This window comes from Ctenocephalides felis, unplaced genomic scaffold (assembly GCF_003426905.1).
Source record: "Ctenocephalides felis isolate EL2017-DRISC unplaced genomic scaffold, ASM342690v1 CF-g0.4_SCAFFOLD_01886, whole genome shotgun sequence".
NCBI classification, from domain to species: domain Eukaryota; kingdom Metazoa; phylum Arthropoda; class Insecta; order Siphonaptera; family Pulicidae; genus Ctenocephalides; species Ctenocephalides felis.
This window is the reverse complement of record NW_020538040.1, coordinates 173,930,386-174,002,474: the sequence shown is the minus strand read 5'-3', so window position 1 is coordinate 174,002,474 and position 72,089 is coordinate 173,930,386. Positions and strand designations below refer to the sequence as shown.

Genomic DNA, 72,089 nt, shown 5'->3' with positions numbered 1-72,089 from the left:
ACGAAATTGAAAATTTTTACATTTTTTCACGTTTTGAAGGTTTCTGAACATTTTGGCATACCTCCCTCAGGAAAAATAAATGTGTGTGTGTATGTATGTATGTATGGATACAATTTTTCGTCCTCGTTTTCGGGCGTACGGATTAACCGTTTGAATGGTTCAAAAAACATTCGATTTCTATTGATGGGGAAATGTGTTTTGGCAAAGGCAGATCCAGCCGTTTTGGAAATACGGCGCAAAGTGTGCAGAAAATAGAAATCGAGTTTTTGAGGAAACGGAGCGTCCAATTTGAATGATCCAAAAAGCATTCAATTTTCAATGACTGGGAGAAGTGGTGATTAGTTTTTGACAAAAGCAGGTCCGAGATTTTTGTTTGGGAGATACCAAGCTAAATGTGCAAAAAATTGCAGTTTTTGAGAGAACTAAGCATTCGATTTTAATGATTCAAAGAACTTTCTGCTTGTGTTGACGAAACGATTGCTTTTGATATTTTTTTTTAATTTCCAAGATTAATTTTATTTTTTTTCTAGCTAAAGTTTTAAAGCTCACTTATATACTTTAAATAAATAATTTTAACTTTGCAATTTAGTTTATATAATACTTATAAATATTAGACAATGCCCTTCATTTTAAATTCGATTGATTAAGTTTTGTTTATTTACTTTTTTGTGAACATATATAAGTAACAGTATTCATAATAACCTATTTCAGGAGGTTTTGAAACGTAAAGATATATAAAAAATTCCATTTGCGATTTTTTTTCGATTACTATACCTTATCCTACGGGAAGTTTCTGCTTGCGTTGACGAAACGATTGCTTTTGATAATTTTTTTTTTTTTTTAATTTTCAAAAAAAATTTTTTTTGAATATCGAAAATAATTCGAATTTTATTTTTGTAGCTAAAGTTCTAAAGCTCACTTGTATACTTTAAATAAATAATTTTAACTTTGCAATTCAGTTTATATAATTCTTATAAATATTAGACATAGCACTTCATTTTAAATTCGATTGATTAAGTTTTGTATATTTACTTTTTTGTGAACATATATAAGTTACAGTATTTATAATAATCTATTTGAAAACATTTAATATTCCTTGTATATTTCATTACGGTACGGGAAGTTCCAAAAATTTGCCTTAAGGCACGATGCCATACACCACTAGTTAACTTTTAAATGTAACCTAGAGCCTTGGTGAAATTCTGACCAGTTATGGGTTATTGTGGTTAATTTTTATTAATTTTGTTCAGTTGAACTTTGAATCCGTAATCGAAAATAATATTTTTACGGCCACAGTCAAAAATAATGAATTAATTGCCCCAAGTTTTCAACAAATAAGACTTTTTATTAAACTATATTTTTTTTTTAAAAAAAAGGCGCAATGTCATGCATCACTAGTTTTCAACTCATTAATTATGATTATTCAAATAGGCGGCAATTCACTATTCAATACAAATACAAATTGCCCTTGAGATTTACAAACCCCAAGGGCGCGCTAGACAGCCGCATTGATTTTTATCAAAAATCAAGTGCTGTGTGATCAGCAGAATAATAACATTGGTCTAATTATAACCGCGGTGCACACGTTCGTGCAAGGACGTGTTGTGTCGTATTTCACAGGGCGCGCGAAAAAATGTTAAAATTGTAGTGATCGTGTAACGATAAAAAAACCGGTGTTCTTCGAATGACAGTAAATTGAAACCAAACGATTATAAAGCGCGTTATATATTTTCATTTCTTATCTGATTCAAGCGACTAATGATAAAAAAAGCATATAAAACGTAACTGATTTAAATCTTCTCATAGCAATTATTGAATCGTTCTTGATATTAATTATGAACAACTGTACAATTTTAAAATTAACCATAACTAGTGGTTTATGTTCGAAAATTTGCATTAAGGCATTGTTCCTTAGGCAAATTACTGTAACTTCTCGTACCGTAATATAAAATATTTAAACACTTGAATTTTTTTGCAAAATTTGAAAAACGAATTTTGAAATTTTTGTAAAATTTTGACTTTTTGAAATTTTTAGAAAAAATTCAATTTTTTTAAAAGTTTTGAAATTTTATAAAAATTTTGGAACCCATTCAAATCGGTTGAACCATACTGTTGAAAATTTCGAGAGCATTTATTTGAACTATATAAATGAACTTTTTAAACATTATAAACTTTGGTGCGGAACCCATAGTAATGGTAGCAAAAATTGTACTTATTATTAAAATCTCTAACATATATGAAAATTCAATTTTTTTGAAAGTTTTGAAATTTTATAAAAATTTTGGAACCCATTCAAATCGGTTGGACCATACTGTTAAAAATTTCGAGAGCATTTATTTGAACTATATAAATGAGCTTTTTAAAAATTATAAACTTTGGTGCGGAACCCATAGTAATGGTAGCAAATATTGTATTTATTATTAAAATCTCTAACATATATGAAAATTCAATTTTTTTGAAAGTTTTGAAATTTTATAAAAATTTTGGAACCCATTCAAATCGGTTGAACCATACTGTTAAACATTTCGAGAGCATTTATTTGAACTATATAATTTTTAAACATTATAAATTTTGGTGCGGAACCCATAGTAATGGTAGCAAATATTGTACTTATTATTAAAATCTCTAACATATATGATAATTTGATGTGCATGCGTTTAATGATCATTTTTGACCGCCAAATGTCACTTTTATAAACTTTTTTTTCTGTATCTCCGAAACCGCTGGACCAGCTCTCCCAAAAATTTGATCAATTCTTGTTGGGTGAATCATTTGAATCGGATGCTCCGTTCTCTCAAAATCAGAATGGCTATTTTTGCACTTTTTGCCCCATATCTTCAAAACAACTGGGGCTACCTTTGTCTAATCAGCACGTATCCCTATCAATAGAAATTGAACGTTTTTTAATCTCTTTCGAAATCGTCAACAAAAATAGTATCCGCATATACGTACATACATACACATACACATATACATACATCCATCATTTTCAAGGTAGGTATGCTATAAGATCCAAAAACCTTTGAAACGTAAAGATATATGAAAAAGAAATTTACATTTTTTTCGATTACTATAACTTAACCTACGGGAAGTTATTAACTTAATTTCAATAATAATATAAAACATAAATAGAAGTACACAAATTCAGTATTGCACGAACTTTGTAAAACATGATTTTGCAAGCTCATTATAACTAATTATCCGAACATCAGGAATCATGACTATGCATAATTTAAACACAGAGGTATTTTTTGTAAAAGCACCGAGGAACAGAGAGTCGTCATAATGAAAATATTTTAGTGTTATTTTCGTTTTATTAACTAACATGCGCAAACCTGCTTCAGTATGGCTAATTATATTCCAAGTGGTGTATTATTACGTTCAATGTTAAGTTTTGTAATCGGTAAAATGCCGCATAATCGGCTATTGCGAGGTACTCGGTACTGTCTTGCTAGAATCGTATCTGGTCGGCCTAGGGACACATCGTTCTTGTGTTTTTCTTATTTGAAACGCATTATTAAGTTTACAATCAGTATCTCACATACGGTGTGTGTATCTATTATATATAATGGGCCGTATGATAAATATCGCATTCTTACGCCGGATAACAAGATCGAACAAAGGAGATGCATCGCGAATAATATCTCCTCGTTCGATTTGCGGACAAAGAGATTTGGAAAATGTGCAAGCGATTCTTTCTGAATCACTCGCGACCTGTCGAAAACGCGAGGCCTGCCAATGTGAATGATTCGATAAATTAATTATTCATTGTCCATTGTGTAAATATAAGAGCAAGCCGAGTAAACGTCAATAATTACTTAGGAACACAGATATATCAAAAGACTTATGTTTAAACCAGATGATTTTTAAAGCACGAACTTCAAAATTACAAGTGTAATTGAAATTATCAAGATCACAGATTAATTTATTTTTATATTATATGTTATACATTGTATCCCAGAACTCGACGCATAGTCAAGACGGGGTGATAGTATTGACCATAACCGTCCTGAAAAAAATTCGACCTGAAAAAACTTTTGTTTGAATGAACTTGTAAGTTCAACCTAGAGCTTTGGTAAAATTGTGACCATTCATTGGTTATTGTGGTTAGTTTTTAACTTCCCGTAGGGTAAGTTATAGTAATCGCAAAAAAATCGAAAATGAAAATTTTTATATATTTTTACGTTACAAAGGTTGTTGAACATTTTGGCATTCCTTAAAAAAATTGATGTATGTGTGGGTGTATGTGTGTGTGTGCGGATACAAATTTTCGTCGACGATTTCGGGAACACTGAAGCGTGCAGCACGCTGATTAGTTTTTGGCGAAGGCCGTTCTAGCCGTTCCGAAGATACGGGGCAAAAAGTGCAAAAAAAAATAACTCAGTTTTTAAGAGAACGAAGCGACCGATTTTAATAACTCAAGAAACATTTCACTTGTATTGACAAGATGAAGAACTGATTAAATTTTTGAAAAGACTGGTCCAGCGGTTATGGACTCTCAATAAAAATATTAAGTTAAAAAAATGTCATTTGGCGGTCTAAAAAGTTTATTGGACATATGTACATCAAATTATCAGATATTTTATAGAAATAACAATAATGTGTACACATTTTGTGTAAATTTTTATTGGGTTTCGTAAGATTTTTAATTACGATACTGGAAGTTCCAGCAAATTGCCTTAAGGCACGATGCTATGCACCCCACTAGTTATTAATTTTGTTCATTTAAACTTTGGATCCGTAATCGGACGTATATTTACATCCGTGATAATGACCGTTGACTCGTGAAGAATCATGACTTTTTTGTTGAACTATCAATTTAAAATTTTTAAAATTGGTTTAAATTTTCTGCACTGTAAGTAAACATTCGAGGAATAAACTGATCAATAATCAACCAAAATTAAACCTAAAGATTAAATCAATATAATCTGATGCTGAGTTCTCTCAAAAACTGCCATTTTTTCACTTTTCGTTCTGTATTTTCGAACCGGCTGGACCTGCTTTTGCCAAAAATTGATCAGCACTAATCATTCAAATCGTTGATCCGTGCTCTTCAAATCGTGGACGAGCAATTGTGTCCAAACATACACACATGCATTCATTTTTCTAAGGTATGCCAAAATGTGCTGGAGGTCTTGAAACGTGAAGATACGAAGAATAAACTCATCAATAGTCAACAAAAATTAAACCAAGATTAAATCAATCTAATCGGATGCTGAGTTCTCTCAAACACTGCAATTTTTTCACTTTTCGCTCTATATTTTCGAACCGCCTGGACCTGCTTTTGCCAGGAATTGATCAGCACTAATAATTCAAATCGGATGATCCATGCTCTTAAAAACGTGGATGAACGATTGTATCCAAACATACAGACATGTATCCATTTTTTCTAAGGTATGATAAAATGTTCAGGAGGTCTTAAAACGTAAAGATACGAAGAATAAACTAATCAATAATCAACTAAAATTAAATCAAGATTAAATCAATCTAATCGGATGCTCAGTTCCCTCAAAAACTGCTTTTTTTTCATTTTTCGCTCTGTATTTACGAAGCGGCTGAACCTGCTTTTGCCGAAAATTAATCAGCACCAATCATTCAAATTGGTTGATCCTTGCTCTTAAAATCGTGGACAAACGATTGTATACAAACATACACACATGCATCCATTTTTTCTAAGGTATGCTAAAATGTTCAGGAGGTCTTGAAACGTAAAGATACGAAGAAAAAACTGATTAATAATCAACAAAAATTAAACCAAGATTAAATCAATCTAATCGGATTATGAGTTCTCTCAAAAATTGCCATTTTTTCACTTTTCGCTCTGTATTTCCGAACCGGCTGGACCTGCATTTGCCAAAAATTGATCAGCACTAATCATTCAAATCGGTTGATCCGTGCTCTTAAAATCGTGGATAAACGATTGTATCCAAACATACACACATGCATCCATTTTTTCTAAGGTATACTAAAATGTTCAGGAGGTCTTGAAACGTAAAGATGTATAATTTAAAAATTTCATTTTTGGTGTTTTTGCTATAACTGTAACTTACCCTACGGCAAGGTAATTAATAATCACACGGCTCTGGTACAATTGTATTGAAATGCACTCAGTTCCATATTTCACAATGACAAGCCGGATAATAACGACGCAAAATCGCTTACGGTTTATAATTAATAGTAGAGGAACGCTAAATGCATTACAGGATAAAAAGCAATAATAAGAATAAAAATGAATAAGCAAAATGCATATATGCAAATGATGGACGGGCACGGACAAACAGCGGTGCGTACGATGTGTCTTGGCTAGTAATGTCGCACGCGTGTTGCAGCGCCTCGGGCCACGAACGCCGGTTCTACGCTCGTTTCATAATGACAACAACGCACGTCGCGCGTCACCGTATGGCGGTTTTAATCGAACTCATTGTCTTCCTAGTCACTCCAGATGCCACAATTAAACATCGCCTCTTGCATTTTTGCAAAAATAAGTGATTTGATGCTACTATTACCGCGGTACATAACGATCTTGATTGCCATGTGGATTAATTGGTTATTTAATTACAAATCACGTATCATGCAAAAAACTTGAACATTGCATAATGTACTATAATCGAATATAGTTTTCATTAAACTTTATAAGTTTGTATTGGCGTACACATTCATGACGTAGCCGCAACGTGAAAATCATTTGACCATATGCCACTCTGACAATGAGATCTACTGTTAGGGAAAATACGAACAAAATGGTATATATGGTATAAAATGACACATTGGCTTTATTTGATTTGATTGGCTTTAATTGACTAGTTTTAGTAACGTTTCAGCAACTGTATAACACAAAGAAAGCTATAATCACAATCCGGTCAGATATTGAGCGTCATTGTAACAGTTTTGGCGCAGTAATCATTTCAACGTGTGTCACTAGATCATTGTGAGTGTGGTTTTGTGATGCTTTTCTAGGACCTATTTATTGTAATTTGCAATTATTTTCATTAAAACCTTGAACTTATGCCAATAGGGTAGGGCGGGGCTAGTTGAGCAAATTTTTACTTAAACGGATGTAGCTCCTCAATGAAAAGTTTCAATAAATTGCTATACGGCCTAATGGATTTGTTGTTTATCGCTTAACAAAAGTGTTAATACTATTTTTTTGTAATATGTAAAATTTAAAAGCTACAGCTGTCTAAATGCAAAAAGTCAAGTATGCTCAATGTACCCCATAGGTGGAGCAAGTTGAGCACTAAGAAAGTATATTGAAATTATAGGTTTAATGTCGATTAGTGATAAAATAAAATAACTTTTTAATAACCAGTTCTATATTAATAGTCTTTATTGACAGAAAAAACAAAACTTATAGTAATTTTCTTTGAATAATTAACCAAAAGTAGAATCAACAAAACAATATCGTATCTTAGAAATTATTTTACCATTATATTCAGAATTTTTGTTTAAAATCATTATTTCTTTATATTATTACTCATAGACTTAGCTTAAATCTTAAAAATAATAATCAATTTCTGGAAGTTTGGTAATTGTCTTAGTGACAGAACGAGTTTAGCAACTATGCTCAACTAACCCCAACTCGGAATTTCAAAATAAAAGTGAGTTTATAAAAAAACCGTGAGAATTATACCCAGAATCTCTGTGCTTATTAAAAGTACTATAATCATAAGGTAGAATAACATTTACCTGATTAAGAATAAATAACATTTGACTAAACCAGACGAAAACTTGTGATGAATTACGTTTTTACTTTTTGGTCTCAAAATAAACAAAACGTCCGTGAGCCTCACTCATTTGTCCAGCGGCCACTAGCGATCGCGGGATGTTTATTTCTTCCAAACCTCTATCTTTCCGCCATATAATGCCTAAACGAACGGTGAATAGTTTTCGAGATATTTCGATTGCTCATCTTGCCCCTATGCTCAACTAGCCCCGCCCTACCCTACTAATAATTGCGATAATTTTTATAATCAGGTATTTGATAAAATTATTTTATTTATTCATTTTTCTTCAGTCTCCGACAAAACCACATACTTATACAATGGACAAAATATCCATAAGCCATAAGCGAAGCTTAAAAGACGAAATGACATAGTACTATTTTGCAAGCACTGCAGGGTAGTTTATTTGAGGCCAAGAAAAAATTGAAACCAGTAAAAAGTGATTGACTTTTGACTTTTATTCTAACTACTTCTAAAAACAGACTAAAGGATCTACTGGTAAAAAGAAGAAACGTTTATTGCAAAGGCCTCTTATCACATTTTGAGCCTTTTAGGCTTATATGTTGTGTCTCAAAGAACAAAACGATTTATTTGTGAACCGTCTTCCTGAAAATTTGTATTTCAGTATGTCCTTATTTTATATGTTATTTTGACCGTACTATATGGACAAAATGGATTTTGTAATTAGTTGCATTTTTTCTCAATAAATATGTTATTATTCGTACCTAATTAAAAGACTATGTTACTGGAGGTCAATGAATCTAAGATCAGTAAAAATGATCAAAACTGATTATAATATCATTAAATAGATAGCATATCGTTAATAAATAAAACATTTTTAATTTTGTCAGCATATCCTTTACTTATTATATCAATTATAAATTGTCCGACAATTAATAAGATTCCTTGTTGAATTGCTATATTTTCCTCCATCAAGCGATATTTGCGACTTTATTGTACATTTGTAAATTGAAGCCTATGTAAACTCAAGTCAATAAATAAAAATGGGATAGATGAAATAAACAGAAGAAATAAAATAATTTTAACAGTGTGCAATATCGGCCGCACGCAAGCACATACCTTTGCATTGTAGTGCTCGTGTTTATATTGAAATATCGTGTGCGCTTTGATCAATTTCACCTCAGGGCTCATTATTAAGATGGAAAATGAGTAATTATTTCCAAGCTCGGACTCCGGCACGCCTTCGAGCTATTCTGGCTTTCTTAATTGCGACCTTGTAATTTATCGTATCGGTTGCTGATAATCGATATTTTACATGATAAACCACTGATGTCAGCGATGGACTAGGTATTGTCTATCAAGGGCTCTACTAAGGATAATAAGTGCGCTGCATATATAATTGGCTACTTTATTAGATTAGTTCATCGAATAAATGAACGGAGAATTTTTTCACAACTTACAAGATTGCGTGCTTGTGAGATAAATATTATTTTTAACTGCATTGATACGCTGAGATCACACATTGGTATTTTCATATATCCATTGAATTATGTGACTGCGATAAAATAGTTGACATATTTGAAAGATTATCAACTTCATAACCTTTTGTTTATAAGAGTATGTAAACAAAAATGCATGTTTTAATAAGTGAACTACAGAAATTTTTGAACAAAAGATTTGAGAAGACTAATAACAAAAAATACATTGATAAATTAAAAAAGAAGCAAGAAAAAAATTTGGCCGGGTGTTTTACATATGGAATATTATAAAATAAAGGGTAAAGGTAAAAAGGTCCACCACCAATATCTCAAAAACAAGTCAAGTTAGGAATAGTTCAATAACAATATTTGAAAGTAGAGGGCAAAAGACGTGTAACCAGCCTAGCGAAGTCGGTCGGATTCGCTCATGTGATAAACCGGCATATTGTAAATTTTGTAACGAAAATAGTTTTTATGTTGATAGTCCTTTTGTTTTCGACCACGGTTGTTTAGCTTACTATGCCTGAACGTAATTTTTGACTGTATGTTATTTAATTATTGTATAACATGTATTGTTATTTTTAAGTTAGATTCAATAGTTTTTTATATAACTTCTAGAATAGCTTACATGCAGTTGGCATGAAAAGGACCACCTAAAGAGCAATTTTACTGAAGATAAAATAAATTAAAAGTTATTTCAACCCTGATGATAAATACTTCTGACAAAGTTGTGATCTTTATAAAAAAATGTGCCTCTAAAATATGTATTTCAAACAAAAGTTGTATTCACTTTATTTGTAAAAAAATGTATTTCAATAAATAATGAGTCATAATTGTAATAAATAAAACAGAATTATCTACCAAAGCAAGATTTATGACAGTAGTAATAGTTGATATTTTTTTTTGTTTATTTTGTTACATAGATACATATTTGAGCTCGCCCGCTCTTAACCAAGCGGTTAAGAGCGACGGGACTTGTTTCAGAGGTCCCGGGTTCGATACCCACTTCGAGCAGCCTGTTGTCAGACAGCAGTGACAACGATTTTCACTTGAAAATATAGATTACAATATGTTTCCAAGTGGAAATAGCCCTCACCCGGCATTGCTGCACCAATAAAGAATGTCAGCCCTATTAGATTAATTCTAATAACAAAAATCTTCAAATATGGATGGATTAACCATTAGGTTACCATCTAAAAAAAATACAAAGTAAGGAGAAGTTTCAGCCCAACAGCTCATAGGACGTAAGGTTCTGATTGCTGTTAAAAAAATAATATAAAAAAAAAATAGATACATATTTAAATTATGAATTTTCATTTTGTTGTTCAACCTAATAATCAAACTGCATCGTATTGATTAAATAATGTAGCTATTATTCCATAAAATCTTTTTAAAATTAAAAATAAAGTGATGGATTTTTTGCCCCGCGGCTGTCTCTTTTTACCCTGCCTATGAGGTAAGAAAAACAGATGACAAATTTTTGAAAAATAGCAAAAAGCATAGTTTTACAATGATGAATTCGCTGGGAATTTTACTGACCATAGTTGGTAAATCACAGTTGGATCATAGTTATAAAAAAAACTATTTTTGTTTGATATCTGTTATTTGTTTCGATGTAGTTTGATTGGTTTTCACAGTATAATTGCTCAAAACCAAATTGAACCTTTGTGCCCTGTCCTACCGTACTCTCTAGTGCGTCAGAAATAAAAAAAATACTAATTCATCTAACTTCGGTGACTAATATTCACTATATTAGATGTAAACAAAATCTATCGGTTTGACAAATTAAAAGTGTTTGACAAAAGTATTAAAATTTACATTACCGCAACATATGTGCGTTGAAGGTATTAACGATCGCGACTGTGGTCGGTGTTTATCACGAGTATTTGTTCTTTGCGCCGCGTCTCACGGAATGTGCATTTGTTATGAGTATTTATGCGTTTTAATCCACATTTCACCTCGTCCGGCTGTCCTGGGTCTCTTGATGAATGGCCCTTCGAGGCGCCGCCGTAGCCCGGTCCAGCGAAACGGGTCAATGCTTTTATTTAACCGAAAGCAAGACGCGGTTTCGCTTCTAAAACCGACGCGAATTTATTACGATACAGATTAATGGGAAACTTACATGAAATATCTGTATTCGATATCTGGATAAAATAATACTTATATCCTGCTTGTATCATAGAAAATTGATAATTTGTTATATATCATTATCTTTATTCTGTTAATAGTACTATTTATTGTTAACATCTGTTGCTCTGTAACAAATGTCGTTCTGTAACAATACCATTTCTTGAAAAATGTCTAATGTAATGTAATTCATATCTATAAGAAATTATATTAGGTTGGCATCTAAGTAAGTGTTTCTTTCACTCTTTAACGGTATCAATCGAATTTTTAGGCTTGCTGACGTAGTCCAAATGTAAAATACCTTTTATTATTGCATAGTAGGCAGTTCAGCTGCCACCATATAAAAAAATTGTTATTTAATCGGTTGTGTAGTTTTCGTTTGGCGCTCTTTGAAAGATGGAAAATCACATAAAAAAAATTTGTCATATTTTGTTTTTTAATTGCTGCAAAAAAGTATCTTAAGCTCACAAAAAGTTATGCGCTGTTTATAGTGATAAAGTCTTAAAAAAGTGGTAGTGTCTTAATCCATTTTCCAAATTTCGTTCTGGTGATTTTTCACCTAAAGATGAAAAACGCTCTTCCAAACGGTCGTCCAGATAAAGTTGGTTACAAATGAAATGTCTACTTTTACTTTTACCACCCAACCGAGCGATCAGTTGTGTAGTTTTCGTTTGGCGTTCTTTGAAAGATGGAAACTCACAAAAAAAATTTGTCATATTTTGTTTTTTAATTGCTGCAAAAAAGTATCTTAAGCTCACAAAAAGTTATGCGCTGTTTATAGTAATAGAGCCTTAAAAAAGCGGTAGTGTCATAATGCATTTTCCAAATTTCGTTCTGGTGATTTTTCACCTAAAGATGAAAAACGCTTTTCCAAACGGTCGTCCAGATAAAGTTGGTTACAAATGGCATGTCTACTTTTACTTTTACCGCCCAACCGAGCGATCAATTCTGATGTCTACATTATACAACTAACAAAATTAAACAACGCATTTGAAGAAAAACGGCCTGAATCGACAAATTCTATATTCCATTATGGATTTTATATAATTATTGGAACTTGGTTGGGACATTTAGCCACATCCACCTTATAGTCCTGACCTTATAGCATCTGATTACTTGTAGTTTCGATCTTTACAAAACTCCTTGAATAAAAAAAATGTCTTTGATTTTCTGACAAAAATCTGCACTTACTTAGTTGCCAACCTGATACATCCTAAACGTGCAGTTTTTTTTTTTTTTTTGACATATGAAATGAAGTTAATGTATATGTATATACATTTATATATGTGTATATACATGTAGGCATGTGTATACATATAATATCGTGAATTCAAACTGTTGCATATCTCGGAGTGAATTGTTTTGCTTGCTTATTCACAGAACTGCAAGAAATCATAACACTTCGTACGTAACGAAGGATTGTCCTTAAGTCCGATTGTTTATGTTCAGCTTTGTACCCCGTTGTAAAATGAACGTACAGTAATAAGGAACTTATTTAAATTCAATATTATTTAAATAATAAAGCGTTATTTGAAACGTACTTCATATTTATTGAAAAAATTAGGCCTTATAAAACAGGCTGTGTATTTGCGTTTTAGCATACTAGTTCAGATTGCCAATCTGTTCTCTATAAGCTCTATAAGCTCTATAAGTTCTAGCAACTATTATTTTAAATAATACTTTTTAATCAATTACAGTAAATAATCAGTCAATCATTATACTCAAATCCCATGTATCTATATTTCACCTGATCGTGCTCATTATTTCAAATTCAAAATGCACTAATATTTTCACACCTGTAAGGTACAAAGATAGGTTTGAATAATTCCGCTACGTAAATAATAAAGAAACGCGCTTTATTGTATTCTAAGAAATATATTGAATTACGGTTTAGTGCTCTTAAACTTACTAATTTAGTCAGTCATTTTCTAGTCACGTACAAATTATGGTCGAATTGGTTTATTTTTGTGTAACATTTAATAATTTATAGGTACACATATGCACTTTTATATTTACAACTTTGGTATAGTAAAATAAATTAGGTTTAAATATTAATATATACATTTTGAGTTCAAATAGATTCCAATAGCTTATAGATTACTCAGATTCTGATTGCTATTTTATTGTAAAAAAAATAAAAAAATGATATTTAATACTTAACGATAGATCATCAAATCATTATTGAATAGAATTTTAAAAAATCACTCTATGGAAATTGCACAATAAGGTGTACTAAAGAGAAATTTATTATTTAAAGTGTAGTAAAAAAAATCAAATCCAAGAAATCTATAGCACAATACAAAAATCGAATTTTATGAAATAGGGCACCCCCGTGTACTAATAATGGTTAGAGCTACAGAAAAGCAATTAGAGGTTCCGCATTCGATACTCCCCTCGGGCTGCCTGATGTCAAGTAGTAGTGACATCGGTTTTCATTTGGAAATATAGATACATCTTATGTCTCAATATAAAAACGTCAATATTACAGAATAGTAATAATAAAAATTCATCACATAGAGATAGGACAACCGTTGGTTTGTATAAAAACTGACGTAATTATAATATAGTTATATCAAATTATCACAACAGCTATAGAACCCTTAAATTCTGATTACTTTTAAAATAATATATATAAAAAAATATAAAGTGATATTTATTATTTAATATTGAACGCAAGGAACAAGTTTAGATGGAACTAATTCATTGAACAAACGCAAGGAAATGATAGAAACAATTCATCTGATTGTAAACACTTGTTGCTTTTAATGGACAGAAAAAATCGTTAATTTCAGCCAAGTGAAAAACTTCTGTTTTTTTTTCTAGACTTTCAAAATATATATCTTATATCATGTGTATTAAAATATGTGTCTGTTATTAAGGCATCGATTTTTGTAATGTTTATTTAGTCACATACTCCATTTCTAGATATATGTACATATTTAGTACATCATTGATATAACTTTTATATAACTGCCAACAACACAATGACATTATGTGTGAAATAAAAAGTGACACTATTGCAGCTTATTAATAAAAGTGTATGACGAAAGCAGGTGCACCAGTTCGAGATTGCCTACACATTAGCTTTCTGCATTCAATCTTCAGTCATTGCACTACCATTCATATGTACCTGAATAGAATTGCTATACACCTGTGACGTCATGACACGGTGTTCGGGCACACCTTCGAATTACTCACGGAAATATTAACTACATGCTAACTATTGCAAAGATTATGATAAAACTGGGATAAAAAGAGAAATACACGTGCTAGTAAAGGTTCGTGACTTGGTACTCTTTTGTGATCATTATGATAAGGGAAGTAAATATTATTCAACATTCAGGAAAATACTATTAGGAAAACTCGTTCATTTGTTTTAGTTTTTTACTAGGTTAATTTACCTAAATATAATTAGAATTTGATAAAGATATTATTGATACAGTCAATTCTTGCAACATTAATTTTTTAACAGCGATCAGGATACAAGAGTTCTATGAGTTGGTGGATGATTATTCTCAACTACGTGGCTTTTTCATAAGGCAACTCAATGGTTAGTCTATCTCTGTGATTGGTTGATGCAGCAGTGTCGGGTAATGGCTATTTTCAATTGAAAAACGATGTCACTGCTACTTGACATCAGGCTATCCAAGGCGTGTATCGTACCTGTAACAATTTAGTTGAAAAGATATACCTTTAACCACCTGGCTACAGAAAAGCCCCAATTAATTTGTGTAAAAGAAAATATTTATGCAGAAGAGTAGATGAGCAGACGAAAAAACAGATCATTTTCAAAGTAATTTTGGACATGCTAAATTGAAATGCTCAATAATTAGGAAACACCAAGATTTTCTGAAAGCGTTGTATCGAACATCTAATGATATTAAATGAAATATTTAAAAAATCTTTTATAAATATGCAGATATATTATTCTAATTCTCAAACTAACAATCAATGAATTTGTGTTTACGTATTTAAGTTGCTTTAATGTATATCATATTCCAATCACGCGCGTGCCATATGTCCAATTTACAAAACGTATTTGCATATATGTGAACACTTTCGCAAGGTTTTCTGCACTCTAGCGAATAAAATTAAACGCAGGCACGGATTTCTTTTCATATTTATCGATATAATAAATCTTTTTGCTTAATTAAAATATTGAGTTAACCAGTTAACTGTAATTGATAAATATACTCGTCTCGTATATATAAGGAGCATAATTTTGTGTATTGACGAACATACTCGCCATGCATATTCATCTTTGGCCATTGGCTAAATAGATTTCAACTTTTAGAACAAAAAACCTAACATGTTTCCAAATTTTATGATTTTCAGATTGTTTTGGAGCTATTCGGATAAAATAAATAGTTGCACAAGGGCAACCTTAAAACAACATTTCACCACAATTCTGATGATACATCCGATCAAAATCCAATGTTAATAACAAATCATCCCTGTTAGTATCATTATCACCTAATTCTCTTTTTATTAACTTTTTTTCATTTAATACTAGGTGGTAAAAGTAATCCTAAAAGGCTTGCTAAGGTCAAAAAAAAGTTTGTATTATTTTCATGTTTTGGCAAAAGCTGATTCTATTCTAGTTGAGTATCGAGCAATTGAGTAAATTGAAGCAGCATTCTAATATTTTATTAAACTTATTGAATAATATTTTTGGAAACAATGGCATCATAGAATCAATATTTCAATCATGCATCTCTGTGCATTTAATCGGCACGTGGGTTTTGTGCAACTGATTTATTTCCCAAAAAGGTTATAAAAATTTAATTAGGAATATTTGTAATAGGGTAGAGCGGGACTTAAAGGTTTGCCAGGGAAAAAGGTCCACCAACAATCTTAAAAACAAGTTAAGTTAAGAACTTTTTAACAACAATGTTTGAAAGTAGAGGGAAAAAGTTATATGACCAGCCAATACTCTGATTCTTACGACGTCGCTGTTGGAAGTTAAACGGCAATGTTTGAGCACAATTTAAATTAAATAGTTATTCCAACTTTGCGGATGAATATTTCTGACGAAATACCAGATCAAGGTTATGTACAGTGTTATTTCTATAAAAAATGTACTCATGAAAGTTATATTTTGGTGTAAAAAACAGGTGACAAATGTTTGAATAACAGTAGGTACAAAAAGCACATTTCTACAGTGATGAATTAGCTGTGAGTTTTACTGAACATAGTCAGATAGTTGTTTATTTGATATGCGTTACACTAGCCATTGTTAAGTAAAATTCAAACTTTCTATTTTCCTGGATCAAAATTTATCGTTTCCCATTAACAGTAGATCTATTACAAATCTCTACTAATTTCGAAATTCACTACTGTTGAATGGTTTGTGAGTATGTGTGCATTTTGCCAATATATAATAACATTCACGTATCACATTCACTCACGCGTGTGTTTATCATTCATTTATTTATGATGACGTAGAGTGGTTGACATTCGCCGAGAAGAAAGGAAATTGGAAGGGATAGTACTCCGAAGATCGGAAGAGCGAATCTTATATGAGTTTCATTAATGAACGATAGTGCAAGCTAGTACTATATTGATTCATTCAAGAATATCTTGCAATGCGGTAGAATGGAAATGGTTAGATAATATCCAATTTGCTGAAATATTTGATAATGCTTTACTACTTAATTATGTTTTTAATTGATTATATGAAGTTCAAATCTTAATTTTGATTTCATCAGTCCTAGCTAAATACTAGTAAATTACGTGTAATCTTACTTAAAATGCAAATGTACCTTTCACATACATAATTTTTAATGCTCGTAGGGTAAGTTATAGTAATCACAAAAAAATCAAAAATGAATTTTATTGCATATCTTTACGTTTCAAAGCTTTCTGAACTTTTTGGCTTACCTTAGAAAAATAGTGTATGTGTGTAGTATGTATATATGTGCGGATATAAATTTTCGTCGACGATTTCTAGAGCACAGATTAACTGATTTGAATGATTGAAAAAGCATTCGATTTCTATTGATCGGAAGGCAGCTCCAGCCGCTGCAAAATTACGGAACAAAAAGTGCAAAAAATGGCAATTCAGATTTTTAAAGAGAGTATTATTGTACTTTTCACATACATACTTTTTAATGCTCGTAGGGTAAGTTATAGTAATCACAAAAAAATCAAAAATGAAATTTCTTGCATATCTTTACGTTTCAAAACTTTTTGAACTTTTTGGCTTACCTTAGAAAAAATTGATGTATGTGTGTATGTGTGTACGTAGTATGTATGTATGTATGTAAATATGTGCAGGTACAAAGTTTTGTCGACGATTTTGAGAGCACAGGTGAACTGATTTAAATTGATCTGAATGATTCAAAAAGCATTCGATTTCTATTGATCGGGAGACGTGCTAGTTTTTGACAGAGGCAGCTCCAGCCGCTGCAAAATTACGGAACAAAAAGTGCAAAAAATGGCAATTCAGTTTTTCAAAAAGAACGGAGCGTCCGATTTGAGTATTTAAAAAAAAATCACTTCAATTGATTAAATTTTTGGGAAGGCAAGTCCAGCTGTCTTGGAGATCTAGAAAAGAAGTTAAAGTCAAAAATGACCATTAGATATCCGCACATCAAATTACCAATCTGGACCTACGGAATTGAGCTCTGGGGATGTGCTTACAAATCAAATATAGCTATAATGCAGAGAACTCAGTCAAAAATTTTACGTGCAATACTTAATTCTCCGTGGTACGTTACAAATGAAACCATTCACAGCGATCTCAACATAAAAACGGTGCAATTAACGTTCAAAGAATTCAAGGAAAAATACAAAGGTAAACTGGAATCACATTCAAACCCATTAATAGGCGACATTTTACAACCATTTGGCGTAAGAAGATTAAAACGTCAATGACCTTTAGATTTAGTCTTAGATTAGCTTCAATATATCATTATCTTTTTAATTGTTAAACTAAGAAGATCTCATTGGAGTTCTTCTTAGACATCGCTCTCAAATATTGTCAATTTAGCTTATAGGAATTCTTATGTATTTCTGATTGCTGAATAAAACAGAGTTAAAAATAAAAAATAAATTATCAGATTTTTTAATTTTAACGTTCACTTATACAGTTTTACAAGCAAATGTCCTCGTTTTTTTCCACCATGTGGATTAACAAAAAATCTAAAAAAATCTCTCTTGCAGAATTTAAAAAAAAAATTTGGCCTTCGAAAATTTTAAACTACGGTTAAAATAAACGATTCGAACCCTGCCTTATTGCTAACATAAGAATTAATTGTATTTCAATTATCTGTATTGATATATGTACATGTCGTACGTATTGAAGCCGGAACTAACAAGTGATCGTTGTTGATAATATTAGTTATCCATGTTCACCTATATCAACAGTAATCCGGTCGAAATGAAAAACGATAGTAATAAAATTGAAGCGTCTTACATGCACCTAACAATGTGTAGCTTCGTGCAACACCTAGGTCGAGTCTTGCAATGTTCGACACGCGTAACATCAATGGGTCCCAGTGAGCGACCATGACAAAAACTACGCCGTGTTCTCGAAAGACACATGAACATTTTGAAATATCACCGATGGCACTGTTGGATCTCTCGGGATGAATACCGCGTTCATATTTAATCGGACCGCTTTTTAATCGAACATGTGGCCCGCAACGCACCGTGGTTTTCGTAGGGCTGCAAGTAGACGGGTCGTTATCCTGGAGGTCGGGACTGATATCAAACGAAAATTTCTGGTTCGTTCTTTGCCCTGGTGCTTATCCCGCTATCGTGGGTCGCGGGACGCGCGAGTTATGGACGTTGCAAATCACAAATGTTTCAGGCAGCGACGCGCCGTCCGCGCTCTTGTTTGTGTTCGTGTGAATGTGTCTTCTATATGCACTGCTCCGGCTGAAGACGCATTGCACAACAGTCCTAGCGCGCGACTCCGTGCCGTTGCTTAATCTCTTCTTGCTCTGGACCTGGACCACGTACTGGTATTAATGCGATTACTATACGTATGACATCTTATGCAAAATAATATTATTTACGATAATAATTAACTAATTAATAACTTAATCATTTTGAATTCAGAATCTTGTTAATTTTTGTCAATGTCATAAAGGCTAAACACCTTTCTCATCTAAGGACTTTTCTTATCTTATTAGTAAGTCTGATTGTGAGTAGAGCATCTATTGAAAACGGCTCGGGTAACTCCTAACTACTGATTTTTTATATCACTTAAAGCTTACCCTATCTACTATTTTTATACGTATATCTTGATTGTTTTTTCAGCGTTGTTACATATTTGATTACAGATTGATTCGAGTAATGATGAATTACACATAATTATTTTATTGGCTGTTATAATTATTATTTAACTTCCCGTAGGGTAAGTTATTGTAATCGTCAAAAAATCGAAATTGAAAATTTTTGCATTTCTCGACGTTTTGAAGGTTTCTGAACATTTTGGCATACCTCAGAAAAAATGAATGTGTGTGTGTGTACAATTTTCGATTCCTATTGATAAAGAGATGTGCTGATTAGTTTTTGGTAAAAGCAGGTCCAGCATTTACGGAGATAAAGAGCAAAGAGTGCAGAAAATAGAAATCGAGTTTTTGAGAGAACGGAGCATCCGATTTGAATGATCTAAAAAACATTCAATTAGTAATGATTGGGAGAAGTGGTTATTAGTTTTTGGCAAAGGCAGGCCCAGCCATTTCGAAGGTACAGAGCTAAATGTGCAAAAAATGGCACTTTTTGAGGGAACTAAGCGTTCGATTTAAATGATTCAAAAAACTTTCTGCTTGTCTTAACAAAATAATTGATTTTGAAAGAAAAAATTGTAGCAAAAATTTTTTTTGCGAAAATAATTTAGATTTTATTTTTAATTATGACTAAAGTTCTAATATACTTTAAACAAATAATTTCAACTTTGCAATTCAGTTTATATAATACAATGTTACAATATTTATAATAATATATCTGAAAACATTCAATATTCCTCGAACATTTCGTTGCGGTAAGGGAAGTTCCAGCAATTTGCCTTAAGGCACGATGTCATACACCCCCACTAGTTTTATTTTATAATTATAGTTATGTTTTGGTATTTACTTTTAATTAAGATTCAAGTTTAAAAATTTTTATGTTTTGTTTTACCTGGTATGATTTGATGGATTATCATAAACTTATCAAGTGCCAAAACCATAGGTTTCCAAACTTTTTTGTGTCGTAGACCCCTTGGATCCGATTTATCCGATATCATTTTATGAATTTCTACCTTTTTATAAATTGTATAATAAAAAAAATGAAGTAAGCAAAAAGTAAATATTTAATTATCACTTTTGGCAACAAATGTGTAATTTGTATAAGGTTTAATCCTGGCTAATGACCAGTATATACCTTTTTCGGATAGGTGATACTATTTTACAAATATCAAATCGTTTGTCTTTAGTATCCAGAAATACTATGACTATAGCAAAAAATCTTGCTAAACCTTTCAATAGTCAGCAAATTGGATCCTTACAAGCTCAACCTTATTACGACCACGAATCGAATGATTAGTTATGCTACAACTTACACATTTTTATAAAAAATAACTAAATATTTTTATTTATTTTTTAGTTCTATTTATAAATATTGTACATGAATTTTTATTATAGATATAATAAATAGATATTAACATGGTATATTGTGATTGACTACCGTTGGACCACCATTTTCATTTCGTGGACACCGAAATTTTTGTCACTGACGTGGATCCCCTGGAAGTTATCATGGATCACTGGGGGTCCATGTGAACCACTTTGGTAATCATTGGTCTAAACGTTAAAATAGTAAAATGTAATTTTTAATCTATTTTTTTAAATTGGCAAATTAGCTGCTAATTATAATACAAAAATATATTATCTTTAAATATATTATGCCCTATTGTATTTAAATTTACATATTTTTAACTTCCCGTAGGGTAAGTTATAGTAATCGCAAAAAAATCAAAAATGAAAATCTTTATATATCTTTACGTTTCAGAGGTTTCTGAATATTTTGGCATACCTTAGAAAAAATTGATGCATGTGTGTGTGTGTGTGCGTGTGCGTATGTGTGTTCGGATACAAATTTTTGTCGGCGATTTCGGGAACACGGATGAAGCGATTTGAATAATTCAAAAAACATTCGATTCGTATTGATAAGGAGACGTGCTGATTAATTTTTGGCGAAGGCAGGTCTAACCGTTCCGAAGATTTGGGGCAAAAAGTGCCAAAAACGATAACTCAGTTTTTAAGAAAACGGAGCGTCCGATTTTAATAATTCAAAAAACATTTTACTTGTAACAAGATGAAGAATTGATTGAATTTTTATGAAGGCAGGTCTAGCGGTTTATTAAATACTTCAATATATACTTTGCTTCAGAAAGTCTTTTTTTCAAAAAAAAGTAAATTTTTGTCAAAAATTTATAGTTTCTCAAAAATCTAATTTTTCAGAGTAAATTTTTTTCAAAAATGTTAATCTTTTAAAAAAATTTTTTTTTGGTACGGGAAGTTTCAGCAATTTGCCTTAAGGCACATGCGCCCCACTAGTTTGTAATTTTTATTGGATGATATTATAGTAACAAACGATTCAAGACTATAGATCGTCTCATAATCAGTGTAATTATCAACTTCCCGTAGAGAAAAAAATCGTAAATGCAAATTTAAGCATATATTTAGGTTCCAAAAGTTTCTTAACATTTTGGCATATCCTAGAAAAAATAAATGTGCGTGTATGTAAGTGCGGATACAAATTTTCGTCGACGATTTCGAGAGCACGGATTCGATTCCTCTTAATAGAGAGGCGATTGATTATTAGGTTTTGACAAAGATCCAGCAAACAGGCAAAAAGTGCCAAAAATGGCAATTCGTTTTTGGGAGAACGAAGCGTCCGATTCGAATGATTTAAAAAATATTCACATGCACTGGCGGAGTCATGAAATATATATTTTTTTTAATGGAAAAAATGTTTAATTTTATCTCATCATAGATTTTTTACAAGATATTTGTGATTTTGTTGAAAATATATTTGATACGCGTATATTTTGTTCTAATTTCATTTAGTCAAATTAATCAGGAGTATCTTTTCTATATTATATATTCAAATAAATCTTATCTAGAATTGAACCTAATGGTAAATTTACGTGCTACAGTTGGTGGCGACATCTATTGAATGCTGAAAGAATTATAATTGATGTAACATCAAAGCGGCCGTGTTTGCCATCTATTTATACTTATTTATCTATGGGCGGAGTGAAGAATTGAGTAAATTTTTGGTAAGACAGGTAAAGTTTCATTTGTTTTTGCGTATAAGTTACTAATAAAAAAAAATTATTATATATTTAGGTTTCAAAAGTTTCCTGACATTTTGGCATACCCTAAAAAAATGAATGTGCGTGTATGTATGTGCGGATGCAAATTTTTGTCGACGATTTCAAGAGCACGGATTCGATTCCTATTGATAGAGAGGCGATTGATAATTAGTTTTTCGCAAAGATCCAGCTAACAGGCAAAAAGTGCTAAAAATGGCAACTCGTTTTTGGGAGAACGAAGCGTCCGATTCGAATGATTCAAAAAATATTCACATGCACTGGCGGAATGAAGAATTGAGTAAATTTTTGGTATGACAGGCAAAGTTTTATTTGTTTCTGCGTATAAGTTACTAATAAAAAGAATTGCATGGATAATTAACCTTGCTGATTTACCGAAAATACTTACGTTAAGTTTAAATGATTACCTCAAGTTCAACAGATATTGATGGCGCTACCTGCAGCAATCGGGCGAAGCTATTTAGCCGAGATTCTTGATATATAGAGGCTTTAGTAGACTAGAGAGCAGCACGTTTTTTGAACATCAAAATAAGTTTGTAAACATCACACATCAATCTGCAATTTATTTTTAGTAAGAATTAAATACTGGCCTTCACACCTTAAAATAATTTCAATCTATAAATGTAACATATTTATAAGAAAAATATCGCGGATTTTGGAAGATGAATTAATCAATAATATTTTATTATCGTAAAAAATAATTTATCAGGAATAAAAATATTATTACAATGCATAACTTAAATATTGCATCATAAGTGTTGTGCTTACATATGAAGTTATCGGTTGTTGATACAATTTTTGCAAATTGATTTCAAACAAATTTTATCCAGTTTCAATTTAACACAGTATTTTATTATTAAATACATTTTTTCGATAATATTCAATCATCATTTATCATCAAGGAAAAGATTTAATGTTTGAGACCTTCTATTTATTACTGCCACCACGCGGAAACTATGCCAAATTTTGATAATAACAAGCTATAAACATAAACAGAGTATAGTTTTATTCTGACGTCATCGCATGTTTTGCTAACACAACACTTCAACACACGAGCGAGCACGAGTGAGTGAAAGAAGGTATATCGTGAAACGATGTTGATAAATAAATCGTTGACTGTGCAATTAGTTAATTAGTTGACTTAATTCGATCCAATCGAACGTACGACTATTAATTTAATCAAATTTAATCTTGCAGAGACAACGTGACATATGCAATTTTCAGTGTTTTGATTGACTGTGTTATACGTGTTATACGCTTTGTTGGTATGTGTCATGTTTATGTACATGACCAAAATATTGTGTGCAGAATAGACTTTTCGTGGTGATTTTCAAAGTCGAACCCGTTGCACAATTGCACCATATTACGCAATCGTCATTATAATTGTTCAAATATATATATTAGTGCATGATAAAGCTGATTCGAGATCTTCCTGCGACAAAAACAATGTAGTGTTTTTCTTGTAAGTTCCTAATATGATCGGTGGTGGGGCATTTCATCATAACAAAGCTTTGCATTGGCTGAGAGCCATTGATCGCGTTCATGTGACCTTTGAATTTTTTTTAGTGTTTTGCATTAGCATATTTTAGAATTTAATCAAGATACAAATTAATAATCGACAGTGTAGTTCATATCGATTTCGAATCATTGACATGAAACAAAAATCACGTCAGAATATTTCGAATTAATATGTTGTCATGTAAACATTATATGACATACCGTGAGTGTTTTATATTTGTCACATGTAAATTTTATTTCCTGTACCAGTTTTAATTTTAAGGTCAACACACATAAGTGTACAAACGCACTGCGTGTGTCATCTTTCAAGTTTTGTAACAATTTTTTTTATTATGGTTTAGTGTCATTGCTACTTATGATGAAATAAATTGGAATTCTAAGACAGCTGATATATGTGCTTCATATAACTGTTAAACTCTTTCAGATATTTGGAAATCAAAATATTTTAATTGAATCTGTGGGCAGTTGCCCATCATCTATAAAAATGGCTAATCCAATGTATAATAATGACATGTTTATGGGATCAAGCGTTACTGTGAAACAAGAGCCTTTAGGCTTAGAAATGAATCAAATTTCTTCTGTGAGCATGCCAATACCTACGAGAAGGCCACTCGATGTTTTAGAATTTAGAGATTTTGGTTATGACCTTGATATAACTGAGTCTCCGAATACTCAATTTTCAGTTGAACATTCAGGTTTCAATAGTTCATCAGTGCCTTCCACATCTGGACTTTATCAAACTTTAAGTCCTTCAGTATGGGATAGTAAAATAGATATTGAAGGAAAAACTGAGACTTTTCGTATGGATGATGATGATATTTTTCAAGTGGATAAAGCAGATTTGATTCAAGGTCCGACTCTAGCAGAATTAAATGCAAATGATGATACTTTGCTAGAGGATTTGAATTTTGATGATTTGTTGTTACCTGAAGAGAATAGTTTTTACATAAATTCCCAAGATAATGGATCACAACTTCGTTTTCCATCATCTGGTTTGCACTTGAATACATTAAATGGAAATCTTCTGCATAACAGTCCTAGTCCTGGAGGTTTTGGAACATCTTCATTTCAACAATTAAACTATTATCGTGATAGCTTTGAGTCTCCAACAAGTCCTTATGATCCTGTGGGATTGGGTAACCGATCATTAGGCACACCATTTTCTCCTGCTAGTCAACATAGTTCAACTAGTTCTTTATTGCAACAATCTACGTCCTCAGTAACACCACCTTTAACAACTACTTTGCAACAAAAACACAGCACGCTTCATGAATTACTCTTGAAGAAAGAAGCATTCTCAAGTGGGAGTAATGAAAGGAATGTTCTTGGGCATTCTGTTCCTGGAAGATCAAGTCCTATGACTCTTATGACCGGGGCTCCTGGGCAAGTATCATATAGCAGACCAAATCGAATGTCAGGTCAGTCACGTTTATCCACATCTGCACCGACGCATCTGGGTTTGGATCAAATTTGGCAGCGTAGAGAACCCAGGCAACACTTATTGTCCACAGGTAATTATTTTTTTGTCTATAAATTGCCTTGAAATTTAATACAGACAAATCTGTATGTGATTTAGAAATTTCTTTTTACAATTGCTTACCATAAACTAACCTTTCTGTACAATCTCTTTTGATATTGATACATTAGATTTATTTTAAATACTTAGGTTAGTAGAAGATGTTTATATGGTTTAAGAGTATATGCAGTATATCTATTATAAATAATCTTGTTGCTGACTTATAATGAATCTAAAATTTTTCTTTTATTTGGGTTAAGATCTATATATTAGAGTCAGATGGAATTAATTTTAAATAACATACTTATATTTGTATAAACTTGCACAATAACTTATTTAAAGCTATTAATACAAGGACTATTAAATTTTGTTCTTATTTATTCTTTTGACAATTTGATTTATTTATTCTTCTGACAATATGGTACCTATAATATCTTTTATTTTATACATTAGTTAACGCATTATTTGTTCAGGCTCTTTAGCAGAAGCTGGATCCACATCATCATTATCTACTGGAGGTGTCTTAAGTCCCGAAGCACCTGATTTATCACATGATGAAGGTTTTGATTCAGAAGACGATTCAGATCATTCAGAAGAATATTCAAGCGACAATGGTAGGAATATCAGTAAAGGACTAATATAGCATATTAACTCGTTTAAACAAATTATTATTAAATTAAAATATAGGAGGTGAAGTTGCTTCTATTTGATTAAAGCTTTATTTTGCAAATATAGGTGTGGTTTTTAAAAATTATAAGTATCATCTATATTACTTACAGATACCGATAACGAGGATAATTATGGTCCCACTGGCCCAAAAATGTCAACATCAAGTCTCTCCAAAAAGGAGAGATATTTCTGGCAATATAACGTTCAAGCGAAAGGCCCTAAAGGACAAAGACTTGTATTGAAAACTAAATTAGAAGATCCTCATGTACTAAATGAAGTAACAGATCCAGTTTTTAGTCCTCATTGTTCAGTCAGAGGTATAAAACACAGTGGAAAGGCCAGGAAAGGTGATGGAAATGATTTAACACCAAACCCAAGAAAATTATGCAATATAGGTAAAGAACTGGATAAATTATCCAGAGTCATCAATGATATGACACCAGTCAGTGAGCTGCCATTTAATGTCAGACCAAAGACCAGAAAAGAGAAGAATAAACTTGCTTCAAGAGCATGCAGATTGAAGAAAAAAGCTCAGCATGAGGCTAATAAATTGAAGCTATATGGTCTTGAACATGAACACAGTAAATATTAATGACTTCATAATTATTTTTTAATAATTATGGCTAATGTTCTTATGTTTATTTACAGAGAAACTATTGAATGGAATTACTCAAGTAAAACAAATACTATTAGCTAAATTTACTAATCAAGGCAATAAAGAAGAGTTGAATCAGCATTTGGAGAAAGTTGTGAAGAACGCAACAAGTAAGTTCATTTCATTATTACATTAAATGTTTCACAAACATTATTTAACATATTATGTGCGGATAGCCAAACAGGCCAAAACTGATACGGGTGATAGGCAAGAAATTTGTCAATAAATGCACTATATAGAGTAGAAAAGCAAAGGGATTTAAATTATAAAAAAGAGTGTGTGTAAAGTTCACACATGATTGAAGTAAAACTTATTTGCTACTGTACAATATGGCATTTAAGTAAAAATAAATACATTATATGCTATTTTGAATAATGTTTATTAGTAATATGGTAACACTCGTGATGCACACATTTATTAGTGTCAACCATTATACACATTTATATGATAAATTATAAAATATATATCTATAATAGCATTAAAAATATGTATAATATTTAAAAACAATAATGTAATTAAAGTCATACTTCAAATATGACATGATCGGTTTGTCATTGTAATTAGCATTTAGAAATGAACCTTCATTAGAGAAATGAAGTATTTGCTAATTAATAAATTCTATAATATTTGTTCACACAGTGGATTATGTTAAATAACGCGTAAACAAATATTGTTTTCACAACTTCACTCATCATGTAATTGTGTTTGAAGAAGCTTGCATTTTTTTTACTTTTTCGCTGGCAATATAATCTCATTCTTTGAAAAGTTGTAATCTCTGTCTTGCCTGAAAAATATTTTCTATTTCAATACCTTCAAAGATTAATAGAAACTACGAATAATATAGAAATTATTTCTAATCAATAAACTAACTAATCATTAATCTTATTAATCAATATTTTCAAGGAACAGGGTAAAATATTCTTTTGATTCAGGCATTTTTCATTAAATGAAGATATGTACTACAATGTAACAAAATGTTTTTTTATCTATGCCGATTTCCTTGTTGATATCGGTACGCATACAACGACAGATCTCTATTCACATACACGCCTAAAGAAGTTTTATTTCAAAAATCTCAACATTTCAACAACGAATTATTCAAAATTTTAAAATCTAAGTATATATAACAGTTTTTACTATATGTTAGTAACTTTCATCTAGTTTTTATTCATGTACGTATATGAAACACAGTGTCTTAATTTTTAAGATATTTAAAAAATGAACAAAATGCCCTGAATTTACATATTGCTTATTATCAAAAAATACTAAAACAAACGAAAAACGAAATCAATTGAATCTAAAAAAATCTAAATATAAAACTCATAAAAAGAGCTATTATTTAAAGTATATTATATCTGCAGAAGTCAAGATAGCTGGTCATTCAACGGAGTATGTGAACAAAGTGTTAGAGAAAGTTCAAGGTGGTGGCCCGAGCAGTGCGATGGATGATTTTTAATAATCAGTAAGTTTAAATTTTTATTAATATCGATTTTAGAGTTATATATATAAAAACTATTGATAGTCTTACATTTAAGTGCAAAGATTTATACTGAGTATTATTAAAAAAAAAATACATGCACTATGCTTTGCATGCATGTGCTATGTATTGTTTGGAGCGATGGCGTGTAATTCGACTAAGATGTTTGTTATGAAACATAGTTTTTTTACATCATTTTAACATTACGCAAATATCAATTTATATCGTTGAAAACTTTAGCTGCGTTTTTAATTAATTTGATATGGATTTCTTATCAATTTTGATATAACTTCATATTATTAATCAGTTATATAACCTTTTGGTTTGTGTTGTGGAAAATATAACTGCAAGGTTAGGCAGGTTTTCCGAGTAGTATTTTCATCAATTGTTGATGTTTGTCAGTCTCATAGTGCTTTTTATTCACCACTTCCATTGCAAAAATTTGAGATATTTATGAGTAATAAACAACAAAGTTGTAACTATTTTATTATTGGAATATGGACTTAATTTTGAATTGTATTTGTACCCGTACAATTATTATTTTGATGTTTTGAGTTGAGGAAAACAACTGTCATCAGCCTTGTAGCTAAATAACTTTTGTTAATTTGTTTTGTCTAGCCACAAATTATTTTATTATGACAGCTTAGAAGAATTCACTTCTGTAAGCTCCTCTAATATATGCCAATATAAAGCTTGGATTACCTTTTCGTTATTCAGTTTATTAGGTAATATTTCAGTCGACTTTTTAAGAGCTGAAAGACATACGGTGGTAATTTGCATTCATATAATATATAAACTATATATCAAATTATTGTTATATTAATGGATTAGGATACCAACTAATGGTTTTTAATATTATATACTTTTACTTGATTATATGAAGTTTTTTATCAATTTTTCATTGACATCAAATTCTTTATTTTATATGTTACTGATACTATTTTATAGTGGAAAATCACTTAATGTTAATCAAATAATATGCATGTATTAAAGAATTAAGAACGAATCATTTTATAGAGGATTATTATATCTTTTTTTTTATCATACCTAGCAGACATTTGTAAATGTTATCTATATTATTTTACCTAGAATTTACAATTAATTGTGAATTCTACATTTTTTAAATGCAGGCGGTAAGATAAGGAAATAGAACATTGGGTTGGGTTTTAAACATTACATTTCATATATTTGATCATTAAATTTATGCGGCAGGTACCTAATTATAAATATATTTGGAAAAAATTATTTCTTCATGAATTTGTTGAAAACGCATTTGTTATATTATTGATTGTGCACCTATTCCCCGCTTTACACGGAAGATATGTTTCATAAAAAATCGTGCTAAACGAAAATCACTATAAAAAAGCCCATTTTGTCAGTTTTTAATATGATGAATAACAAACACATTGAACAAAAAGTAAATATCATATCTTTAATATTGAACGCATTTAATAAATTATCAAAATTAATAAAATATGATTTAGTTTTGATCATAAAGCAGGGATTCCCACCTATTTACATATTTCCATAATAGACATAGATTACTAAGAATTTGTAACGGTAACATACATTTTGCAGTGTTGTCTTTTGGAAGTGAAACAATGAAAATCTAATTGTAGATGTAAGCAAATTATAGTTTAGTGTTTATATTTCGTGTAAATGCAAATTTAATAAATTTTGCTAAAAAAAAAAGATTTTTAAAAAACCTGTAGGATTGAAAACGAGTACCGTGTAAAATGGGGATAAGTGTAATTTGTTTTTGATGTCCACGAATCCACAATAATTTGATTCAGCTTTAAAATTGATTAAAAGCTGCAAATGAAACAAAAGCTTTAGAGTATTGTCAATTCAAAATATAAATAACAAATAATATTTTGGCATACTCTGACAATTAGAGTCGTTATAATTTCCATGTCCATTGTATTTGGAAATATTTATCCAAGTATATCGTGACATTACAAATTTGCATTGTGAATTGCTCTCTAATCAGGAGAGCAATGCACTTGAAATATCAAAGAGGTATTTTTGAAACTTATGTGATCTTATATTTAATGTAATAATAGAGTTGTTTATATTTTACATATTGCAAATGTGTGATACACACATTATAAGGATACAGAATTTAATATTTTTACATGTAATATAGGTATTATGAAATAATATATTTTTATCGTCATTTAGGTGGCTATAGCTATTATTGTGTATACAGATTGATATAATGTGACCACTAAAAATTTGTACTGCGCCATGCAAATTTTTTTTACTATATTTTGACTGGTAACTATCAGATTAGAAATTTTAATAGATCTTATGAAATAACATGTCACTCTTCATATTTATATATTTCTATTTATGTGACTAGAATATAAAGTTTATCTTGTTTAATAAATATATTTATTTAATGTTACTTGTGAAACACTAAGTTATTAACACTGTATATAGATGATATTGAACTCCGGTGTAATTATTGAAATTATGATATAATGTACCTGAATGATTTGAATTTTTGTATATAATATTTTTATAGTAGTTACAGTCCATTATACATGTGTTATGCAATTGTAAATGTATATTTTGCATTTGTATGTATGATCATAACTTTCTAACAGGGACCAGATTTAATTCATTAATTACAATTGAACTTTTTTTTTATAAATTGAACTTTTTACATCATACTGAAACTGAATTAAATTGACTGCCAAATTGGGTGGATCTGAGTTAGATTTTTTAAAATTATATATAGCACTTCAAACATCTTACCATATATTTCAACAATTGAATTTTTGTGACAGCAATGGTTGTTACAACCCTGTTAATCAGGACATAGATCACATGCAAATTCAAATTTGATTTTAAAATAAGGATGTAATCACAATTATGTGAGAAATGCATCTAAATCTGTTTCTAGAACATACTTTGATTTTGTGGGCTAACTTTATGTATTATCTCCTTATATAGGAGAGAAAATACATTAGGTGTGATACTTGAAATTAAAAAAATATATGTTGCCCAAAAACACATCAATGCTTTGCCCTAGCATTATTTTCAAGTGACATTTAAAAAGCAAATATTATATTTATATAATATCATATTTTATTTTTAAATATTATTCCAATTGATTTTTTTTATTTATGGTCTTATGAATTTAGTGAATATTTACTTTTATATATACATATTTATAACTTACACTAATTTAGGAATAATTTTTCTTATATGATTAAAAGTTGGTTTAAGTTATTAGAGAATATAAGGTTAGCGTATTGTATTAAGAATATGTTTTAGTTATTTCTTTACCAGACATCATGTCAAAACATGTGATTTACGCATCGATGATGCTATACCAATGATAGCTGCTGCCATGTCAAACTTCATTCATCAGGGTTATTACTATTGCTTTATTAGTCAGATCTATACTAAGATGTACATACATTGTTTTTATTGTTATGGATTGTGATATTGTATATCATTATTTTAACAACCTAATTGTTATTATTTCAATACATTGTATGCTGATGATAATTTTTAATGTGGATGCCGTATTAATCCCAATACTTTGTCTAATATTTCATTCTAGTTGTTATTTTAAACAAAAGCTTTTTATATTTTGCAATTAAAATTGACAGAAACTTTGTGCCAAGATCTTGGCATACAGTGGTTTAATGAATTATTTTATTTTATTTCCACTTGCTTTGAAATAACAAGGCTGTAATTGGGTTGGTTAAATGTATGATATCATGCATATCCTGCAGAGTCTATATACAGATTATACTTATTATGTCATAACCAGTAGGACAATAAAATTACTAATGTTTTTTGCCAGTAGTGTTATAATTTTGCTGCATTTTAAATGTTATATTTTATATGTTGTTTTTTTTTAAAGATTTAATATAATAAATTTTCAAGTTAAATGTTTATTTAAATTGCTTTAAATAAACCATAGTTTATAATTTCAACAGTTACTTTCACAATGTATTGTTGATATATGCAGAAAAAATTGGAATTATGAACACATACTATATTTGAGTTGAATTATGTTTCATTATATTATATATGGTATTTGGTATATAAAAAAACTCCATAATCTATAGTACTACACATAAATATAGTATACACAAATATATACACATGCATGTACATACATTTAATAGTGCTTACCTTAAATCAGAAACAAAGGTAGCGCACTACAACTAGTGTTATTAATAATTGCTGTTGCTCACTATCTGATGTTAAATTCCTATTAAATAACCCGACAAATATTTTATTTTTTTATGAATAATTAAAATAAAGATATATATCTGATGTTTTAAAGTGTTGTGTTTGAACAAATTTAAAAATATTCTAGAATATGCATATGTATGTGCATGCGTTCTATATTTGTAACAGCTGTGTAAGAAATATGTATTGTATTTGTTTGTTTTTCATAAGACAATGTGGAAGAAAATCTTATACGGTACAACAGATGTTTATTAGATGGCATATTTTATGATATTCATAATGGCAATTAAAATTAATTAGTGTCATGTTAATTGATTGTATGACTTACTGTATAAATGTTATATAAAATAATGTGTGATATATAAAAACATTTATTTTCAATTGAGTTCAGTTGTAATATATTGTTCTTTATTTTTATATGAAATAATATGATTTTATAATATTAATAGAGCTTGTAAATAACTTGCTCAATACGTTTTTTTACTGCTGCAAATTAAAAAAAAAAACAATTTGAATAAGTCATTTGCGAGTACTCAATCTTTTAGAGAAGTGCAGCTGAATGAGAGATACAGTGTTCAATGTAATTAATAATGGAGAAACAGATATTAACTTAAAATTGGGTTTTTAAATCTTATGTATCACTTAGGTCCAGTTTAACTATGGGCATATCCATAACAACTCATTACATAATATAAGTGTAAAGGCACATAAAACCTCATTCTACTGCACACTATTCTTGCACATGAAAAAAATGAAATATATAAAAATATTTATTCAGCAAATACAAGAAAAAACTGGCCTGATATAGTAATAAGTAAAATCGCAACAGTTGTTGCATAGTCATGTTCTATTTTTATAGGAAGTTTTAACACTGACATGTTATTGAAATATTTATATTTCTAACATTGTTCCATTATACATGTATATATATATATATATATATATATATATATATATATATATATATATAAACAATTTATATAGAACATATTATTTGAATATTTGGAAACTTATAAATGTAATTGCCACAAATATTAAAAACATACCATTATTAATGTACCAAAAAAGATAAAGCAGATACTGTGTTGTTTGTATATGAAATGTGTTAAGTTTATATAGTATGCAATAGCTTATAACATTTTTATAATTTGAAACTTAATTACAATTTAAATTTTTGTTTAATTTTCCTGAAAAATGTTTATTATATTACAATAAAATGTATGTGTTGAAACAACGATTAGACTTTGACTATTTTGATGAAGGTATGAAAAGCATAATAATAATAATACACTAATAAACTATAACTGCTAAATTAAAATATTATTTGTATCACTTTTTTATTTTACAAAAGTAATTTTATCATTTCAAGCATGATTATTTTGAGACAATATTGAAACATTCAATTCAGCTTTGCATATTAAAACATCTTTTATATTTAATAATTGCTTATATTCAACTTACGGGTACATCAATTTATGTCATTTTATGGCACAAAATATTTATTGTTAAATTTTATTTAAAAGTAATTAATTTTAATTTGAAATTGAGATTATTTAGAATTTTTTATGTACAAATTTTTGAATACTTTAAACCTAATACAATTTTTAATGAATTGCTCAACATATTTTGTTACGTGTACAAGGAATTTATTTTATGTAAAAAATCTGTAACGGTTATATTATTATTTATGAGATTTCACATTACGTCTTGGGCTGACTGGTGAAGATGGAGTAGAGGAGGAGTGATGTCTATGAGATCGCAAGGAGCCATGCGGGGAACTCGTTCTAGATTTGTGTTCATGAGCATATAGCATCACACCTATATCCTTGTGACCGGCCTCCAATGCTATTTTTAAAGCATTACTACCATCCTGGAAGAATAAAATGGTTATAAAAAAAACCTTTGGATAAAGAAAAATAATTTGAAAACTGGATGAAAATTTGTTGCGTACCACATCTACAATCGATGAATCACATTCAGGTTGGGATAAGAATAATTTAACTATGTTTGCATGTCCGTGTTCGGCTGCGCACATTAACGCAGTACTTCCATCTTCGTCTTGTATATTCATGTCAGCACCAGTCTCTAGAAGCATATTGACCATCTCATATCTACCATGGGACACTGCTAACATCAAAGCTGTCTGCCCATGCTGAAAATTGCATTACGTTATCATTAAATGTTGCTTGAAATAATGAATACAAAGAAAAATGAATTTTACTTGTTTGGCAGGAATGTTGACATCAGCAAGTTGAAACAGACGTTTGACAATGGCTTTATGATTCGGAGATGTTAATTCTGCAAGCGACACAAGCATAACACTTGTGTAACCAGCGCTATTAGCTTGGTTAATATTGCAAATTCCAGAATCTAATAATACGGAAACCATATCGAAGTTTCCGTGCGAAACTGCATAATGCATCGCTGTATTGCCCTATAAAAATTTTCATAATTAGTTAAATATATAATTTTAATTTATTAACATATTTCTTATCACTTACGGTGGTATCAGTTATATTTATTATGTATTGTAATAATTCATCTGAGATATTTTTAAAATATTCCAGATAGTCAGAAACAACTTGAGGATCAGATTCACTTTCACTCGAAATCTGAAACATACATGAATATATTGTTTGTGCTTAAACATCAGTAACTTTGCTTAATTATTGCAAGTATTATTTTACCATAAACCATTCTTTTTGTATGATGGTATTAACGTTCCTTAAATAACTACTTTGATATCCCTTTGGCGATTTTTTGCCCGAATCGTTCAAAACTTTTAAAGCTGCTTTCATTTCTTTACTTGGCTCTGATCTAAGATGCAAACAGATAATTAAATTATTAAAAATTGTTATGTGATGTTTATTTTTTCTGAATAGTAAAATGATTTTTTTTTTCGATCTTACTTTTGCCGAGGCGTGGTTTGAATCGGATGCACTTGTGCAATATTTTGTTCTGTTGTATGCGGACTAATTTGCGTTGTCTCAAATTTATTATTTTCTTGCGGTGGAGTCTGGGCACTTTCTTCTTTAATAAATGATTTATTGTGTTCTATGCTCGATAAATACATCGGCCGCCTTTTTGGAGTTGGCGATTGTTCACTTTTACTCCTAAAATCCAAATTAATAAATTATTGTAATATTAAATAGAATTAAATAATAATTTACGACGGTAAATTTACCTTGGTTTAGATGCCGTCAATAACGTGGTTGGTCTAGGAATGCGAGATATGTCACTTGCCGCCGAAAAAGCTTTCGCTAAACTTCTAATATGTTCCTTGCAAGTATCACAATAATTATCAGCGCACGATATCATAACGTGAGGTTTAATATTTTCTCCACAGCTGGCATCAACAAGCTGCGGATGTGTTGTATTAGATTGCTGATCTTTAATATCAATTAAGTTGGCCGTATCCGTATATTTGGCAACGCCAACCAAGTCATATTGTTGGCTTTTAGAATATGTAGTTGTCGACTGTTGAGTACTTTTTGTGTCACAACGAGGAGAAGACTGAGTTTGTTTAGATTCTGTGAATTGAGTTACTTGGGTGCCAATATGTTTCGTCACTTTGTCTTTGAGATTTAGTTTAGATTCAACTGGTTTGTCTTTGATTATATTTAGCAAACTTAGAGAGGAAGAATTAGTATATCCATTCATACTAGATTCGTCTATCTTTTTCTGCTCTTCGCACTTTGCACATTTTTGAACAATATTTGCTGTGCAACTTGAATTTTTGTATTCGGTCTTGGCTTCTACAGCGACTTCTGCTGTGGTTGGTTTTATAGAGATTTCAACGCCAACAGATTTTGTGCTCGGATTGACCTGGCAGAAATTATTCTTAGTTGAAACGTCATTTTGCGAGCCTATATTTTTCATGACTGGTTTTTCTTTAATAAGTTTTTGACGAATATTTTGTATTTGCAGTTCTGCTTCTAAACGCGACAACACGTCATGCATAGATAGTTCCGTTTGCATAGAGGAACTGTATCTTATAGGTTGTGGTGGAACTTCTATGCTGTCACTGCCAACACCTAAAGTTCTGCACCTGGTAGATTGAGTAGCGATCCCAACATTTCTTGTAATAACACTACACATGACTTCTGCATCACGCGTGTTTTTGATTAATTGCTGAGGCTCCGGAGTTGGTGATCGCGTTCTTGAATTTAAACTGGTTAAAGAAACAAGGTTTACGCGTGTCGGGGTAATCATTTTCACTGCTGATGGTTGTATTTCTTTTGATTGCTGCATTTCACTTTCCCATTTCTTCTTTTCTTCTTTTAATGATGTGATTTGCATCTAAAAGAACAAAAATTTCAATTATGCATCTGCACGTGTCTTAAATACAACATAAGTAAATTCTCATGAAGGTACCTGTAATTTAGGAATAATTTTAATTTGCTCTTCTAATTCACGAACTCTTCTAAGGCTATAAGCCATGTGTCTCCGTATATTTTGCAGTGCTGTTGTACTCTGTGCATCTTCGTCATGGCCATTTTCGTGAATATCAGGATCTGATTTCGGTAAATATTTAGGCAAAGTGCTTTTAATTTGTGTAAGCTGTAGCCGAATTGGACCTGGATAATAAATGCATTTAAAATTAATTTTATACGATAATCATAATTTATTAAAAAAATCATTCTGATTACTTGGCGAAATGTGGTTCGTACTGCGTTTTCTATAAGATCTTTCTAATGTAGATTCAAAATCTTTAACAGCTTCTTCCAGGGCTCGGTCTTTTACTAAATCCTCATAGCTACTGTACGTTGTACTCGTTGGAGTAACAGGGCTTGCCTGTAATAAGAAAAATTAATTACACTGCGGAAGGTTTTTTAAATTAACATCATTAATGAAAAATTAATCATGTTAGTTTTAAAATTATGTAGTAAAAATATAGGTCCTCCAGGAATTGACCAGAAAAGGTGATTCCATTTAAATGGATCATTATATGAAAATATACTTACTGGGACCGATGGAACCGATGAAATAGTAGTGGTATAGGATTCGCGCGAAGCAGGAGTCTGAGGAAGAGGCGGTAGAAGACCCAGAAGCATCTCCATGGATTGGCGCTGCTTACGTCTGCGTTTTCTGCGTAGCTCAGACGGCGTTGGGGAGCTTGGAGGCACCAGCGCCAAATTCTCGCAGTACCGTACGAAATCAAGATGGATGTGATATCCATAAGGACAGCAATCGCAACGGTCACATTCAGTCGCATTTTTTATGTGAGAATCCATTCCAGTACCGCGTGATTGCGGAGGAGCCCAGTGCCGGGACAAGTCTGCGAATAGAACCAATTACATAAATATAAAACTGATAATATTAATGAAACAGCGACGTATTTGATAATATTCTGTTTATCTTGAAATAAGACGTAAATATGTAGGAATAGGCAAAAATGAAATTAAATAAATACTTATTGCGATTGCGGTACGGATGGCGATATTTTTGGTTATGTCCAAATTTGTTTTTATTTATTTCTGCTCTGCATCAAAAGTATTGAAATATACTGCACTATTTGTTTTAAATTCACTTGTAAAAAAATAGTTGTACATAAATATATATTTTTGAATTCTTGTGTATTATAAATGAAAAGTTGAAAAGTTAGATGTTACTATTGTTTTGTTTTGTTTAATAAATCCATAGTGATAACGTGGAACATCTGTTATTCAATTGTTTCGCATATTGGATGATATGATGTGATTTATAATAAATTATTGATTAATAATAAAAGCATATTATTACATTTATACTATATTTTAAAAATGGTTAACACTAGAAATTATTTGCAAATAATTTTCAGGAATTGTTTAATTTAGATACGAAGGTTCATTAGTATTAGTAATATAAGTAGTTTAAAAATTACTATACCCACGTTTTTTGCATTGCCGTGAAATCAAACAAAAGGAACGTGAAGAAGTCATAGCATCATTTAAATAAAAAAAGAAAGGATTTTTAGAAAGAAATTGCCAAAAAACCTAAAACATTTGTTCCGAGTGATGAATTAAACGAACAGGAGAAAAATGGACAGTTGTGACAGTCAGAAATACTCTAATAACGAAATATTAGAGAAGCTATTCCTAAAGCCAAAACATTAGAAGGAGAACAATTAAAGAAAATACTTCAGTCTGGCCCAAGAGAAATTTCCAAAACATTTAAAACATTTGTTCCGAGTGATAAATTAAACGAACAGGAGAAAAATGGACAGTTGTGACAGTCAGAAATACTCTAATAACGAAATATTAGAGAAACTATTTCTAAAGCCAAAACATTATAAGAAGTAGAGAAATTAAAAAAATGCTTCAGTCTGGTCCAGAAGGTATTGCCAAAAAACCTAAAACATTTGTTCCGAGTGATGAATTAAACGAACAGGAGAAAAATGGACAGTTGTGACAGTCAGAAATACTCTAATAACGAAATATTAGAGAAGCTATTCCTAAAGCCAAAACATTAGAAGAAGAACAATTAAAGAAAATACTTCAGTCTGGCCCAAGAGAAATTTCCAAAACATTTAAAACATTTGTTCCTGGTGATAAATTGGACGAACAGGAGAAAAATGAACAGTTATCATAGCAAGAAATACTCTAATAACGAAATATTAGATAAGCTATTCCTAAAGCCAAAATATCAGAAGAATTAGAAAAAGTAGAGGAAATCCTTCAGTCTGGTCCAGTTAGGTCTCTGGTGTAGTTTTTGGGTTGCTTATAGGAACTCATAAGTAACTCTACATATTTATAATATATTAATATGCAATGGTAATCTTTATACACTGATAAACTAAAAATAATACATTTTATAATTCATACCTGATAAAGATGACAGCGTCAATCCCGACATCCTGAAGAAAAATTGTTCCGCTCACGTATGAAATATTCTGGAACATAAATTTTCTGAATTAGTTTCTTCCACCTGCGCAGTCATTCAGAAGCGTTAGCAATTCGTTAAGTTTGTTTCATTGACTTGGACAAGTTTTTTTTACAACGTGTTTTAAATTCCATTCATACCTTTTACCGCCAACTCATTTTTCTAACGTGATACCGCAGTTTTGTTCGGCATATATGTCAAGTATACGCATCTTGTGTAATAGTACCGAGCATAATAAATAAAGGAGAGGCGTCAAAAACGCGAAATGTCAACAATATCTTAGCTTATCTTCATAAATGTTCGATAAGATCGTAAATCGTATAAACCCCCACTATTTCCAATAAATCGTGTAAATAGATTGTGAACGAGTCACATAATCTCGTTGGAAAACTGTTGTTGGTGACACTTTTTAGCGCCTACGTTATAAATGTTTTCAATTTTATGAATCATAATGCATTTTTCATATAAATCTGATTTTTGGGTTTATAACTATCTGATGTTATTCAATACTGATGTAGCACTTCATCCGACTAATAATCGTGTGAGCGTTTAGAAATCTAGCTTTAGTCACGTTTTGGAATTTTATAAAACGGTCGTCATCTACTTAAGACGTCAACGTGATAATTGACTACTTGACTAATTGATAATTTATGAATCGAAGCACTTATCTTATCTGAAGTTTAGCTACTTTAAAATTTCACTTCATGATTTATGCGTTTTAATTAATTGTGTGAAAATGTAACAATCCTGAGTCTAGAAAAATTAACTCTGGATCACATCTGTATACTATTTTTAAAATACATATAGCTTTTTGAAACATGGTTTTCAAATATTATGTCTCAAAATCAAGCACAGTAACTTTATGATAAAAAGATGCTGAGCTTTGCCTTTAATTATTCTGATGATGTAAAAATCCATTGTTCTTAAATGTTATTTTGCCATACACCACTAGTTTTAGTTATGGGTCGATCAGGATATAGTTTGGCATTGCGTGTTTGCCATACCAAACTGTATTTATATTAAATTATTAGAATTTCTCTTAATGCAAGGAAAAATAGATAGATTGTATATGAAAATAGGTAGGATTTCTACCTATCTATTTGATTGTATTATCGTTTTCTTATCAATATATTTTATTCTTATAGCAATTGTAGAGCCAGAAATTATAAGCACTATGTATTTGCCCTATTTTGCAACCATTGTTTTATTGTTTTGCATTTATGTTGGTGTCAACTATATCACTATTTTGTAATGCTTTATTTCACGTGACAAAATACCATTTGAGAACAATGGATTTTTACATCATCAGAATAATTAAAAGCAAAGCTCGGCATCTTTTTATTTTAAGATTTCTTTGCTTGATATTAAGGCATTATGTTTGGAAAACATGTTTCAAAAAGATAGAATAAGATGATAGAATAGATTAGTATAGGTAGATAGAATAGATAGATAGAATTTGTAGAATGATAGAATAGGTTGATAGAATAGATAGATAAAATTTGTAGATAGATAGAATAGGTTGATAGAAGAGATAGATAGTATAGGTAGACATAATAGATCTATAGAATTTGTAGGTAGAAAGAATAAGTTGATATAATAGATATATAGAACATATAGATAGAATAGTTAAAAATTATCACTAAAAATTGTTTTACCATCGTACACAAAATGGCAAATACAAGAATAAGAATAAGGAGGCCTCATTCGCATGGTAAACATTCACTAAACTTGTTAATAACTAAACTAAAATAATTAAGTTGTGATACTGAATTTGATAAGAATAGAATATTGAGTCTGCTGTTATGTAATGGTTAAGAACGTCGCCTATCACAAACTAGTCCCAGGTTGGATTCCAACCAAGGCCAGCTCGATATCAAGCAGTATGGTAAAAAATTTCCACTTGAGGTTATAGATCTCATATATAATCTCATGGACATTGCTGCTACATAAATATCCCAAATCTACATATATAATTTATAAATAAAATGAAAGAGTGGATGACTACTGGGTTGCCCTCACGAGAAAAATACCATGTTAGGATGTTCGAAAATAAACATAGCTTATATAATACGTATTTCTGATCGGTGTTACAAAAATGGTATGAGAAATTTGACTTTGATAAGAATAGGATATAGAGTAGGCCGTGGTGTAATGGTTAAGAACGTGGGATATTACAAACTAATCCCGGGTTCGATTCCAACCACGGTCAGCTCAATATCAAGCAGTATGGTAATAAATTTTCACTTGAGGTTATAGATGTCATATATAATCTCATGGACATTGCTGCTACATATATACCCCTACACTGCAGAGTGGATGACCACTGGGTAGCTCTCTCGAGAAATATACTTGTATAGAATGTATGATACCAAATATAGCTCATAGAACACAATTTCTGACCGGTGTTATAAAAATAGTATAAGAAATTTTGTCTGTATAAATATGTATAAATGAGTATGTTGTAAAAAGACTGAACGCAAAACGATATAAAAATATGTATAGTATAAATAAGCGAGGCCAATAAATAAACAATAAAAAACAATGCCCTAATAACAGAAAAATGAATCACGTTTGTGAAGTAGAAGTGTGTTTTGTTAGACAAACAGCGATTCCGCAAGAGTTTCGTGTTTGCTTTTGAAATATTTAGATTTCAATTCAGAATGCTTGGTTATAAAATATCATTAAAACATCTTAATTAAAAGCAAAGAACGCTTTGACGGATATTTCCATAACGCATATATATATATATATATATATATATATATATATATTATATATATATAACTCTATTTATCGTGGAATTGGGACAATAGTTTTTTGCTCCTATTAAAACGCATCTGTGGTGTTAAATTTAGATGCAGTCGAGGCGCAAAAACAAGATTTGTTATATTGGATGTTCACCGTCAAAAGAGTGTGTGATTCCATGAACTATGCACACATGAAGTTAATTAAAGCAATGTGTTGAGAGCTTTCTTAATCGTACCTATAGCTGATTTATTAGGTGCTGTTTTGATCATTCTATAAATGAAAACGGCGCCATCGTAAAATACCAATTAAATCGAAATTGATAATATTTTTATATGCATTCGAAGAGCTATCAGTACTTAAAAGTCCTATAAGATGTTGTAATAATTTATCTTCACTATATGGATTTATAGAAGGCAACCCAACGGTTGGCTTATCTCTGTTTAATTAACTTAAATATACTGCAAATAACATGAACAGCAAAAATATACAATGTCCAAACAATTGTGATAAAAAAGGGAAACAGGTTAACTACTATCCAAAAATGATCACTCACCAATAATTGGGTAAATGGTGTAATAGCAATTCTCTTTAAGAAGAGTCATAAATGAGAAAAACATTTTCTCAAAAAGAAATCACAGACATATTTTTAATAATAGTGTGTTTTTATTAACTTTCTATAGGGTAAGTTATAGTAATGAGCGGAAAATCGAAAATTTTTATATATCTTTATGTTTCAGAGGTTTCTGAACATTTTGGCATACCTCAGAAAAAATGGATGTGTGTGTGTTTTGTGTGTCCGCAATTTCAACCGGTTTGAAAGGTTCAAAACACATTCGATTTCTATTGACAGGGAGATGTGCTGACTAGTTTTTGGCAAAGGCAAGTCCAACCGTTACGGAGATACGGAGCAAAGAGTGCAGGAAATAGATATCGAATTTTTGAGAGAACGGAGTATCCGATTTGAATGATCCAAAAAACATGATCGAGAGAAGTGATGATTAGTTTTTGGCAGAGGCAGATCCAGCCATTTCGAAGATACAGAGCTAAATATTGAAAAGATTGCAGTTTTTGTTTGTATAATTCTATTATTATAATTTTATTAATTAAGCATCCGATTTGAATGACAAAACAATGGCTTTTGGATTTTTTTTTATTTCAATTTTTTTTTCCAAAATTTTTTTTTTTGTATATCGAAAATAATTCTGATTTTAATTTTAATTTGAGCTAAAGTTCTAAAGTTCATTTATATACTTTAGAAAAATAATTTTAACTTTGTAAAGCAGTTTATATAATTTTCATAAATATTAGACAATATTACAGTATTCAAAATAATCTAATTTATTTGAAAACATTTGATATTCCTCGAACATTTCGTTACGGTACGAGAAGTTCCAGCAATTTGTCTTAAGAAAGTTTCAGTAAATTGTCATATTTATATTGATGTCATTTGATAACTTGATAATTTCAATTATTTTGATGATAACAACCTCAATATGATTTCACACTATTTTTAATTTATTCATTTTTGAAAAAAAAGTCTTGTAATTTAAATTATATTTTGATTATATTAATAATTATATCATGTTTTGATTTTATCGGTTTGCAATATGATACGTTGAAAACTTTTTATACTCTTTCTCTAATAATTACAATTTTATGTACATGAACTAATAAAAATAAATGTCAATATACTATTTATTAGTAATATGTTGATTATAATTTTGCACCAAGTTGGAGAAATAATCATTTTCGACAAATATTTATTTTGTTAAATTTAAATTAGATTTCTATTTTAATTATTGTATCATGCTTTGATTTCATCATTTTGCAATATGACATGTTGAAAAAATATTATACGCTTTCTCTAATAATTACATATATAAATTATTAATATAATTTACTATACTAATAGCAGAGTCTCAGATTTACTTGATATCTCTACAATTTATGTGTATCATATCATATTTACGTGCTAATAGTTGTTTAAATAACTCATTTACGTTATTATGGACCATTAAGAAATTACTCCACTAACATAATATTTTCAACACGATTTTCTGTAATAAGCATATATTATTTTGTGTAATGTCTAGCAAAGGCCTGGAAATGAATGATTTTGCTAAATATTTACATAAATTCAAGTGTATTATATTTATAGAATATAATTATCATTCGTTAGGTGAAAACGAATGTAACTCATGAAATCATTTTTGCAGTAAATAATTTACACAATTATCTTTTTGGAACTCATTTTTGGAAAATTAATTACTATTTTGAAAAGATAAATTATCGCATGCATAGTAAACAAATCATGTGATGGCAATAATTAATATAAATATTTTCAGTTTCTTTTTAACATTTTTTTTAAAATTAAACCTTATCGCAAAATTGATAAAACTTTATCACTAACAAAACTATTATTATTGAACTATGTATATGCACTTGTACTGTTTTGTTAATGATAGGAATTTCAGATTTATATTAATGTAATAGGGTTTCCCCGTGGTATAGTGGTTAGAACCATGGACTTCGAAACAGAGGTTCCAGGTTCTATGCCCGCCTCGGACACACTGATGTCAAGCAGTGACTTTACTTGGAAAATAGGTAGCAATATGTTTCCAAGTGAAAATAGCCTTTTTCTGGCACTGCTACATTAATCAAAAATTCATCAATATTGCAGAAATTTTAATAATAAACATAGAGATAGGACAACCGTTTGGGTTGCCTCATATGACTTGTTGGGTTGACTCATATGACTTGTTAAGTTGGTAATGTGATGGTAATAATTAATATAAATGTTCTTAATTTTTTTTAATATTTTTGAAAATTACCTTATCGCAAAATTGATAATACTTTATCACTAACAAAATTATTATTATTCAACTATTTATGTGCACTTACAATTAGGTTTTATATTCATGTAATTGGTCTATCTCGTGGTTAGAACCATGGGTTTCGAAACAGAGGTTCCAGGTTCTATACCCGCCTCGGACACACTGATGTCAAGCAGTGACTTCACTTGGAAATATAGGTAGTAATATGTTTCCAAGCGAAAATAGCCCTTGTCCGGCACTGCTACATTAATCAAAAATTCATCAGAATTACAGAAATTGTAATAATAAACATAGAGATGGGACAATCGTTTGGGTTGCCAGTTATAAAAAGGTATGACCTTTAGAAAGTCAGCACAATAGCTCACACAACTTGTTATGTTTTAATTGCTGTTAAAAATATAAAAAAATAATATTTATGCAATTATTTTAATGTACTAATACATATTGATATTTGTGTACAATTTGTGTAATTTCAATATTGCAAGAAAAGTAGTGTTCACCAGTTTTTATCACTTTCGAGGAGAAAAGTTTATCAGAAAAGAAAAATTAAATATAAAGGTGGCGCAGATAATTGTCCATTATTTGAAGAACTCCTAAGATTGAGAAGAGATGATGCAGGAGATTGGAAAGCACTGACGCACAAAATTTTCCAAAATATGAAGTTGGAGTGGAATCATAAGATTAAAATGGACAAATGAGGAAGCAAGCATTAATGGTACGTGTTTTTTTTTATTCATGTATTTTTAGTGCTTTGACAAGAACTTAACCCTTTCCACTCGCGAATTGCGAGATTTATATGCATTCTGACGGCGGAGCGGCGGCATTTTGATTTTTTTTTTATATTTCGATTTTTTTGTATTTTGATTTTTTTTTAATTCTTTTTGCCCCAAATCTCCGAAACGACTATTAAAATCGGTTTATCCGTGTTCGCGAAATAGTCGACGAAAATTTGTATCCACACACACACACATACATAATTTTTTTCTAAGGTTTGCCAAATTGTTCAGAAACCTCTGAAACGTAAAGATATATACAATTTTTTATTTTCGATTTTTTTGCGATTACTATAACTAACCCTGCGAGAAGTTAAATATTGAATCAAAAATGAAATTTTTAACTTCCCGTAGGGTAAGTTATAGTAATCGCAAAAAAATCGAAAATGAAAATTTTTATATATCTTTACGTTTCAGAGGTTTCTGAACATTTTGACATACCTTAGAAAAAATGGATGTATGTGTGTGTGTGTGTGTGTGTGTGTGTGTGTGTGTGTGTGTGCGTGTGTGTATGTATGTGCGGATACAAATTTTCGTCGACGATTTCGGGAACACGGATCAACCGATTTGAATAATTCAAAAAACATTCGATTCGTATTGATAAGGAGACGTGCTGATTAGTTTTTGGCGAAGGCAGGTCTAGCCGTTCCGGAGATACGGAGCAAAAAGTGCCGAGAACGGTAACTCAGTTTTTAAGAGAACGGAGCGTCCGATTTTAATAATTCAAAAAACATTTTACTTGTATCGACAAGATAAAGAATTGATCAAATTTTCATAAAGGCAGGTCTAGCGGTTTCGAAGATCTGACAAAAAAAGTAAAAAAAAATGCCATTTGGCGGTCAAAAATGATCATTAGACATATGCACATCAAAATTTCAGATATTTTATAGAGATTTTAACAATAAGTATAAATTTTGTTTATTTTCCTATGGGTTCCGTATCAATGTTTACCCGTTAGACAGCGACGCCGCACTTTATATTTTGTCTCTATGCAGTTAAAGCAGTACGATTGCTTTGAAAAACAAGTTCAGATCTTCCAAAATATGTCAAAATAAAAAAAACATTTTTAAAAAAAAAAAAAAAATTTATAAAAATTTTTTTAAAAAAAATTAAAAAAAAAAATTTTTTTTTTCAAAAAAAAGTAATTTTTTGTCCAATTTATAGTTTCTCAAAAATCTTATTTTTTCGAAGTAAATTTTTTTCAAAAATGTTAATCGTTTTTTAAAAAAATAATAATTTTTGGTACGGGAAGTTCCAGCAATTTGCCTTAAGGCACGATGCCCTAATTGCCTCAAGACAGAATTCCACTTACAGCTAGTTTATATTTCTTTACGTTTCAGAGATTTGTGAACATTTTGGCATACCTTAGTATAAATAGATGTATAAGCGTGTGTATGTATGTGTGTGTGTTCGGATACAAATTTTTGTCGACGATTTCGGGAACACGGTTCAACCGCTTTGAATGATTCAAAAAACATTTGATTCCAATTGATAAGTGGACGTGCTGATTAGTTTTTAAACAAGGCAGGTCCAGCAGTTTCGAAGATACGGGGCAAAAAGTGACAAAAATGTTAATTCAGTTTTCAAGACAACGGATCGTCTGATTTTAATAATTTAAAATTTCAATAATTCATTTTACTTGTATTGATTAAAAACTGGTAAAATTTTTCAGAAGGCAGATCTAGCGATTTCAGAGATGGAGTGAAAAAAGTAAAAAAAAATGCCAATAATACTCAGAAATCTATTTTTTTTCAACGTTTTCAAAAAAAATTTTAATTCAAAATCAAATTTTCAAAAAGTTTTTTTTTAATTTTAATTTTTGGTACAGAAAGTTCCAGCAATTTGCCTTAAGGCACGATGCACCACTAGTTGTATTTACAATTCGTATCAAAATCATTTCCATCTATTTCTTCTACGTTTCTGTATAACGAGTTCTTCTTAGTATATAATTTAAAAAATTCATCGAAAGATATTTCGTGAGGCCTACATGGTTACGCCTCTGTAAATCGTTCTCGAAAAGGTAACTGCAGTTCGAGCAGATTGTTCGGCGCTCGTGATTTCGCATACATTACTGTGGTAAGAATTTTATTACGTCATATCACGATATAGGTATGATATATAGATGCACCAATAAAGCACTTAAATCTCAAATGAATCTCTGCTTTGCACGAGAAACGAGTACACCATAAAGATAAATGTCAGATAGGTACACTGTTGTCGAAGATAATAGTTTCTTGAACGAACTAGATATTGACTCAAACTACTTAAGTTTTGAATCGAATACGATTTAAGAGTATATTTAGAAAATTTAAAAAATAAAAACCTATTTTAATATATTTTTATAACAGCAACACTACGTTTTCTATGATCTGTTTGCATTCGTAGATCATAACCTAGTATTTTTCTCGAGAGGGCAACCCCAGTGGTCAAGCACTCTTATTAACTTTCCGTAGGATAAGTTATAGTAATGGCCCGAAAATAAAAAATGAGAATTTTTGCATATCTTCACGTTTCTGGTTTCTTTTTCGTCTTCAGATTTCTGAACATTTTGGCATACTTCAGAAAAAATGAATGTGTGCTGTGTGCCCCCCATGCCCCTTTCACAAGTATTTTGAAATAAAAAGATTTATACTCGCTTAAATCATACGTGTTAAATTGAGTGTCCGGTGATTGGTGCCGTGCGGCGTTACGGGACTTCCCCCTAATCTTTTTTTTAAATATAAATATTGAATGGCAATCAGAACAATTATGTTCTATAAGCCATTGGGATATAATTCTGATCCCCATTTTGGGGAATCAAATATGACGTGGTAGATGGTCTTCAGTGAGATACTTCTATTTTCTTAAATAAGATCTCCAAGTTGCTTTTTCTTGAGCCTCTTTATACCAGGGATCTATTTTTTTTTATCAAAATACTCTTGTTAAGTAGTATATTTTTTATGTACTATTTTTTTTATCTTGACCACAGAATGTGGAGTTGCAGAAACAATTTCCGGATTCGATCTCAACCTCGGCCAACTCGATATCAAGCAGTATGATATAAAATTTTCACTTGAGGTTATAGTTCTCAAATATAATCTCAAGTTAAAATAGCCTTTTGGGGGCACTGCAACATATATACTGTTGATGAAGATATTTAAATCTAATATATATAATAGTCTACACATAAAAAACAAGAGAGGTAGACCGCTGGGTTGCCTTTTCAAGATAATCACTAAGTTAGGATGTATGATAGCAAATAAAGTTCATAGAGTACGTGATTCTCATTACTGTTAAAAAATTGGTATTTGTTGAATTACATAAAAAAATTATATTTAAGAAATAGTTGCTGTTAAATTCTACAAATAATAGCAATATTGAATTTGAAGTTTTAGTGAACGCTTGTATTCTATTTTATTTTTATTAAAATGTTCTTGCGTAGTTGTATATTTCTTGGTATAATATAATAAATTTTATTCTATCTTGTCCACGTTATATTCAATTTAATCAATTTCTAGAACAATTTCAAAGAATAAACAGCAATTAAACTGCCATCATTTCTTATCGTTTGTATATTTATGTTCAGTACTTATCATTATTAATATTTCTTCACATGGTGCCATAAACCATAAAAAACGCCGCTATTGACTCTAGGAAAATAATAATATTCTGTAGAATTCATATCTACAGGGTGATCCAGTTAGGTACATCACGACTTGATATCGAAATTTTACATGTCACGTAGTTTTGACGGAAATGATATTTTACTTGAACACATTTATTTATTATTGAATGAAAAAAATAGGTATCACACGTGAGATCTAATTATTATCGTGTGGGAAGCACGTTTTTCAGAAGTGATAATAATAAATGAAATGATAGAAATTGGATCACTGATAACACAGAATGATAAAGTCCTAAGTGCATATGTGTATAATATTAAAAAAAAAATTTAAGATTTTTTACAATTTTTTTTACAAATTAGTGAGTTTTGTGTTGTTTTTGTTCTTTAAGATTTTTCATTTCATTTAATATGAAAAGCTATAATTATTGTTTTGGTATCTTCAAATGAGCATAGGTATACAATGTGTTTGTTTATATAGAATGAAATTAAAAAAAATTTAAAAAAAACAAACTCAATAACTTGTTAAAAATTAAATAAACAATTGCAAAAAATCTAAAAAAAAACTTTTTTTAATATTATACATATATGCATTTAGAACTTCATTCTGTGTTATCAGTGATCCAATTTCTATTTATTATTATCACTATTAATAATGATTAGATCTCACGTATAATACCTATTTTTTTTTTATTAAAAAATAAAAATGTTCAAGTGAAATATCATTATATTATTTGAACAATAATACATTAAACATAACTATTACTTTATATTTAAATAATATTAATTATGTGGCAAAAACATCACCAAAGCCGCAATCAGTATATTTAGGGACTATTTTAGTGTTGAGCGATGAATTTTAGGTCATTTTTAAAGTGTCGTAAAAGAAAGTAATGAATGTTTTTACTATCCATTTTTTTATCACTTGTTTATTAATATTATTAAAATACAAAACAAAAAATTAAAAATAAAAAAGTTGAAAATTGTAAAAATTACAGCTGATGAGGTGGGTGGTCTCAAAAAATTAGAACCTCAGTCTTGACATGATTTCAGCCCTCCTAGCCAACGAAAATGCAAAAAATAAAAAGATTATATTAATCTACAATGATGTCGCAATGGCCCGAACTAGCGATGAGTAAAAACATTTATTTTTTACAAATTGGCGACTGTTTGAAAAAAAAGTGTTTTTTTGAGTTTCTCGAATTTTTTAAAAATAGTAAGAATTGGAATTTGGGGATAATCCTAGTTCGGGCTATAGATAGGTCTATAAACAAGACTCTCTGAACATTTCAAGTGAATCGGTCGATTAAAACTCGAGAAATCGTGTCAACAGTACTGAAAAAGTCTGTTCTGAGAAAAACTCATTTAAAGTTTTGCGTGAAGCCAAACCAGTATGGAGACCGAGTCAGTAAAATGCCTATATCTCCGAAAATAATTCAAATTTTCAAAAACCTCCTCGTACCCATATTCTTAGAAAGTTAAACTTTGAAAATATGAAATTAAAAAAAAAACAATTTTTTTGAATTTTTACACTAGAATACCTCCTTTATACTATTTTGAGTCTTTACCAAAGTTACTAAACCAAACATACTCTAAATACTACAAAAATCTTGTTCTATTTCCAAATTTATTTTGTGTCGGTCATTTATTTCTTACTTGTTATATGCTTTTAAATACGTTTCACTTTTAATTTAAGGATCTTTTGCACCTGACCATTTATCTGATTTACCTACGAGCTGTAAGGGTTTAAATACAGGTAGAGCTTTGAAAAAAGAATACCTGTTCAGTGTGATTTATTGAATTTGAAAGTTTCCTTATTCGAAATAAAACCAAAATGAAAATGTAATATTTTTAAAATAAATAATCGTTACTCTTATATACATATACAAAAATATTATTTTTGTAATATTAAATGGCGTTTATTTGGTATTAAATTTACAATTAAGAAATATTAATTTGATGATATCATAATATAATTAAAAGATAAGATGCAGTTATTTTTACTGCACTTAATGTATCTATATATATAATTGATTGCATTGTTCATAAATAATTAATTTGTACGTAGGGTAAAACGGGGCACAAAGGTCCAATTTGACTAAGTTGTCCAATTTTGAGTCTAAACTAAATGAACTACATCACATCACATAAAATGTATCAAACAAACAACTACCGAACTATATTCAGTAAAATTACCTGTTAACTCCTAATTATAGAAATAAGTTTTTTCACTATTTTTCTAAAATTTGTTATCTCTCCCTTTTTGGCTCATGGACGGGGTAAGAAGGGACAACCAGGGGACAAACAGATCCAACGTCTTCTATTTAATTTTAAAGAGAGATTACGAAAATAGCTACGTTATTTAACCAATGTCGAATACAAATTTTATGGGATCATTTTTTACAAAAATGTCATTGCATATTACCTTGATCTGGTATTTTGAAATAAATATTCAATAGCAGTCGAAAAACTATTAACCCTTTCCACTCGCGAATTTCGGAATTTATATGTATTTTGCCGCCGGAGCGACGGCATCCGAGTAGAAAGGGTTAATTTAATTTATCTCTTGTATTGTTCACACCTTTGCCAATGTAAGATTTAGTTGGTCCGTTTTACCCCAACCACATGCAAGGTATTCTAGTAACGTATACCTGTAAATTATATTCAGGTATCATCAACTAAATACAAGAGCTCAAAACCAAAAAGCTACCGACGAAAAAAATACTTTTGGTATGAATATTGGTACATTTTTGTTTACCTCCTGATAGCGAAGGTATAAGAATTAAGGTAATGGCTGGTTATACGTCTTTTGCCTTCTACTTTAAAATAGTATCATCAAAAATTTTTATACTTTGCCTGCTTTTGAGATATTGATGGTGGACCTTTTTACTCACGCTCTATCCTACTGAAATTATTAGACTTTTTTAAATTATTAGAAGCTATTGAAAATCAGATGTTTAGTCTATCCACTGTAAGTACAAACAACATCTCGTTTTATGACATTTTCAGACTTGTTAAACGCAGACATCAATTAAATCATAAAAAACGAGTCCAGAAAAAAAAAGATCTCGGACCACTTGTAAAAACGACATATTTGCGTCTCGTGCACCTGTGCCTTTTGACCTATGCGATCATCCGCGCGACAAATAAAAAAAAATCACACATATTTTTATATTCACTAAACAATGACGAAATAGACATGTTGCTTTTTTAATAGAGCAACTAAACCGCTTCGTTGATAATTTAAAATTAGTTATAATGCCTTGATCCAATAACAAAACCGGCAAAGAAGCTATTATGATTTTCTACGTTCACGGTTTCGTGATTACATGTTTTTATGGCATTTTTTATTTTTAATATTGTGAGAAAGATATAATTTAAGCTTACATGTACATATCAATCTGTATGTTTTTGTATGTAAAAATAGGTGTTAGTCGATCGCGACAAGAATGACAACATTCATTACAAAGAATTGGAACAAATCATGCCTGAAATATTTTTATGCATTTGATTTCATTGATTTTTTAATTAGTAAAACAATATTTGATTAATGATTTCTTAATGTGATTAATGTAACATTTTATTTCGCGGGTAAAAAGTCCACCACGTATATCTCAAAAACAAAAAAGTTAAGAATTTTTTAACAACAATATTTGAAAGTAGGGGGCAAAAGATGTATACCAACCATCATTTAGATTCTTACGGCGACGCTATCAGGAGATAAACGACAATGTTTGAAAATCCACAACAAAAATATTTTCTTTCGTTGTTAGGTTTTTTGGTAGTGAGCACTGTTGTTAAGTTTACAAGACTCTAATATATTTTTTAAGTATACGTTATTTAATTGTTTTATAAGATGTATTGTTAATTTTAAGTTAGATTCAACAGTTTTTTTTTCGTACAACCTCTATAAAAGCTTACGCGTAAGTGGGGTAAAAACGACCAACTGAACCTTATCCCTGGCAAAAAATAAAAAGTAGTAAATAAAAAAGTGCATTAAGGTAAAAAAAGCAATTTTACAAGAGATAAATTAAATAAATAGTTATTCGAACTATGCTGACGAAATACCAGAACAAGGTTATACACAGTGTTAACTCTGTAAAAATGTACACATAAAATTTATATTTTGCATTTGTTGAATAATGCAGGTATTAATTAGTAAAATCACTTTAAAATTAAAAATAAGACATTGGACCTGTTTGCACCCTGGCCGTCCTATTTCACCCCATTTATGGGGTAGAAAGAACCTGGTAACAAATTTTTGAGAAAACAGCAAAAAAAAAACATTTCTAGAATGATGAATTAGCTGGGAGTTTTACTGAGCTTAGTCAGATAGTTGTTTGTTTGATATGGATTATTTGTTGTGATATAATTAATAATTATAAAATTCATATTTTGCATTTGTCGAATAATGTAGCTATTATTTCCTAAAATCGTTTAGAATTAAAAATAAGATATTCTACCTTTTTGCTCACGGCCGTCCCATTTTACCCCGTTTATGGAATAAAAAGGACCAGATGACGAATTTTTGAAAAAACAGCAGAAAAACACATTTATACAATGATGAATTAGCTGGGAGGTTTACTGAACATAGTCCGATAGTTGTTTGTTTGATATTGGTTATTGGTTGTGATATAATTGGTTTGGTTTTCACAATATAATAGCTCAAAGTCAAACAGGACATTTGTGCCCCGTACTACTCTATAATTTATACTCTATTTGAAGAGTATAATTTCAAAAGTCTAATATTACCATTAATTTTTTTTTTTTTTTTAACATTATTTAACAGCAGTCAGAACATATTGTTGTTCTACGGCTGTTTGGTTCAATATTAACCCTTTCGACACGGATGCCGCCACTCTGGCGGCAAAATACATAAAATTTCTGGAATTCGCGAGTGGAAAGGGTTAATCCAAGTAGTGTTGTACTTGAGTATAAAAATTGGCATGGTAGATAACCCTCCAATAAGGTTATTTAATTTGAAAAGTAAAATTTATCTTAATTATTGAGAAGTGTATTTGTGTTTGTTTATGATTTGGTGTGTGTTAAAGCAAACGTATATTTTTTATATGCAAATCAATCCTTTTCCCATACAATATAAATTGTACAGGTTTTGTCACGGTTCAGTAATTTTAAACTACTATTCAAAATATCATTAACGTTGTTCCATTGCTATGTACTAATAAGTCTTCGCAACAATTTCCTTGTAGCTATTATAATAATACACACATTCAATTAACATTGAAATCACCCAGATGACTTAAGCAGGCACGCATGTAGGCAGTGAGATGTGATCATAATAAATCTTACCGATGATTATAGATAAATCAATTCATCCCTCGGGGACACTGATTGTGAGTTTTAATGGAAATCATCTTATTATAAGATGACGGTAATAAGCACATTATTCACTGTTAACACTGCACTTTTCACGGTCGTCACATGACACTAGAAAGTGTAGGCGGTCGGCTCCTTTGATCAACACTTGTGGAAATCGTTCAGCAGCGTTCGTGTAACTTTTTCTTAGTAATTATGTTAATTTGAATTCGAAACGAGCGCGTTGTCGAGTTGCCGGCTCGATGGCAAACACGAGACTGTTGAGCTGATCGTTTCCAAGGCGCGGAGAGGCGCGCCAGAACCCAGAACCGAGTCGACGGTGTGCTGCGCTTTGCGATGGTGCTGGACCCGTGCGTGGCCTCTTGTGTTCCGGTTTTCGATTCACTTACCTGAGATCGCAACATCACAGTGCTGTATCGGCGAGTGGGTGCCCTCTGACTCAACTTGACAATAATGATATAATTATTTTGAATAATCGAAGCACACTTAGAATATACCTCTCTACGCTCTCTTCGTGCTCTTTAATATCATATTTTAATATTTAAACTTGCGGCGCATGGCATCGTGTCTTAAAATAAATTGCATTAACTTTCCGTACCGTAATTTAAAGTTTTTTGAAAATTTTGGAAAATTTGTTTTTTTTTTAATTCTGATTTTTTAAAACATTTTGATAATTTTGAAAACATTTAAATATCTTAAATTTTTGATAATTGTGATTTTTTTTAAAGCGATTGTGCTGCGTAGCTGTTTTAGAAACGAAATATCGGAACGCGATAGCGCCACGTCGTCGCTGTGTTGATTAAACATTATGAATATTAATAAAATTAGAATAAAATGTCTATAAAATATCTGATAATTTGATATAAATATGGTAGTTTTTTTTAACTTTTTCCTCTGTATCTCTGAAACTGATATACCTGCCTTTGACAAAAACTAATCAGCACGTTTCACAATCAATACTCTTCGATCGTGTTTAGAACCATTCAAATTGGTTGATCCGTTTTTTCGAAATTGTTGACGCATTTTTTGTGATTGCTATAACTTACTCTACAGAAAGTTAATTAATAGACATCTAAAAACATATTGCAATTAAACATATGTATGATATAATATGAAATAAAAGTACATACATATTAGATATTTACTTACAATTACTTATTTTATTCGGTCATAGCCTTCAAATATTCTAAACATCTTGGCATTTCAAAATATATTTAACTTCCCATAGGGTAAGTTATAGCAATCGCAAAAAGTCCAAAATTGAAATTTTTTAAATATCTTTACGCTTCAAAGGTTTTCGAACATTTTGGCATACCTTTGGTGTGTGTGCGGATACACCGATCAACCGATTTGAATAATTCAAAAAATATTCGATTTGTTTTGATAAGGAGACGTCCTGATTAGTTTTTGGCAAAGGCAGGTCTAGCCGTTCCAATAATACGGGGCAAAAAGTGCCATAAACGGTAACTCAGTTTTTAAAAGAACGGAGCGTCCGATTTTAATAATTCAAAAAACATTTTACTTGTATTGACAAGATGAAAAACTGATTAATTATGGGAAAGCAGGTCCAGCGGTTTTGGACTCTCAATAAAAATAAGTTAAAAAAATGTCATTTGGCGGTCAAAACTGTTAATTGGACATATTTACATCTAATTATCAGATATTTTATAGAGATTTTAATAATGTGTAAACATTTTGTGTAAATTTTTTTGGGTTCTGTACCAATATTTTTAATTACGGTACGGGAAGTTCCAGCAATGTACCTTAAGGCACGATGCCATGCACCCCACTAGTTTTTTTTTTTAATTACAATTTAAATAGTAAATGATTACTATACGCACTAATATACTCGTCAATACATGAAATTCAGCCACTTCTTTATGACGAACATATTGGTCAATCACAGTTAATTAGTTAATTTAAATGTTCATACAGTTTCACTAACTTATTAACATAGAAATTTTAACATATTATCTCACCGGCTATATAAAAATAAATTACAACTCTTACATTGTTGTTTATTGTTTGCCATATGTGGAAAATGTCATAGGTGTTGATTGAAATATGATTAAATAATTGTAGATACAATCTCATACAATTTAAAGGTTGTTTTATCTAAAATAGAGTAGGCAGTTTCTCCAATGATTTAAACGACTTTAAAGCCAAGCATCTTTGTTATAAAATATTTTCTTGGTCTTTGATACTTGAATTTCTTAATAAATTATGCAATAAGCAGCTTTTGAATATGATTGAAAAAAGAGTTCATTTTTGGATAATTGCTCGTCAACCAGGTAAGATAGGAGTTTGAACAAGAATTAGAGAAATTGTCATTTAGGCAAAAATAATGACAAAAAACTTTTATTTCAAAACTCTTTATAACTACCACTGGCTAGTATTTTAAACGATTATTCTACACTTTAGTCATAATAATTACTGAATGTCTTGTAGGCAGTTGCAATTGGAAAAATAAGTTCTATACTCCTATCTGTTGGCGAATAAATCGCAGAAAACTCGAAATATAGCCTGATAAAAAAACTCTAAAAATTTGCCATTTTTTGGAAAGAATTTATTCACTCGGATTGAGCTGATAATTGCAGAGTCTATTTGATATGAATTTAGAAATATGATACAGTATTTATTACTAATAGTTTTCGAGTTATAGACGAAGTTAGGGTTAAGCAGTGTTCGAAAATGATCGAAAAAAAAATCTATTGTTTCGACAATTACTCGGCATTCAGAGCATATATGGAGTTCTAGAAGAAGAATTAGAGAAATTGTCATTTAAAAATATTGTCAAAAAACTTTTATTTCAATACTTCTATTTATTTTCGAATTAATTACAGAAAAATGGACATATAGCCTGATAAAAAAGACTAAAAAATTTTTTATGATCGAAAAAAATGTTCATTGTTGGATTGGTCCGCATCCAGAGCATATACAAAGTTCAAGAACAAGAGTTGAGCAATTGTCATTTAGACAAGAATAACGTCAAAAAATTATTTGATTACTTCTATGTATTGTCGAGTAAATCACATAAAACTCAAAATCGTCAAATTATGAAAAAAACATATATACATTAGGGTGGTCCTTAATATAGACATTTTCGAATTTTCTTGCTCCCAAGGGCTCAAATGGTTCCATATTGATAAAAAACAATTCTCTGAAAGTTTTAGCTCTTAATATTGTCTTTTAGATAGAGCGCAATTCAATCAAAGTTTTGTATGGAAATAGAATGAAGTTTTGTATGGAAATAGATGAAGTTTTTCACTGATATAGGTATATTTTTGATTAGTAATCTGTATTATTCTGTGTGTAATGTGAAGTTGACCGTTAGTGATTTTTAAATATTTTATCCGATTACGGCGCTGGATATTTTCTACTAGAACAACAAATCTTTTTCCAGCGTTTGCTCCGGCGTGTTTTAGTTTAGGTTAGATAACCTATCGTATCTCTTATCATATCGCATTGAACCCATTGCGAATGTTTTGACCGGTGGTACCTCCAATTCGCGTATCAGCGTTGTGATCACGCACACGTCAATTCAGAGACAACTTGTGGCTGAGTATGCGTATACCAAGAGTCGTAAATAACTTACACACGAAATACGAAAATATCGACAATGAACAACATAGCCGGTTTATGTCTAGCTAGATCTGTTTTGTCTCCGAAAGGCTTATTTGTTCACATTTCACCTTTAGTAACCGTGCAATATACCTACGGTATAGGTAATTTTTACATAATCCATTGAATGAATTAGTGATGCATGGCATTGTGCCAAATTGTTGGAATTTTCCATACCAAAAATTAATTTCTTTAAAAAGCTTTAATTTTTTTTAAAAACTTTGAAACAATGATATTTTTCAGAATTTTATGTTTTTGAAAAAAAATAACTTTTTTTCAAACGATAGTGTGGCTGTTTTAGAACAAAAATATCGAATCATTAAAACTGTAAACAAAATTTATACTTATTATTAAAATCTCTATAAAATATCTCTTAATTTGATGTGCATATGTCTAATGATCAATTTTGACCGCTCAGTGGTCAAGTGGAAGTGAAAAATTTTTCGTCCACGTTTCAGCCCGCAATTCTGAATCGATTTTGAAAATTCAAAAACTGTTCGAAACATGATGGTTGGGAATCGACCTGATTAGTTTTTGGTAAAGATCGGCCGGGCCGTTTTCTTGTAATAAGGTGTTAAAATTTTTTTTTTCAACGATTTTCATGATTTTTTTTTTGACGGTAGATACCATAGTCTTATAGATCATACTAGAATATTACGGTCCTACGACAAGTCTTTTAATTTTAAATAATCGTCAAAGTTTGATAAAATTAGTGACGTTTTTTTGGCGTTTGTGAAAATTATAACTCATCGGCGTTTGCTCAAAAATGAGCAATTGGCTTTTAAATTTCAAAAATTTAAAAGCCAATCGATGTATTTTGAAGTGGATTATTTTTTTCTCCGTTTTGTGCAGCGATCGGCCGAGCCATTTCTTTGTTAGTTGGAAAAAAGTGTTAAACTTTTCGTCCACATTTAAACTCATACCACCGAATCGATTTTCAATTTTTTTTGTCGATATATATCATGGTCTTATAGAACTTACTGAAATATTACGGCCTTACGACAAGTAGTTTAATTTAAAAAATTCATCAAAGTTTGAGAAAATGAGTAGTTTTTTTTGGCGTTTGTTAAAATTAAAATTAGATGATTTACTTGGTATAACGATAGATTGTTCGTTCATTTACAATTATGTGTAATGAAGCCACTCGGAATACTTTTAATCACTCATAAATTAATTTATTTTTATTGATTAAATCGATTATTTACACATATCGGGAAGTTCATGTAACTTGCCTCAAGGAAAAATACCAATACCAACTAGTTTACTTTTTTTTACTCGATCTCTGAAACACATTGACCTGTCTCCGCAAAAATTTAAACGGTACTTCATTTTGTCAACACAAATAAAACGTTTTTTGAATTATTCAAGTCGGAAGGCTCCGTTCGCTCAAAAACTGAATTACCATTTCTGTCTCTTTTTGCCCCGTATCTCCAAAACGGCTAGACCTGCCTTTGCCTAAAACTAATCAGCACGTTTTGTTTTCAGTAGGAATCGAATGTTTTTGAATTATTCTAATCGGTTTATCCGTGTTCCCGAAATCGTTGACAAAAATTTGTTTCCGCACACACACACACACTTTATGTTTCAGGGTTTCTGAACATTTTGGCACACATCATTTTTTTCTAAGGTATGCCAAAATGTTCAGAAAATCTGAAACATAATGATATATAAATATTTTTATTTTCGATTTTTTGCGATTACTTTAACATACCCTACGGAAACTAAATAAGTTTAATGTGGACATTTGATGATTGTCTAGACTGTATCACAGGCTTTAAAACTTTTTCAATTTATGGACCCCTGGAGATCTATGTATACCACTTTGGAAATCAATGATTGATCTAGACTCCAGTCCAGATCGATCAGTATTGCTTATATATAATTCAGTGCACACTGAACAATCGTATTTGCAATACAATACTCAATTATTAGTGCATTTTTTATAATTTTATAATTCATAGCCTGCAGCTTCATGTGGCATGCGATAGTAGTATGTACTTGAAATGTAATAATCCTATATAAGCCAACGACATGCTTTGCAATTCATAATTGTTTCGAAAACATCTGCTTTATTAAATGGTTTACCTATAGCAGAGCAGATGGGCTACAATTCTATTATATTTTTTCTAAATCTGGTTTAAGTAATGCGAGAAGGACACTAAGCAAAATTTCAAATGGTTAGTTGAATATAATTTCCATAGGTACAGTAAAAACTTATTTTTCAAATTGCGATCTGATCATATTACAGACTTTTAGTAATTTTTGTAGGCATATGATATATGGCTTGTTTTTTTGTGGACAACCCAGTAGTTGTCTTATCCAGTTTTGACCTATGACTTATACTTTCTGATTTCTTATTATACTAAAAAGACATAAACAGAGAACATTTATAGTGTATAGTTAAGCACCTTTTGAGACTCATTTTAAATTGGTAATGGCAAATTAATGTGATTAACCTTTAAGAGTTTATTGACGCTCTGCTAATTTACTTGTTGGATGCTTGTTTTTGATAAGCTTCACCAGTTTGATTAGAAATAGACCTAATTTTTTTCAATCGATTTTAATTCTTCGGAAGTTACATTGATACCTTTATTCGACAATGTGTTTTAGTTATTAATAAAACCATTTCTGTTACTTCAGCTTACATTTGACCAACCTAAATTCACAAGAAAGCATTGTTATAGTCTACATCAACAAGAAAGCATTGTTATAGTCTACATCTGATAATCAGATTCATGTAAATTCCTCGATGATCGTGACAAAATGCCCATTCCCATAAATGGTATTCGCAGAACTCGAATTATCTCCGTCAGATCCAAATTGGGGCGTATGAAAACAGTTGCTTTTTATCTCTGTTGTTACTGCACCAAATGCCTCTCGTTATCATTCCTTGATTGTGGAACTGTTTGCACAGCGACTCTGTGCTCCAAATTGCACCCGACAGCATCTCGCCTCCGCTTTTCGCTGATAGGAATAGTTGCATAAGAAAAAATAGCACACTTTGCTATTATAAAAGGCTGTCGACCTCTTCAGCGGAATCGGCAGACTTTTTATGTTTAAATGAGATAGTGGATAAAAGACTCAGGCAGATAGTGGGAAAATGATCACACAGCTGCATTTTTATCTTTATAGTATATAAACAGATTTTGGACGTATTTCATCAACGTTTTTGAATCTTGGTGGTAAAATAATTTGTTTTTGAATGGGTTGTTTGCCTTAAGACATACTTATATGTCAGATGTTGGTAACCAGAGTGGACCATCCCAAATATACCTGAACGCCATTAAATCATATCAAAAAATTAGCTATTTTTAGTTTGAATACTACTTATCATTTATCTCTACATAATTTTAGTTGATGTTTTTTTTATAATATGGATGAAATAGAAGCTCAATGGTCTATTCTGGGTTTTTGAAAAACGTGGAACAACCTTGGAGCCAGAGCAGATTTTTTGTTGTCATTCAACGACTAATAATAATTATATGTTTACTAGCAAACCCGACGAACTCCGTTTCGCCACCAGATGGTTTTGTGAGAAAGATGAAGAAATTTTTTGTTTGTTTTATATTTGAAAAAGAAAAATTTGATTTTATTACACAACAGTAATAAATTTATAGCGATCACAAAAATGAAGTGTTTTTTAGTTGGACTTCTCTCAGTAAATGAAAGTGAATCCGCAAATTATCCGTTTCATTGAAGTGCTCTTTGGTAAACTACATTTTTTGTTTTTTGGTCTGACGTTAACACAAAGAAAGCGGATGGTTTCCCGACTCGTGAATAGGCAACGTATAACTGCCCATGTAAAAAACAATGATTTTCTAAATTTATCCCGCAAACACTAAGCAATTGGCCTTGTGACTTGTTAATTGTCATTGCAAACGCAAGGCGAACTGGAAATTGCAATCGTTTGAAGTCAAACGGAAGATCAGTCGGAATCATTGGTATTACACCAAATCGCCAGCAATTTTTGATATACCCGACTTATTTATATATATATATATATGTAGATTACAGTTTGGCAACGTCTTTTAGTGAAAAACTCATCATATCTCACCGTATCTCAGATTGCCCCGATTTGTGGGATGGACCACTCTGTTTACCAACTTCTCATTTGTCAGTCAATTTATTGCAATTGGTAACGTGTCCCTTACTAAATGTCGCAATACATAAAAATAGCTTATGATACATAAGAATATGTATGTAAAGAGATATAGAGAAAAAGCATCCCCGTCATTCTATTCATTCAGATTTCTTGCTGAATTAAATTTCAACGCATTGCACCAGATTCATTGCAGACCACCCGACGAAATAAGCACGACTTGTAGCATCGGTCGTGTCGTAAACATCAGCGAACCTTGACTGCGTTACGTGGGTTCCAGGAAACAGCAAATGCGCTCATTTCTCTCGTTCGTGGACTATGTATCAGGGCCGCATAATAAAATAAAATACTGCTACTATAGAATTTAATCTAGTGGTTAAAGGCCATAAAAAGGCTAAGTAGCATTGTGCCTTAAGGCAAATTGCTAGAACTTTCTGTACCATAATTTGACATTTTTAAAAGCTTTTAAAAATTTTGAAAATTTGGAAAAACCAGATTTTTCGTGAAATTTTGAAATTTTTGGCTTCAGGACTTTCTTGAAATATTTGTTTGGAGTCTAAAACAATTGTCTTGTGAACTTTAAACAATATGAATCTTGGTGCGGTACCCAACAAAATGGAACCAAAATTTCTACTCATTATTAAAATGTCTGTAAAATATCTGATAGTTTGATATGCATATGTGTAATTATCATTTTTCACCGCCAAATGCTAATTTTTGAAACATTTCCTTCGTACCTCCGAAACCGCTGCCTCTGCCTTTCTAGTTTAACCAGTTCTTCATCCTGCCAATACAAGTAAAATGCTTTATGAATCATTCTAATCGGATACGCCGTTTTCTCAAAAACAGACTTGCCATTTTTTGCACTTTTTCACCGTATCTTTGAAACGGCTGGACTTGCCATTACCAAAAACTAATAGCACGGAATCGAATGCTCTTTGAATCATTCAAAACGGTTAATCCGTGTTCTCAAAATCGCCGATAAAAATTGTATCAGCATACACACACATACATACATCAATTTTTTCAAAGGTATGGCAACATGGTCAGAAACATTTAAAACGTAAAGATATGCAAAAATTTTTATTTTCGAATTTTTTGCAATTACTATAATTTACCTTATGGGAAGTTAATGAATCTTAATTTCATAACGTTGTCAGAACAACCAATATTAATATTTATTACCTTTGCTAGACTTTTCAACCTGAAATAACCTACCATTAATACCAAATTCATTCATTTTTATCAAAAAATTGTTCAAACATTTTCTTTTGTTTAATTTTCATATATATACTTATAATTACTGATTTTGTCTTTCACTAATTTTTTTAATGTAAAATCAATATAGCATAATTACAGCTAAACATTTATAGCATTCATTTTGTTATACCTTTGTTTATATATTTCATTTTGGATACAATTTTTTGTCCACGATTTCAGGAGCAAGGATTAACCGATTTGAATGATTTTAAAAGCATTGGATTGTAGATACAGAGAAAAAAAAGTGCAGAAAATTGCAGTTTATTTTTTTTGCATAATTCATATAAATATGAGATAGGGACCTAGGATGCAATCATTTTAACTGGACTCGATTTGGTCGTCACCCAAATATAAGCACTTATATTATATTAGATCTATAAAATATGAATAATGACATTTAAATAATTTTTAATAAATTTTTTAATTGAATATTTTTATTCCTCCAATGTTTAATTGTGGTACAAAAAGTTCCAGCAATTTGTCTTAAGGCACAATACCATGCACCACTAGTTTTTGCTTACGGTGGTTCGGGGGCGCCGGTTAATTGATACGACAGATATGGTGGTAGATACTTCAGGTACTTTTGTGTTATGGATAACAATACATTTTTTTTATAATTTTATTTGAACAGCGATCAAAACTTATGGGTTCTATGAGCTGTTGTGATTAACATCTTACAAACTACGTTTGTTTTATTACAGATGGCAACCCAAACAGTTGTCACATCTCTTCTGTATGATAAATTTTTATTACAATCTCTGTAATAGGGCAAGTATGGTGAAATAATGCTGGGTGAGGGCTATTTTCACTTGGAAACATATTGCTATCTATATTTCCAAGTGAAAATCGTTGTCAATGTTGCCTGACAACAGGCGGCTCGAAGTGGGTATCGAATCCGGTACCTCTGAAACAAGTCCCGATAACAATACATAAAAAAATATTTGGACGCACTGTTTGAAATGTAGTCCGAAGTGGTCTACGTGAAAGTTAAATTCGGTTCTGTTTAATGATTTGTATACATAATACGAAAGCATACAGTTGCGAATAATCAAATGTCGCCGTAGTGCACTGATTGAATGCGCGTTTCCTACCGCCCTCTTTTCGGTTTATTTTTGTTTTAAATATAGTTGTGTCTCGTGAGCAGGCGGACTGCTCTCGACTGCTCTCGAAGCAGCCGGCTTGCTGCTGCGGCTCTTTGCCCTTTCATGTGTGTAGGTGACATAACGCACGCAATGTGTGGTCGCGGACAACTTCTGCCTAGTGGTTAAAATAATAAATGTACGGCAACTATCACAGGCATCGAGGCGACGGTTCTCTGAAAATCCTTATTATGTATTTATATTTAATGTGACACAGCATGGTTAATAAATTGAGAAGTTCACAGCTGGCGCTAATCGCTTCGATGTTTTAAATGAAAATCTGCTTATAGACACGACGAATCATATTTTGTGGTACAGAAGTTGAACCATTGAATGTTTTTCACTTCACCATATAATTTACAACTGCTCTTAGCTACACATGTTATCACGTAAAATTGAGAACATAGCATAGATATGTTAACTGAGAATAGGCCCATTGAAGTAAAAGTAACTGGTAACTTTTACTAATGAGCTAATTCTGCTATAAAATAGACCATTGTTATGGCAAGGCTATGTTACGCTGCATAGCCTTGCCATAACATTGGTCTATTTTACGGCGGAATTGGTCCATAAATAGAAATTACCAGTTACTTTTACTTCAACGGGCCTATTCTCGGGTAACATATCTATATTTTGTTCTCAGTCCCCGTGATGACATATTGTAAATAAGAGTATTTTCAAATTTTGGTATTCTCGGTGTAACAATTTAATTTTGATAAATCATGTTTCCAAATATAGTCAAAAGTGTAGAGCAGGATTCAAAGGCCTATGGGTAAAAAATCCACCACCATTATGTCAAAAGCAAATAAAATATAGAATTGTTTAATTATACTATTTTAAAGTTGAAGGCAAAAGATGTATAACCAGCCATCACCTTAATTCTTACGATATCTCTATCAGGAAATAAACGACCAAGTATCAATATCAATATAGTATAACAAAAGTATTTTTTAGAATTGTTAGCTTCTTAGTTTTGAGCTTTTTAAGTTAGTTTATGATAACTAACTTAAACTTAACTTAACTAATATTTTTTTTTAATATACTTTATTGAATTGTTTTATAAGATGTAATGTGATTTTTAAGTTAGAACATTTTTTTATATAACCTCTATAACAACATACATGTGGGCGGGTAAAAAGAACAACTAAATCTTTACACTGGTAAAGGTGTAAATAATGAGAAAATAGTAATATACCAAATCTATTTTACCAAAAGAAAATTAATAGTTGTTCTAATTCTGCTGATGAATATTTCTGATAAAGTACTAGATCAAGGTTATATACAGTGTGAACTTTGTAAAAAATGTGCACATAAACTTTATGCTCTGCATTGGTTGAATAACGTAGTTATTATTTCGTAATAATCTTTTAAAATTCAAAATAAGATACTAGAACTTTTAGCCCTCTGGTGGTCTCTATTTATTCCGCCTATGGGGTAAAAAGCACCAGATAACAAATATTAGAAAAATAGTAAAAAAACATTGTTATATAAATATAAATTAACTGCGAATTTTACTGAACATAGTTTGATAGTTATTTGTTTGATATGTGCTATGTGTTGTGATGTGGTTTATTTGGTTTGGACAGTATAACTATCGAAAATCAAATTGGACCGTTCTACCCCGCCCTGCGCTATGTTGCATATATTGGCTTACGGCTTTAAAGAATAAAAAATGAAATAATAAGTAAATATTTGATAATATTCAAACTATTAATCAGTGAACTGTTTTGAGATTGAATCTTTCAACTTTCCTGTTACTGCCCTCGAGTTTCTGTATAATGAAAATTATTATAAATCTCTGCCGTGTGTAAAGGGTTATAACAATATATGTGTGACTACATAATTTACGTCTATCAAACCTACAAAAAAAAGTATTTTTTCCAGGTAACTCAACATGCGACGATTATTTCTTCTACGTATACCTGTGTTACCTTGGTTTCTGTTTAGATGATTGGCTCACGCTCGAAATATCGCAATGTTGAACGTGCGTTCTTGTAACAATTTTCTAACGATATTCGTTAATGCTGTTTATGGTCAAAAAACCTTGATTAGTGAATAAGTCGAAAACAATGATGAGTTGACCAGTTTGAGTAGATGAATGAATTCGAAAATAGAAGTAGGAAAATTGAAAAAACCCATTAATTTGCGGTGTATTTGGAAAATTGTATCCTTACATACATACACACACGTCTATTTTTTTCTAAGGAGGCGTTCATTAATTACGTGATCGATTTATCAAGAATTTTTGGATCTTTTCCTCCTCCTTGGTGATACATGGTGATATTCAAAATAACCCTTCTTCCTTCATCAAACATAACGTGTATTTTTAGTTATGAGAAAAAATGGTAAAATTGTTGATTTCTTTTCCAAAAATAAATACACATGATATCTCTCTATACCCCTTCCCTCACGTGATTGTTCGTGATTTTTTGTCATCCCCCCTCCCCTTAAAAACCTCACGTAAATAATGGACGCCTCCTAAAGTGTGCCAAAATGTTTAGAAACTTTCAAAACGTGAAGATATGCAAAAATTTTCATTTTCGATTTTGGGACGATTACAATTACTTACCCTACGAAAAGTTAAAAAATAACAGGTATCAAACGAACAACTATCTAACTATATTCAGTAAAATTTCCAACAAACTTTTCATTGTATGATGAACCATGTTTTTTGGATCTTTTTACTCATGGACCTTTTAAGCCTTGCTGTATCCTATATAAAAAATACTCCACATAGTTTTTTCTAACTCTAAAAACATTCTTTAATTGGCATTTTTTATAAATTTTTGTTTCTTATTTTCTTCAGTCACATGATTGTATACTTTGAATACAACGTAGTAAATATTTATTAGCTAAATCTATGTCAACGTGTAGATAAAACGTGCCTGGCAAGCGATTCCATTTTTGAACTAATTAAATCGGGTACTCTTGTGATAATGCATTTATTGATGAACTAATAAAACTTTGTAACAATATGTATAATGATCCATTGTTTTATATGCAATTTTGCATAATTAATATTTTATATTATTTTTATATTGATTGAACACATTTTACATGATTGGATGTAGCAGTGGATTTTATATTTGACAAATTTTGATACCAGTTTATCAACTAATTATAATACAAATTGCAAAAATACCAAGAAATTAAATCGAAAACAAGATGATTTTGTTTTACGTTTTTATGCAAATTTGAATGAATGTAGATTGTAGAGTTCTATATGGGATTTCGCTGTGAAGCAATTAATTGTCAAATAAATAAAATTAAATTTTTGTGAGTGGTTTCTAATTTCAATTTTATAACTAAATGTAAGTGGCATTTTATCTTTAGACAAATTGCAAAAACTTCCCTAAGCTCATAAATAACCGACTTAATTAATAATAATCAAAATTTAGTAACTTTTAAAATTGTGACCATGGTATTTTGATATCTTAACATTGCCCATTATGCAAAATTTTGATGAATATTCATAATTTTACCAATTTTTGTAGGCCTATAATATTTTAGCATATTTGTTAAGAGCAAAAACTCTATAATTATGCAAAGTTTATTTAAAACAAAGGAAGAAAACAACAATTAATTACGAAGAAACGACTTGGTCGATCTTTACCAAAAACAAATCCCAACTGATGTCTTTCGAAAAGTTATTGATTTTTAAAAATTTGTTCAGGAAGTTTGGCGAAAAGTTTTGCACTTTTCTACTGAAAGAAATGATTTGACCAAACATATGGCAAAATTAATCAACACAAGACTTTATAGAGATTCGTCGATTGGGTATTAAATTTTAAAATTTTGCGGAAAAGTCAAATTATGGGACTCATACATACATACTTTTTCCAATTTTGGTGTCAAATAATTCAAAATAGCTTAAAACGTCGGGAGTACATGAAATTAGCAAATCGCTTTTTCTGACGAAAACTTTTCATTTAGGAAATTAAAAAACAAGATGTATATGTTTTGAATTATTAAATTTTCACACACAAGACACAGAATGCATTAGAAATTTCTCGTTTATCATGAAAATGATTAATGATGATGAGGTTTACTTATATCTAGAATTTACTACAGAATGTGCCTAAATCTAAAATCTTGAAAGTACACACTAATTATAACTCAATGCTAAAGATTTTTTTAGCTGAAGAACAAAAAGCAGAGGAAATTGATATTTACATCGATTGACTAATTTATCATCAATAATACTGTATTTATGTTACGTAGTTATGAAATGTATTAAAATCTCCTTCGATTAACTCAGATTGTTGGGTTATAATTTAATCCTTGTATCTGTGGACTGTATTAAACACTGATTTGTTTGTATATTATGTATTTGTTGCAGTTCTTATTGAAAACACTTATTTGTTACTAAGTTATAGTGAAAGAAGATATATTTATTTATTATTTACTATACATGTTGTTTCGCGGACTTTACTTTTAGAAGTAAACTACTCGTTCAATTAAAACACTCCGCTACCCCCTCTACCAGGGGTAGCAACCATTCCGTGTAAAGCTTAATGCCCTGAAGGTTGTCACTTTCATGGCTAATATAATAAAATGAAAATACGTCCGAACAAATACAATCTATTTTGGACGTACACACGTACTTATTTTAATTCTAGTGTCAAATGATTCAGAATGGCTTGAAACGTCGGGAGAACATTATCAAATCAAATCAAATTTCTGATGATAACATAGACTATTTCTTCGGTAAGACAAAAAACAAGATGTAATTTAAAAATTATTAAATTTTCACACGCAAGACATGAAATGCATTAGAATCATGAAAATGATTAATGATGATGAGATTTACTTATGTCTAGAATTTACTACAGAATGTGCCTAAATCTAAAATCTTGAAAGTACACACTAATTATAACTCACTGCTAAAGATTTTTTCTTAACTGAAGAACAAAAAGCAAAGGAAATTGATATTTACATCGGTTGACTAATTTTTAACTTCCCGTAGGGTAAGTTATAGTAATCGCAAAAAAATCGAAAATGAAAATTTTTATATATCTTTACGTTTCAGAGGTTTCTGAATATTTTGGCATACCTTAGAAAAAATGGATGTATGTGTGTGTGTGTGTGTGTGTGTGTGTGTGTGTGTGTGCGTGTGTGTATGTATGTGCGGATACAAATTTTCGTCGACGATTTCGGGAACACGGATCAACCGATTTGAATAATTCAAAAAACATTCGATTCGTATTGATAAGGAGACGTGCTGATTAGTTTTTGGCGAAGGCAGGTCCAGCCGTTCCGGAGATACGGGGCAAAAAATGCCGAAAACGGTAACTCAGTTTTAAAGAGAACGGAGTGTCCGATTTTAATAATTCAAAAAACATTTTACTTGTATTGACAAGATAAAGAATTGATCAAATTTTCATACAGGCAGGTCTAGCGGTTTCGGAGATATAACAAAAAAAGTAAAAAAAAATGCCATTTGGCGGTCAAAAATGATCATTAGACATATGCACATCAAATTTTCAGATATTTTATAGAGATTTTAACAATAAGTATAAATTTTGTTTATTTTCCTATGGGTTCCGTATCAATGTTTACCCGTTAGACAGCGACGCCGCGCTTACGCGCTTTATATTTCGTCTCTATGCAGTTAAAGCAGTACGATTGCTCTGAAAAACAAGTTCAAATCTTCCAAAATATGTCAAAATAAAGAAAACATTTTTCTAAAAAAAAAAAATAATAAAAAAAAAAATTTTAAAAAAAAATTTTTTTTTTAAAAAAAATTTTTTTCATAAAAAAGTAATTTTTTATCCAATTTATAGTTTCTTATTTTTTCGAAGTAAATTTTTTTCAATTTTTCAATTTTAATCGTTTTTAAAAAAAATAATAATTTTTGGTACGGGAAGTTCCAGCAATTTGCCTTAAGGCACGATGCCTTAATTGCCTTAAGACAGAATTCCACTTACAGCTAGTTTTTTATCATCAATAATACGATCTATTTTCGACGGACGGTGCATCTAGAGAACTGTTTTAGCTCAAAAACGAAGCACACATCACAAGCCCGTAGAGTTTGATGGGTTTTTCTCTATTTTGTCAGCATCAGTGTAATTACGGGTGCACAACCTCATTAACAGAGTACGGAACATTTTCGTTATTAGTCAGTTGATTGCATAATCATTTATAATTATGTGCTTTATGATGCGCGTCTCATTTCCGTTACATGTTAATTTCTATTTTGTTTTCAAAGGCAGACACATAGAAACCGACATATATAAACAACTGTTTATTGTTACTGAAATTTACGATAATTAATGGAACACATTATTGTTTTTGAGAAACAAAGGCGGCTGCAAAAAACATTTGCGATGGTACACTTTTTCAATCAACAGTTGGTGAATCAACTGTAAAAACTGAATTTACTTGACAAAAAGTTAATTTTATTTGAAACTTTTCACTAAATCTTCGGTAAAAATGATTTTCATGTATAATACAAGGAAAGTTGTTGTACTTTTCCCCTACATTACAATTTTTAACTTCCCGTAGAGTAAGTAAAAAAAAATCGAAATAAAAAAAATTGTATATCAAGCCTCCTCAACATTTTGGCACACCTTAAAAAAATGGATGTTGTATCTATGTGTGTATGTGTGCATGCGTATGGATATAAATTTTTGTCGTCGATTTAAAAAGCACGGATCAACCGATTTGAATGATTCAATAAAACATTCAATTCTCATTAAATTGCCAAAAAAGGAAATTCAGTCTTTGAGAGAACGGAGCGTCCGATTTGAATGATTCTAAAAACATTTCACTTGTATTGACGGAATGAAGAATTAATAAATTTTTATGTAAAGGCAGGTCTATCGGTTTTGGAGATCCATAAATAAGTTGAAAGAACATGCCATTTCGCGGTCAAAAATGATCATTAAACATAAGCATATCAAATATCAGATATTTTATAGAGATTTCAATAATAAGTCTAAAGTTTTTAACCCAATTTTTTGGGTTCCGTACCAATGTTTATAATATTTAAAGTTTGCTTATATAGTCAAATAATTTTTTTCGACACTTTCGACACATTTTCAAAATTTTCAAAATTTTAAATTAACGTCGAAAAGTTTCAGCAATTTGGTTTATGGCACGTTGCCAAACACCACTAGTTTTTTTATAGCAAATAAAATAAATTGGAAATTTT

The 72,089-nt window shown here is 30.6% G+C and overlaps 2 protein-coding genes across 5 annotated transcripts; one reads left to right on the top strand and one right to left on the bottom strand.

Moving 5' to 3' along the window:
* The first annotated feature begins 23,418 nt into the window (after positions 1-23,418).
* LOC113378864 (protein CREBRF homolog) lies at positions 23,419-43,160 on the top strand. 3 transcript variants are annotated; one of them, XM_026619496.1, is made up of 8 exons: positions 23,419-23,692; positions 23,811-24,075; positions 24,556-25,642; positions 26,121-26,261; positions 26,427-26,897; positions 26,965-27,081; positions 28,333-28,433; positions 43,123-43,160. In XM_026619496.1, exons 3-7 carry the CDS (start codon positions 24,616-24,618, stop codon positions 28,425-28,427), a joined length of 1,851 nt encoding a protein of 616 aa, XP_026475281.1. In that variant the 5' UTR covers positions 23,419-23,692; positions 23,811-24,075; positions 24,556-24,615; the 3' UTR covers positions 28,428-28,433; positions 43,123-43,160. The 3 variants fall into 3 exon arrangements, with proteins under 3 accessions (XP_026475281.1, XP_026475279.1, XP_026475280.1); XM_026619494.1 differs by lacking the exon at positions 43,123-43,160 and having other exon boundaries at positions 28,333-29,237; XM_026619495.1 differs by lacking the exons at positions 23,419-23,692; positions 23,811-24,075; positions 43,123-43,160 and having other exon boundaries at positions 24,497-25,642; positions 28,333-29,237.
* On the bottom strand, positions 34,245-54,965 carry LOC113378863 (KN motif and ankyrin repeat domain-containing protein 1). 2 transcript variants are annotated; one of them, XM_026619492.1, is made up of 12 exons: positions 54,791-54,965; positions 39,467-39,534; positions 37,628-37,941; positions 37,313-37,457; positions 37,038-37,240; positions 35,848-36,962; positions 35,573-35,776; positions 35,351-35,480; positions 35,165-35,275; positions 34,885-35,097; positions 34,615-34,815; positions 34,245-34,533 (listed from the first exon to the last, which is right to left on the bottom strand). In XM_026619492.1, the coding sequence occupies exons 2-12, from the start codon at positions 39,495-39,497 to the stop codon at positions 34,345-34,347; spliced, it is 2,856 nt and encodes a 951-aa protein (XP_026475277.1). In that variant the 5' UTR covers positions 39,498-39,534; positions 54,791-54,965; the 3' UTR covers positions 34,245-34,344. The 2 variants fall into 2 exon arrangements, with proteins under 2 accessions (XP_026475277.1, XP_026475278.1); XM_026619493.1 differs by lacking the exon at positions 54,791-54,965 and having other exon boundaries at positions 39,467-39,672.
* Between the last annotated feature and the right edge of the window lie 17,124 nt (positions 54,966-72,089).

Excerpts from the sequence above, each read along its gene's own strand:
- LOC113378864 (XM_026619496.1), top strand. The coding sequence starts at position 24,616 with ATGGCTAATCCAATGTATAATAATGACATGTTTATGGGATCAAGCGTT. Across the intron at positions 25,643-26,120 it reads GCAACACTTATTGTCCACAG|GCTCTTTAGCAGAAGCTGGA; the intron begins GTAATTATTTTT and ends TTATTTGTTCAG. Across the intron at positions 26,262-26,426 it reads AGAATATTCAAGCGACAATG|ATACCGATAACGAGGATAAT; the intron begins GTAGGAATATCA and ends TATTACTTACAG.
- LOC113378863 (XM_026619492.1), bottom strand. The coding sequence starts at position 39,497 with ATGTCGGGATTGACGCTGTCATCTTTATCAG. Across the intron at positions 37,241-37,312 it reads TACGAACCACATTTCGCCAA|GTCCAATTCGGCTACAGCTT; the intron begins GTAATCAGAATG and ends TTTATTATCCAG. Across the intron at positions 34,816-34,884 it reads TCAACATTCCTGCCAAACAA|CATGGGCAGACAGCTTTGAT; the intron begins GTAAAATTCATT and ends TGCAATTTTCAG.